The sequence below is a fragment of the Nelumbo nucifera genome, chromosome 1 (assembly GCF_055504915.1).
Source record: "Nelumbo nucifera cultivar China Antique chromosome 1, China Antique-T2T, whole genome shotgun sequence".
Classification (NCBI taxonomy): domain Eukaryota; kingdom Viridiplantae; phylum Streptophyta; class Magnoliopsida; order Proteales; family Nelumbonaceae; genus Nelumbo; species Nelumbo nucifera.
The window spans coordinates 150304476-150376564 of NC_142649.1; the positions used below are offsets into that span (position 1 = coordinate 150304476).

General features: G+C 37.4%; 2 protein-coding genes across 2 annotated transcripts; one reads left to right on the forward strand and one right to left on the reverse strand.

Moving 5' to 3' along the window:
• The first annotated feature begins 8477 nt into the window (after nt 1-8477).
• Nucleotides 8478-41936, forward strand: LOC104606587 (putative WRKY transcription factor 20). The gene is made up of 6 exons (XM_010271865.3): nt 8478-9314; nt 10416-10607; nt 20115-20685; nt 20782-20950; nt 21046-21204; nt 41189-41936. The coding sequence occupies exons 1-6, from the start codon at nt 8979-8981 to the stop codon at nt 41694-41696; spliced, it is 1935 nt and encodes a 644-aa protein (XP_010270167.1). The 5' UTR covers nt 8478-8978; the 3' UTR covers nt 41697-41936.
• A 2414-nt stretch (nt 41937-44350) lies between these two features.
• LOC104606588 (scarecrow-like protein 21) lies at nt 44351-48458 on the reverse strand. Its single transcript, XM_010271866.3, has 2 exons — nt 48294-48458; nt 44351-46566 (listed from the first exon to the last, which is right to left on the reverse strand). Exon 2 carries the CDS (start codon nt 46359-46361, stop codon nt 44610-44612), a length of 1752 nt encoding a protein of 583 aa, XP_010270168.1. The 5' UTR covers nt 46362-46566; nt 48294-48458; the 3' UTR covers nt 44351-44609.
• Between the last annotated feature and the right edge of the window lie 23631 nt (nt 48459-72089).

The window sequence follows — 72089 nt, forward strand, 5'->3', positions numbered from 1 at the left end:
AGAAATTTGATGTTGTGGGTCACACCGATATCACTGATATTGCCAACAATGAGGGTGTCTTTATGTACAGGGGGAGAGAGAGAGAGAGAGAGAGAGGTTCTTCCATGTAACACAATAATCGGACTAAATTGAAACTACCTAACAAATTACACCAAAATCATTAAGAGCATAAGAAAAAGAAGAGACAATCGTTAATCAAAGCATATATGGGGTTTCAACTATGGTATCCAATGAAGGTTTCCATGTCCACTGCTTTGAGCATCTCTCAGTAAGTTGTGGTCTTTAATCGGTGGCTCCATTGTTTTAAATATCGATGGAGTCAAGTAGATAAAGTCACTGAACATAGCCTACACAGGGAATATCTTTCCAATGTTGTTAGAGCTTCCACGCTTAATTGGTTGCTTTGGATGCTCTGTATGAAAGTGTTCCCATCTCATATGTGAGCACAGAACAGTGTTTATCCATGGGAAGAAGAAAATAGAATCGGCCTTGTTCGATCTCTACGCCGACCGTTAAGCCAGGAACTCGGTGACCCATAAATGGAATCACAAACGAATTGGTAGGGGTTCTCTTGCATGAGTTGACCTGCTTTTATTGGCCTTGTGTATACTTCCATTCTCCCATCACTGAACAAAACTTTTACTGCTCCATCGGCGACACTACTAGTAACACAAGATGTGTTGTTCCCCTTAGCACAAAGAGAGATGTGTCTTCTCGTTCATGATCTTGATAATGGAATGCACCCCATCAGTGTCATCTTCCCTTACCTCCCCATCCAAGCTCACCGTCACCGTGACCAAACTCGCAAGAAGCTGGCGGAACGTCCTTGCAAAACTGAGAATGACATGCTGCTATGACTCATCGATTCAAAGTACAAAGACTGCTGGCCAACTACCGACGATGAAGAGATCACTGGCCTACTTGATGATGCGCATTTTGGCAGCTCCCCGGTTGGCAGGTGACTCGGATGCCTGGCTGAATAATTCTTACCTGGAATGTGGCTTGGATGCCTAGCTGAATGGTTCCTATCTAGAAGGTGGCTTAGACGCCTAGCTGAATGGGGATGAGCTGGAGAGGTGGTTATGATGCCTAGCTAAATGGTGGCGAGCTGGAGAGGTGGCTCTGATGCCTAACTGAATGGTGACGAGCTGGAGAAGTGGCTCTGTTTCCTAGCTGAGTGGTGACGAGCTGGAGATGTGACTCTGTTGCCTAGTTGAATGGTGACAAGTTGGAGAGGTGGCTCTAACGCCTAACTGAGTTGTGACAAGCTGGAGAGGTGGCTCTGTTGCCTAACTGAATGGTGACGAGCTGGAGATGTGGCTCTGTTGTCTAGCTGAATGGTGACAAGCTGGAGAGGTGGCTCTGATGTGACTTGCAAGGAAACAATGTCAGAGTGCGTAGGTTGCTTTACCCGGAGTGGGCACTCTGATGCTTAAGTTAGCGAATAAGAGATTTTAAGATAACCAAATGTGAGAGAGCTGGAGAGCTGCGAGAACTAAATTGCGCATCTACCTGGGTCTCAGGGGCTGATGCCCTTATATAGTTGGGCTACCGTGGGTCTCACGAAATGCTCCTGGAATCCTCGGCTAATGACGTAGGGGTTTATTCCGCTTTGGAAGGAGGATAACATGCCAATTAATAAGGCTTGTCGTTTCCCTTCGATTCGGGCGGGATGAAGATAAGGCCTACGGTTACGCATCATGATCCTGAAGGGTTTGGAGACAACTGGCAAGCTTCTAGAGAGGTAAGTTGCCAGGTCGGCGACAGAGGCAGATCGCTAGGTCACCAGGTCGGCGGTAGAGGTAGGTCGCCAGGTCGACGGCAAAGGCAGGTCGCCAGGTCGGCAATAGAAGTAGGTCGCCAGGTCGACGGCATAGGCAAGTCACCAGCTAGGACCCCATTTTGGGTAAGGCAAGTTGTCGCCTAGGTGATGTTGGGATGTAGTCCAGCTGTTCTGATATGCCATGTGTCATGATGTCAGTGGAGGTTCAAATTTGCTCTCATCAATTGCCCCCCACTCCCAAGCTGAGATCAGCTCAGCGAAGGGAGTAGATTTGTACTTTGTCATAGGTCCTTTGGCCTGTTACCAACATATTTTGAGGTCGACTTAGGGGTCCATGATGCTGAAAGCAGTTTGGCTTCCCCTTGCTATGTGTGTTGATGTTGGAATTTAAATAGTGGGTCGGTGTCACGGTTGCATTTTGTCAGTCCTCTAAGGTGCTGGTCGTCTACTCCTACGATAAGCCACAAGGAGCTCAACCTGCAGGGGCAGCTTTACTAACTGTAGTTTGCCAGCTCGCATGGGAACCTTGAAAGGCTTAACCCGTAAGGGCGACTGCAGTTTGTTGGCCGCCAACTCTTGCGGGAGCCATGGAGGGCTCGACTTGTAGGGGCGACCTCGCGAACAGGGCTAACAAGGCTCGTTCGGGCTGATTATGTGTATCGCTAGGTCAGCAGAAGTAGGTTGCCATCTTGGCGATAGAGGTAGATCGCTAGAGATAGGTTTCCAGGTCGCTAGGTCGTTGAAATTTTGACAGTCTAGTTTTTCTCTCAGCACCTCGGCCTACAAACACCTCGTCACCTTGGCAAGACTGACCTGCGAGGGTGGCTCCACAACCTGCTGGTCATCAACTCCCACGTAAAGCATGGAGGGCTTAATCTGCGGCGCGACCTCACAGTTTGTTGGCTATCAATTCCCACGAGAACCATGGAGGGCTTGACTTGTGGGGTGGCCTCACATTCTATTGGCCATCAACTCTCGCAGAGAGCACGTAGAGCTCGACATATGGGAATGACCTCACAGTTGGGGGAGATTCTGTCTGGGCAAGATTACGAGAACTCGTTTGGATTAATCGCTTTGCTTCTGCCCCCCTAGGGGGTTCTTTCAATCAAGTGCTATTATTGTTGCTTGAAGGTGTTATTACTTGAGGCTCAGAGAATTGGGTGAGGACATAGCCTTTTGTAGCGTTTCCCACAGACGGCGCCAATTGATGATGCGCATTTTGGCAGATCCCCGACTGGTAGGTGACTCGGATGCTTGGCTGAATAATTTGTACCTGGAATGTGGCTTGGATGCCTAGCTGAATGGTTCCTACGTGGAAGGTGGCTTAGACACATAGCTGAATGGTGATGAGATGGAGAGGTGGCTCTGTTGCCTAGCTGAATGGTGACGAGCTGGAGAGGTGGCTCTGATGCGACTTACAAGGAAACAATGTCAGAGTGCCCAGGTTGCTTTACTCGGGGTGGGCACTTCGATGCTTAAGTTAGCAAATCAGAGATTTTAAGATAGCCAAATGTGAGAGAGCTGGAGAGTTGCGAGAACTAAATTGCGCATCTACTTGGGTCTTAGGGGCTGATGCCCTTATATAGTTGGACTGTCGTGGGTCTCGCGAAATGCTCCTGGAATCCTCGTCCAACGACGTAGTGGTCCGTTCTGCTTTGGAAGGAGGATAACGTGCCAATTAATAAGGCTTGTCGTTTCCCTCCGATTCGGGTGGGATGAAGATAAGGCCTACGGTTACGCGTCGTGATCCTTAAGAGTTTGGAGACAACTGGCAAGCTTCTAGAGAGGTAGGTCGCCAGGTTGGCGACAGAGGCAGATCGCTAGGTCGCCAGGTTGGTAGCAAAAGTAGGTCGCCAGGTCGGCAACAAAAGTAGGTCGCCAAGTCGGCGGCAGAGGCAGGTCACCAGCTGGGACCCCATTTTGGCTAAGGCAAGTTTTTGCGTAGGTGATGTTGGGATGTAGTCCAACTGTTTTGATATGCCATGTGTCATGATGTCAGTGGAGGGACAAATCTGCCCTCATCGCTACTCATTACTGCCCTCTTGGCAGGACAACACACCAGCTCCATTACCACCACCTGGAATGGTGCCTACCTACTTACTCACCAAAAGTATCTCATCTCCATTACCACCACTTGGAACAGTGCCAACCTACTTACTCACCAAAAGTATCTCTCAGCCGTGTTGGATACACCTGACAAAATAAATTAGAGAATGATAGTTTGGGCATTTAAAAATTTTTAAATGTTCAAATGAGAATATTTTTAAAAGTTAATGGACGGAATGTTAAGGGAGAGGGTTTTTGTGTAATGGCCAAAGTTTAGAAGATGTTTGTCGCAAAAAAAGTACAGGAGGTCTTTGTCACTAACTCCATAATACATGGGGTCTTTATATGTCAAAAAAAGAAATGGCGGTTTTGATCCTGCTGTTGATTGGAACAAATTTAATCAAAATAAAAGTAGAAATATGTATCAGTCTTGCCTCTAGTAAAATGCGTTTTGTTTAAAGAATGAAGATACCTTGCATATTACAATCAAAGAACCTAGACACATTGTTCTCTCTTTTAATTTCTTTGTAAATAAGGCTTCAAAGAAATCGGATCTGATACTATTTGAATCCGAATTCAATCAGGAAAGATCCGGATTTAGAAATTTTTCTTGATCATAAGAAATTGGATCAGATCGATCGGAAAAGTTGATTTGTTTGGTTAATGAATTGAATTTGGATATACCCGAATCCAATCCAATACGCTTATTTATGAAATATTATATATTATAATATATTATTAATATATATGAATAATATAATTTATTATTTATATTATATCATCATGCTTTTTATTACAAATCTTGAAAAATATAATAAGGTATTTGATTTCAATTTCGAATCTTCCTCTTAAAAAATTTGAGAGATTCTTATTGGATTCGGATCAGTTGAATTTCTTCTCAGGTTAGATCAGATACCGATCAATCCGTTTGCAGCCCCTATTTATAAACATTATTTTCTTTTAAAAACTTGATATAAAATGCTAGAGGTTCTTCGGAAATAAGCATTCATAGGTGGCCTATGATAGGCCCATGTCCTTAAATTATTTTCCATTTGGTTTAGGTGGTTCCCTGAACGTTTTCAGACAGTAATATAAATTGTATGATTAATTAAATAAATTGGTTTCATGTTTTAATAGAAATCAGATTTAGTCCTTTCACAGGTGCACTTTACAGCAATCTCACAGCACATTGTAGCCTTGCATTGAAAACATTTATCATAAATGATAAAATCAAATTATCTTATTTTTTATCAATGGACTGATATTGATTTAATCTGACCCAATCCAATATAAATCCATTTTAGATGAATAACGTCCAATCCAATGAAATTGATGCTTTAGATTATCAAGTTTAGACCCATCTAATTCAATATGTTTTATTGGTCCGTTAAATCTGTCTAAATTAATTTTGATTTAGACGGGATCTAACCCAAAACCAATCCATTAGTGCTCCCAATTAATCAAACATAGGAGATATTCTTAATACGACTGAAACCGTTGTGAGATTGGTCTGAGTTGCGCTGTAGATGAGTCTCCCCCTCCCCTTAAAAAATGATACGTAGGTACTCCCTTTCATGTTTCAATTTCTAATCATCTACATGAGGAATTTAGAGGCTGGGCCAGCCATGATATGCCACCGATTGATTGGAGCCAACTGTCCCCGGAGACTAGATTCCCTCCCTCCCTTAAAACTCTAGAATAATAAATAAAGAAATTTATGTTTTACAAAATGAGATTAAAAGATTAAATAAACATCATTTTGTCTCCACTAAAAGAGACAAGTCATGATTTGATGACCCTGGATTACATCTGTTGCGATGTTGCGACCACGGTTGCAGCAATATCTTGCTACTCCCCACCCTCAACCAAGCGAGAACCAAAAGGAGATTACAAGGAACTAAAACAAAAGGAGAGTACATTACATGAACCAAGGACACATTATGTTCAGACTTCAGAGCTCCCTTTGCTGGTCTGTCCGTGTTTCATTGGAGGGCCAGGAGTTGCAGACTCGTATTAGATATTAAATCAAAGAAAGGAATATCATGCTGGTGTTTATTGTCGGGTTGTAAGAAAATGCTATAACCTGCAACTACAACTGTCTACCTAAAACAAACTGCAGCCATAAAAAATGCTGCAACTCAACACTGACCAGAAGCCTTAAAACCTCTTTTGTGACAAAATGCTACAAAATTTAAAAGAGTGATAAAAAGAAGGCCAATCATATATAATAGGTTAGGCACCAGACTGTATGTCAGCAACTTTTCATATATATTTTTTATTTTTTTCAATTAAAATAATATATAAGTGTAATGGGAATCATTAATCGAATATTTTATAAAATAATAGAGTATTAATATTTTCTTTAAGAAAAAGACAAATTTTATTGAATGATCATGAAAAAAGGACAAAAGGGGAGGGGGATATAACCTGACCCTCGAAGCTAAACAAGAAGCAAAAAGCTCTATTCATTAGTATTTAACTAGAAATAAAGATTTCAAAAAGAGTAGGTTATGGGTAAAAACATTTGTTTGTTTGTTGTAGAGTGCTTTTAAGCGTCTGTTTGGCATTGATGTCGTTGTTCCAGAGAACGGTGATACATCAGTGTTATATTGTAAGGAACGGTGCTTCAGGAAACGCTTGTTTGTTTAGAACTGTTTTTCTATAAAAAATGTGTTCTAAGTCACATTTTAGAAATTGGGAAGGTGTGGTTTGAAACAACGTCGAATTTAGCATTTCTTAGAGCTGCAGCTCGTTGCTGCCAACAGGGGCATGAGGTAGCAGTGATAGGGATGTGCCATAGCACTAGATAATAGGTACCAGTGATGAAAACGTTTCCTATGCCATTGGTACCAAACAGAAAATGTTACTGTTGCTCTAAGAAATGTCCTATTTGGCAACGTTTCCAAACAAAAAAAGACACAATTTTCTCAAAAAATTGTGCTTCTAACCCACACATTAGCAATACTATTTTTTGAGAAAATTGTACTGTATATGTAGCATCGATGCCAAACATATACTAAATTTATGAACCGATTGATTACCACTTTTATGACGCTGGTTGATTATAAATTTTATTTTCAGGTGTCATGTTTTTTCCTGAATCATATATAGTTGAACCCGCATTTCAAACCTGATGAATATTTGAACTAATGACCAGGACAATTGATTAGCCCTACATTTGTTTTTATGGATTTGATTATTTTAGGAGGCAAACTACCTGGTTGAATGACTTAAATCATCCAATCCACCACAAACTCAGCCTTTTCTTAGTTGATGTCCAATTTGAAAGAAACAATACTGTGACATGGGCTGATAACACTCAATCAGAAGTAACCATGCATGCACCTTACTGATCTCGTTTGTAGCAGATCGAATCATTTTAAAACCTTCTTCAACTACTACAAGTTACCAAATATTAATTCTTTTCGTAAGCATATGATACTGCATTAAGAAAACAAATTAAATAGAACATAAACAATAGTAAGCATTCAGTAATCCCGTGGCCAGGTTCCTGGTAGCCTCAACTAACCAAGAAAATCAAAACCCTAACAACTACATAAGTTGGGTTACCTCATTAATTACTCAATCCCTTAAAATTAATGAACACAATTATGGCTGAGAACAAGCTAGAAAGCAGCCTACAACAATCCAAACTAAAGATAAGATTTGAATATCCATGAAATCATTTTGAAATGCCTGGGTACCCATGGAACCTATGATAACCTAAGTCGCTTTCAGGCTGTGTTTGGTTTGATCGAAAATAAAAGTGACAGAGAAGTTGAGAGAAAGTTGTTATTTATGTTTTCAGGTGATGTCCCCAAATTCAGTTAAAAGAAACAGAGAAAAGGTACGCACGTACCTAAATCGCTCATAATCTTTTGCTAATTTTTCTCTATTTTTTCTTCTTAAAAATCAATTTATTGCATTATAACAAGCTATATATATATATATATATATATATATATATATATATATATATATATGTTTAACCAGTGGGTATAACGTTGTTCAGCAATTAAACAATATATTATTTAATGTATAATATATAATATGTACTATATTATTATATTTTATATCATGTAAGTATTATATTTTTATATTCCGAAGAATCATATTATACAATATATAATTTTGTGTAATATAATATTATAAACATTTATTATACTATATTATTTGGTTATTTGGGATTATCAAAGGACGATATTATTCAATTTACTACTGAATTTATTCGGAGAGATGAGCCAAACTCTAAAAATTTAAGGGGCCATTTGAAAGCAATCGAGGTGGCTGAACTGAAAATGTTTATTGCTTTGAACTTTCTAGTAATGAAGCAGATTCAGCTGTTCTAAAAAAGTGCTTTGATAAGCGGACATCCTTTCAAATGATTGATCGACGGCGGAAAGGATTCTTTAGATTTCTCACCAACATTGCTTATACCTTATAGGCTATCTTTGTAGCTTGTGGGGTTCACATCGGAAGGCAGAAGCTGCTGCCCATCAACTCTCCCAAACGGGTACGGGTACTTGGATTATAAGCTGAGGTTCGATAAATCAGATGATTATAATTTGAATAGTTTTACTTGTTTAATTTATTCACTAGAAGACAGAAGCAATTTAAGTCTTTAGAGTCCTTGGCTTGATCATGATGGGCAACTTGAGTGAGGCAGCTCAGCTCACAGGTGAGAGTGAAATTTTCGAATTCAGAGGTATGTTTGTAAATGCAATCAATCGTACAACAAAGGTCCCAACTCCCAACTAGGTTGTTTTACAGAGAATTGATGCGGTGCCGTGGATGCCCCACGGCGGGCCAAGGCCGAATCCGTGGTTGGCACTCGCCACTGTCATGCCGCGGCTCTATCAAAAATACGACGGACGGTACGATCTGTTAAATCCACCGACCATGAGGGTATCTTTGTAATTTCAAACTCATACAACGCTCTGAGGCCAATTCCGTCAAATGCGCCTCCGATCCTTAATTAAAAGCAAGCAAGTCAACCACGTCCGGCTCTGAGTATCTGACAAGCTCCCCAAGCACTCTATCAGACATCCAATTACCCAAACTACCCCTTTAAACTGAAACAACACAGGCCTCTCTCTCTCTCTCTCTCTCTCTCTCGTATCTGCTTCCCTTCCTTTCTCTGTAGACTGCAATGGAGGAAAATGTTAATTATGACCTCGGAGATTCTCAACTAAGAGTTCATGAACAAGAAACCAGACGTTCTGAGCTTCGATTAGAGGGATCTAATGGCCCGAACGGTTTGATTTCTGGCTCTGACAACATTTTTAGCGCCGAATACCCGAAAATGAACGATTTTTCTGTTAAGCCAGACTCCAGGATAGTGTCTTGTGCCGGATCGAACGCTGCCAAGTATAAATTGATGTCGCCTGCCAGACTTCCGATCACGCGGTCGCCGTGTTTAACGATCCCTCCTGGTTTGAGCCCTACAACCTTGCTTGATTCTCCGGTTCTTCTCTCCAACATCAAGGTTAGGGTTTTTTGCTGAGATTTCTTAACATTAACTTCTAAGGTTTCAATTAGTCGGAGCCTTGCAGCTTTTGTGACGTAATTGATGAATTTCGAGTTATCACTCTTTTATCTCTATCTTTATCTCTCCCCACACACACACAAATTAGTCTTCCTTTTCGCTACCATATAATAAGGATTTATAAGCTTTTAAGTGATAATTGTGTCGAATCTTCTCCTTTTAGCATTGTTGTTTCATAAAATTTGCTCCTTTTCCTTCTCGTGGTTGTATGTTAGAAGACTTGATTTTACATTTATAATTTTTTTTGGGGTTTGTGTGAATACAAAAGTTCAGTGATTTTAGCTGAGGCCGTTAGCTAGATTCTAATACTCACTTTACGCTATTCTATTTTGGCTCCTTTATGCGGGTATAGTGTGGTCTGATATTTTAAAATATCTGCCTTCGGTATTGACTTCTATTGAGAATATGCCTTTCTCTTAAATCTTCAAACTTCTTTTGTTTCTAGTAGGTTTTTCACAGAATGCGTCTTCTTTGTTGTGATGTTTGGCTTTCCTATTTTTCTTTGCCAAGTCTGGTATTAAACATGTGAAATTTGGTTTTTGCAATCGGAACAGTAAGGTATATTGGTAACAGATTTTAGTGATGTTTAAAAAGATTGACGAATTGATTGAATAGATAATTTCTTTGCGATCTTTCAGGACTCCATGACAGAAATATTCTGTTGGGTTCCGTTTAGACTTTAGCTCTGCCTTTTATGGCTTATCTTGGATGGCAACTCGGTTCTAGATTTTTGGTCTGGTTTTAAACTTATTTTTCTTGTTGTCAGCTGGAAAAAATACTGAAAGTTTTATTACATGTATTATGTTCTCTCTCTTTTTCCAATTGAAGAATGCTTAATGAAAATTTTGAGCAGTCATTCTGTCGAAAAAAATTGAGCAATCATTACTAATGGTTCACTGAGTATCCTGATACTGGTTGTAAATTTCTTGGTTGCTTCCCAAGAAAACCATTATTGCCTCCTCTTATCAGGAGTCAGGTGATTAGGAAAAAAAACAATCTTCTCAGTCTTAACTTTTGCGAGATTACCTCCTGGTTTTGCAGGTGGAGCCCTCTCCAACTACCGGTACCTTCTCCAAGCTTCAAATCATGCATGACCGTGATGGTTCTGCCAAATTCTCTTCAGCAACAGATGCACCCAAAAATGCTTATGATGAGAAAGGTTCTAGTGACTTTGAATTTAAACCCAGCATTAAGTCAATCCCATCTTCAGGTCCATCCTCGTTTGGAAATTCGGTAACTTTCTATTTGGCTTATTATTTGGTTCCTTAGCATATAGTTTTGAAGTTAAAAGCTACTATTAGCATTTAGTGTGACTAGCTTCAGTTTATGTAGAGAACAGTGATGTGGTCCCCACTGTGTTCGTGTGATTGTAGTTAGCAGTTAGTTATTTCAGTTAGTTGTTTTAGTTGGTAGTTTATTTCAGTTTATAGTTATTAGTTCTTTTATTGTTTTGCCATGTAAGCAGTAAGGATAATTCAGCCCTTTTACTTTTATTTGAGTATTAATATAAATTGTAGAGTGGGGTGACAGTTGGTCAACTCTCTCTCTTTTCTGAATTCTCCTCTTTGAGTTCTTCTTCTCCTCTTCTCTTCTCTTTGTCTTCTTCTCTCTTCTCAATCTTTCCTTTGTTTATTTCACATTGAACCTAGGACTGATTGCAGTCCTATTCGACTACTTGGTATCAGAGCCAACCTAGGAGTTCTTATGCTAGTCTAATCAGGCCGACTACATGAGAACTTCCTAGGGTTGGAAGTTCTAGCAGAAAGAAGGTCATCAGCTGATTCTTGGAGGTTACTGGTAGTGTGCGGCTGCTACTCAAGGGACTGTAGAGCCTTGGGAGAGATCCAACAATCAGGAAGAATTGGAAGAAGGTTAGAATCCTCAAGATTAGGGTTCAGACATCAGTTGGAAGGTGGCGGCCAGAGTTTTTTCCTGAAGTAAGTTGATTTCCTTGAGACCGATCTAAAAAAGGTTCCTTTTGTTTATTCTGAGAGGTGCAGTTGGGAAATCTCCTCTCTTCTCCTGAGTTTTTTAGGGTTTTAAGAGAAAACCCTAAAACTCAAGACTGTTGCTAATTTTGGGGTAGTAGTTGGACCTGTTTCCATTCCAGACTGAGTGTTTTTGGTTCTCTAGAGATCTAGTAGAACTGTTTTATTATTTTTGGTTAGTTTCCGAACCTAATTCACCCTCCTAGGTCGGCTGTTAACAATTTCTGGGTGCAGTTTCACTTATCTCAGTGCTGAAAAGGGTGCTTTTTTGATTAATATCTTAACAAGAATGGGGTTTAAGAATCAAGGGGAAGGTGTTTTGGGGGTTGGTGGTTCTGGTAACATGTCTGAGAACACCTTTCAGATTACAACTGTCAAGTTTGACGGATCAAATTACTTAGAATGGGCTCAATATGCCATGATGGCCATTGGGGGTAGAGGAAAACTGAATTATTTGTTGGGGGATGTGAAATAACCAATTAAGGAGAACCAAACTTATGCCAAATGGGTTCAGGAGAACTATTTGGTTATGACATGGCTGTGCAACTCCATGCAACCACATATCAGCCGAAACTACTTGTGGGCAAAACAGCTAAGGAAATTTGGGACATCATGAAAGAGATCCACACCCAACTCTTTAATGTTGATAGGGCTTATGAGCTGAAATGTGAGGTTAATAATCTTAAGCAAGGAGAGAAACCAGTCTCGGTTTACTTCTCAACCTTGAAATCCTTATGGCATGAAATTGACCACCTAGAAACAAATGAGTGGGAAAGTCAGAAGGATGCACAAACTTACAAAAAGCAAGTTGAAACTAATAGGGTGCTTAAGTTCCTAGCTGGTCCGAATTTTGAATATGATATTGTGAGACAACAACTACTCATGAGAGACAATGTGACCCTATCACAAGCCTACTCCTTAGTGCACAATGAAGAGGGTAGGAGAAAGGTTATGTTGCAGCATCAACCTTTTGAATCAACATTGGCAACAGTTAAACCTAAGTTTGGGGGTGATAAAGGAGAGGGATGTGAAGAAGGAAGACAAGAGGGACCTAGTATGTGAACATTGCAAGAAACCTAAGCATACTAAAGACACCTGTTGGAAGTTACATCCCCATCTAGTTCCAGCAAAACTCAAAAACAAAAGGGGAAATGCCAATGTGGCAGTTACTACTGATTGTGCTACCTCATTGGGCACAAGAGCCACATCCCTAGACACCTTAGCTGTTGTCCGGGCTGCTCTAACTCAGTTGGAGAGTGAAGTTGGTAAATTCGACACCATCATCTTAGCCGTCAGTCACAACATCAACTCCATCTAGTTCAACTTTTGCTCATTTAGGTACATTGGCCTCAGCTTATCATGCTTTAGCCCCAGGTAACACTGAACACTATTGGGTGATAAACTCAGGTGCATCTGATCATATGATTGGCTTCTCCTCACTATTTGCTAATAGCTCTCTTGTTCCCATTTCTGGCAAGGGAGATATCAAGTTGTCTAATGTTATTTCTTTAACTTCAGTTTTGCATGTTCCTAAGCTTAGTACTTATTTGCTTTCAGTTAGTAGCATTACTAAAACCTAGAATTGTTTAGTAACTTTTTCCCCTGATCGATGTGTTTTTTAGGTTTTGGAGACAAGGAAGGTGATTGGGATTGGCCGCGAGACGAATGAAATCTATCTGTTTGGAGGGAGCTCACATTGGGAAGATAGTGAAGTTAGGAGGTCTTTTGTTTCTCAATCTGTTAGTTAGGTTATGCTTTGGCATAACCGGTTGGGTCATTTATCTTTTAAGTCTTTGAAAAGTTTGTTTGAGTCTGCCCATGTGAAAGTTGTGAGCTTGCAAAGCATTGTAGAACAACCTATTCATTGAGTAATAAAAGAAGTAGTATTCCTTTTGAAATTGTGCATACCGATGTTTGGAGACCTTATCACATTATTGCTACGGGGGGGGGGGGGGCAGATATTTCTTATTGTTTGTTGATGACCATACCCGCTTTTCTTGGGTTTATCTTATGCGTTCTCGAGATGAGGTTCCTACCTTGACTCGAATCTTTCACCAGATGATTTTAACCCAGTTTGGGGCCAAAATCAAAATTTTCAGATCCAATAATGTGAAAGAGTACTTCACAAAACCATTAGCCTCATATTTCCTTGACCATGGGATTATCTATTAGAGTATCTGTCCTCATACACCTCAGTAGAATGGGGTTGTTGAGAGAAAGAATAGACACATATTGGAGGTGGCTAGAAGCATTATGTTTAACTCCAATGTGCCTATACGTTTATGGGGAGATGCCATTCATACAATTGTATATCTCATCAACTAAATTCCTTCATAGGTTCTTGACATGAAAGCTCCATTCACTCTTTTATATCCTGATAAAGAGTTGTTCACTATTCCCCTTAAAACCTTTGGTTGTACTTGCTTTGTTCAGACTCTTGGCCCTTGTCCCAAATTTGATCCTAAAGCCTCAAAATGTATTTTCCTTGTTTATGCACAAACTCAAAAGGGATATTGTTGCTATGAACCTACTTTTGGGAGGAGGTTTGTCTCTATAGATGCCACTTTCTTTGAGGATGTACCTTATTATCCTAGGGTTTCTTCTCAGGGGGAGAGTAGTGAGGTTGGGGTTCACTCATTAGAAGTTCCATTACCTGTCCCAATCAGTGAAGAGGGGTGTAATAGGGAGGGTTATCAGAGGTGCCAGGACTTGAGAGTTTATCACAAACGGTGGAGGCAGGTTGATTTCGGTCATCAATAGTTCAGGCCAGCCCCAATTCCTTCTACGGATTCAGATCCAGGTACCACAATTCCTTTATCTTCCATTACAGATGAGATACCTTCCATTGTTGAGCCTTCACCCCTTTTTGTTGAGCCTTCACCTCCATTGGATGACCTTGACCTCCCCATTGCTGTCTATAAAGGCAAACACCATTGCACCTCATCTACAATCCATTGTATTTCCCGGTTCCTGTCTTATGATCATCTGTCTCCTTCTTACAAGTCTTTTCTTGCATCCATTGATGATATTCCCATTCTCAGAACATTGTAGGAAGCCTTGTCAGTACTTGAGTGGAAGGATGCAATGAAGGTAGAAATGGATGCCTTTCTGAAGAACAATACCTAGGAGCTAGTTGATCAACCTAAAGCATAGTTGTCAAGGCGACTAGGCGACTATGGGGCGCCCAGGCGCCTAGGTGATGGAAATTTGGAAAAGGGAGGACTGAGGAGATGATGATGATGAGTGGGGAAAGGGAGGACTGAGGAGTATAGGGGCGGAGCCCCTGTTTTTTCGAATGAAATTTGGAGAAGAGAAAAGGAGGACTGGTGGACAGTTTTTTCGAAAAAAAAGGAAAAAATGTCTGAAATCTGGAAGAAGAAGAAGAAGAAAAACTTACTTGTTGCTGCCGGAGCTGAGGTGCAATGTGTTGGGCTGGGGCTTGAGCTTTGAAGTGTTCGGTTCTCCTTCCTCTCCAATTGAACGAAGAAATGGAGATTATATTACTTGTCTTATAAAATGATACCATGTAGTAGATTTATTTTAAAAGAATACAACAATCAATAAAATATCAAAACAATAAATAAAAAAAATAGTTTTATATATGTATGTAGGCGCCCGCTTAAGTCTAATGGTTCCATTGAAAGGTGCAAGGCCAGATTAATTGCAAAGGGATTTACTCAGACATATGGCATAGACTACTTGGAAACTTTTGCACCAGTAGCGAAGATGACCACTATCAGAGTTTTATTATCTCTTGCAGCTAGGTTCTCATGACCTTTGTTTCAGATGGATGTTAAAAATGCCTTCCTCAATGGAGACTTGCAAGAAGAAGTTTACATGCAGTTGCCTCCTGGATTTTATAGTGCAGAAACAGGAAAAAAGTTTTGTTGGCTGAATAAATCTCTATATGGACTAAAACAGTTTCCTAGAGCCTGGTTTGATAGATTTAGACAAGCTCTTGAGAAGTTTGGCTATGTGCAAGCCCAATCAGATCACACTTTGTTTATTAAGAAAGTGGACTCTTCCTTAACATTGTTTGCTGTATATGTGGATGATATTGTAGTGGCACAGAGTGATATCCGTGAGATTAAGTCTCTTAAGAAACTCCTTCATCAAGAATTTGAGGTAAAAGACCTAGGAGAGCTATGATAATTCTTGGGTATTGAGGTAGTTTGGTTTAAACATGAGATTTTTGTTTCCCAAAGAAAGTATGTTCTTGATTTGTTGGAAGAAATAGGGAAGCTGGGTGTTAAACCTGCTGACACACCTATTGAACAAAATCACAAGATCAATGCAGAAGGTGGAGAACCCCTTGAAGCTAAAGCTATGTTCCAACCTTAGTTGGAAAACTTCTCTATCTTTGTCTCACACGACTGGACATCAATTATGCAGTCAGTATTGTTAGTCAATACATGCGCTCTCCTAGAACTACTCACCTACTTGCAGTTGAGAGGATATTGGCATATTTGAAGAGGTGTCTAGGCAGAGGTGTACTATTCAAGGATGATGGTCACATGAAAATAGAAGTTTACACAAATGCTGATTGGGCTGGGTGTGTTGATGATAGAAGGTCTACCTCTGGATATTGTGCTTTTGTAGGAGGTAATCTTGTCTCTCAGAGGAGTAAGAAACAAAATGTTGTTGCTCGCTCCAGTGATGAAGCTGAATATAGGTCCATGGAAAATGGTGTGGCTGAAATACTATGGTTGAAATCACTATTTGAGGAGTTGGGTATTGCTTATGAGAAACCCCTAACACTGTACTGTGATAATCAGGTTGCTATTAATATAGCCCATAATCCGGTACAACATGACAGAACTAAGTATATTGAAGTAAACCGACACTTTATTAGAGAAAGGGTTGCTTCTCAAGAAGTGTGTCTTTCATATATCACCTTCAACATGCAGCTTGCAGATCTTCTCACCAAGGCTGTTTCAAAGAAGAAGTTAGAAGCAGATCTATGCAAGTTGGGAATGACAAACATCTATTCCCAACTTGAGGGGGAGTGTAGAGAACAGTGATGTGGTCCCCACTGTGTTCGTGTGATTGTAGTTAGCAGTTAGTTATTTCAGTTAGTTGTTTCAGCTGGTAGTTTATTTCAGTTTATAGTTATTAGTTCTTTTATTATTTTGCCATGTAAGCAGTAAGGGTAATTCAGCCCTTTTACTTTTATTTGAGTATTAATATAAATTGTAGAGTGGGGTGACAGTTGGTCAACTCTCTTTTCTGAATTCTCCTCTTTGAGTTCTTCTTCTCTTCTCTTCGTCTTCTTCTCTCTTCTCAATCTTTCCTTTGTTTATTTCACATTGAACCTAGGACTGATTGCAGTCCTATTCGACTACTGTTTATACACTTAGTTGGATGTAGTGGAAATCTGAACTTCTTGTATGAATGCTCCAGTTGTTCTTCAACATGATACGGCAAAGTAGCAAGAATTAGTATATAAACATGATGGTTCACTGAAGGTAGAACGGATACTAGGTTTTAATGTGCCCCATGCCAAAACAAATTCATAAAATTTAATGTTGAAAGCAGCGATCTAACTCTTTTCTTGGTAATCTAGATCCAGGGTGTCCACAAGTATTGAAGGTGGAGATAAAATCTGCTAGTTTGGGGCTAACCAAGCAAAATCCTTGCCCTCATAAAAGGGTTCAAAATTTTGCTACATCTTGGAAAATAAAAAAAGAAATTCGTGCTTGAGCCATTCAAATAAAGTTTAGACTGATAAAGGGAATTCGTTCTCTTGTCCAATTAGCAAGGCAAAGGTTTTTCCCTTCCTGTTCTTAATGCAGATAGGGTGTTTTATACACAGGATATGCGAGGGTGTATCGTTAAATCCACTGCAGGTGCTTTATGCCCTGATCGAGGAAATTTATGAAGAATGATCAATGCAAATTTGTTTATTTCATTTTCTTTATTGGTTTGACAAAGAATGCTTTTCTACAACATTGTTGAAATTATTTAAGGCTGGATGGATGAAATCTGTCTTCCACAGTGATGGTATTATGTCCTTAATTTTCTTGCACTCCATCTTCCGCCTTGTGGAATGGAAGCACTCCATTTTTGTAAAATTTCAGCTCTGATTCTTCTGTGAATTCAGATTCATACTTTCAGATCAAAGAAAAAATTGGACAAAAGAACTCCATTTTGCAAATCCTGGGAATTTATTCTTTTGCAAGTTCAAATACTCCAAGGCTTTGTGGTAAAAAATGTTCCACAAATGTTTCGATGATTAGACCACAGCATTAAATTCTACCTCTTATATTGGAAAATTATTCCACACATTTTTTGGCTTCTTCTGAAATAGGCAATTATAGGCCTGTAAATTATAGGCTTCTTCTTAGCCTACCCTGTAAACGCAGGATCTGACCTAAAATCCTACTCAACAAGGAGGGTCAAACTAATATAATACATAGATAAACATTACCATCCTGGGATTGTAGTACACTTACCTAATTAAATTGGGACAATATTTCAAGCATTTGATACTTTGTTGTAGTGGTAAGTTGCACATAAATTGGCAACACAGTATACTAGTTTTGAACTTCATCATTGCCCATGAAAATTTACTCTTTGGATTTGCTTCAACTTCTTATTAAGGTAGATTGTAGGTACTGTCTACAGCAGATGGTATTTTCTTCATCTTATGTGAAATTGAGTAGACCAGATGAAGCACTTGATAATGGGTGTCAAGATGTTGCTGAAGCTATGTGAGGATCAACTATTGAATGTAGTCAACTGTGGCACATTGGCTTCTTACAAGAGAAGAACTTGCAGATTTTTTGATGGATGATGTTATGATTTATGATAGGATGGAATGGGGTCTCTAGGTATTACTCCACTAGAAGACAGGATTGTGTGGAGATTTGGTCCCTTCATTCCCATGGAAGACATCAAACTAAATTTCGATGACTGCTACTTGGGAAATTTAGGGAATTCAGGAGTTGAGGGTGTCTTTAAGAACTAAAATGGAGAGAGACTTGATGTATGTTCAGGCCTGGCAGGTGAACAGTGATTGGAGCTAAAATCTTTGCCTTAGAGCAAGGTTTAAGACTAATGTGTTCATTGGACATCTAAAGATTGGAAATGGAAGGAGATTCTACAGTGGTTATTGGATGGTTAAAAAAGCTAGGAGGAGGGACCTTGGTAGATGTGGCATTTCATTAGAGAAGCTAAAGCTCTTGCATCCAGGGTGAACATTTCATTCACATAGGTCAGGCAGTTGGGTAATGATTTCAGTTTCGCTAATGGTGTAGTAAGATTATGGATGAAAAAGGAGATAACTTTACCGGTGAGTCTCTTTTCCTTAGAAAATAATTTTTTATTGGACAGATTAATTTAGGATAATCTTCAATGAAGAATGGGTTTTGGGACAATTTTCTGGGCTATGATACTGGATACCTGTACAAGGATGCTGCATTGTGTCAGATACTTCAATTTTTAGTATAAACTTCACATTCAGTACCATGTCCAGCAGCTCCAGCTGTCTTTGCTGAATCCAGGTAATATAATTTCTGGGTTCTATTATACTGTTTCTTATCATCTGCCCATTAGTTTGTAATGACTAATAAAAGTTATATGCTGCTAATAAAAAAAATCAGACATCATTGCCTGCAGTGCCATCATTTGTTCTGTCAAGGCAATTAGTATAAAGGGAATCGGTCCCAGCTTTGAGGTTGAGAAAAGTTCAACATTGGTGGCTCTCTCTTGGAAGCCCAGGGGCATTGGGCATTGAAGATGCATTTAGGGACCTTATGGGAGAGGTGGTTACAGGTTTGCAGCATAATCTGGTCCATTTTTTCCATTGGTTTTGGATGACTTGGTTACTTACTCCTTGGGCCTAAAGAATTAAAATGCTGAAACTGGGTAACCAATTTTAGTTGCGCAAGTTTCTTATGTAATTGACAAAAAGAGCTCAGAAACCTAAATCCAGATAATGGTTGGGGCTTAACTACTTTACCCATCCACAAATTTATCTAAGATAACATATTCAAATCAAACATAAGATCCATAAAAGAAAAACTAATATGATTTTGAGAGAGATGCATGACTCAAGTAGATATTTTGACATGATATATGGGAGATAGCCTAAAAGTGTGAAATGTTGAGGTAAATGATGATTCATCACTGTAGGTCTACACCAGGGGCAATGTTGAGCCATTTTTTTTAATAAAATCGTTTGATTACTTGTCATTTTTTTTCCCTTGGTTTTGGATGAATAGACTATTGAATTTAATAATGATATTCTACTTTATATGTCCCTAACAATAATATAGTTCTAATTGATAAAGCTAAGTGGAATCAATATGTGAAAGTAGAAACATGAAGAGATGTCAGGGAATGTCTGGAGGAGTGAGCTGTTTCTGGGCCCAACTCTACTGGGCTAGCCTTTTGGGTATGACCAGATGGTGTACTCTCCTTTCATTCTGGCCTTAGTGGGGTCAGTTTTAGGCATTGCCCTTCAACGGTTTTGTTCGTTATCTTTGTTTTCTGTCCCCTTCGTCATTGATAAATTGTGATTGCTGATGAAAAATGTGATTATTTGAGCCACAGTGACTTAGCAAAAGTTGGTAATTTTACTTTCACTGTAAAGTTATTTACAGTTAAATGCTCAAGGATGCAATTGGGTGGAAATAATATAGCTTTCCTATTGAATTTAATATTTTTTCTTTTGGTCCCCCAGAAGCTTCTTCTTCTTTATTTAAATTTCTGCATGTTCTTGTGTATGCCTAACTCTGTTTTTGCTTTAAAGGCTTCCACAGGTTTGAACTATAAGCAGCCTGATCCACTTGTGCAACTCCAAGGTCAATACCAGTCTCACTCATTTGCAGTCTCATCCTCAGCTAAAAGTGAAAATAGTGCAGCTTCCTCCCATGAATTGACACTATCTGTAACTGCACCGGACCCTCCAGTACAGTTGGTTACTCCAGGGGATGGTGTACCTCCTGAAATTTCTTCTGATGAATTGCAGCAGAGACAAGGTTCTAATAGTGGGTTCCAGCCATCACAATCTGATCAGAAAGGAAGTAATCCTTCTATTGTAGCTGAGAAAACTGCAGATGATGGGTATAACTGGCGAAAATATGGGCAGAAACATGTGAAAGGAAGCGAATATCCACGAAGTTATTACAAATGCACACATCCTAATTGCCAAGTAAAAAAGCAATTGGAACGCTCTCATGATGGGCAAATTACGGAGATTATATACAAAGGTAGCCATGATCATCCTAAGCCTCAACCTAGCCGTCGGTTAGCAGCTGGTACAATTTTGTCCATCCAAGAAGAAAAATCTGATAGGTTTTCTTCCTTAACCAATTTGGAAGGTAACCCAAAATCTTTACTGATAATTTGAAATTCTGATACTTTTTATTAATCAAGTGTTTGATAGTTTACCTTTATTTACATGGTCACGATTGAAGACAAGCTGTCCAATGTGCATGGCCAGACAACTCATCATATTGAGCCAAATGGTACTCCTGAGCTGTCTCCTGTTACAGCAAGTGATGATGATATAGAAGGTGTGGTTGGATATTCTAATAGAATTGGAGATGATGTTAATGATGATGAGGATCCAGAGTCAAAGCGCAGGTGCCTTTAGTTCAATGTAGAGGCTTTTTGAGTTTTCTTATAAGACTACGATCCATATTCTACCCATCATTGAACCAACAAAATATTTCTTGCAGGAAGAAGGAAATTGATTGTGTAGATGTTACTCCAATGGGTAAACCAATCCGGGAACCACGTGTGGTAGTGCAAACTTTGAGTGAGGTAGATATACTGGATGATGGGTATCGCTGGCGCAAATATGGACAGAAAGTGGTGAAAGGAAATCCTAATCCAAGGTACAGTTCCTATCTGTCAGACATACTGGGGAGAAAGGATCTACCTGATAAGAGTGATAGGTTAACCTGTTCCCACTTTTATTCTCTATATGATCTGCCAATTTATCTTATGAAATTTAGAAAACCATTTTTGTTTTTTTCTTTCTTTTCTCACTCCAGAGACTGGTTCTTAAAGTTGCAACCACTAGCCATGCATATCGATTAACATCTATCTTCCTGCTTTCTGGCCTTCTCTTGTAGTTTTGATGCAAGTAATCCAGGGTATCTAAAATTTACCGTGATCATGGTCAGAAACTTCGAGTTAAATCAGTGCTGTCAAGTCCCTTTTCAACTTCAACCTTGAGGAAATCTGCAAGATGCAGTCCTACATTGCATTATTGTTTTGTAAACAAGTCAATAAAGTAAATAATGGACCCAAAAGTAGCTTTTATTGGGAAAGAACATAGAAAAATCTTAATATATGAATTATCTATGACTATGGAAGTGAAAATATGTGGGGTACATTGCATATTGCACAGAAAATATTCTTGATTCAATGCATTTAACTCAACTCTTTAAAGCCTTTTTCCAACTATTTGAGGTGCAGTACATGATCCTGTTGCAGCCCTATTTTATCAAGGATCATGTCCAGCATAAAATCTGAGTTTTCAAGTCTTGCCCACTACTTCAATCCATGTCCTTTTGGGTCTTACATAGCTCTTTTAGTACCACCAACTTTCATAAAATCATTCTTACTGGTCAGGAGGTGGAGGTTGTTATTTAGGAACATTCAATGCTTTTAATTTCATCAATAATGTTACCTTGCCTCAATTTTTTGGTCATTTTAATAGGTATCTTTAGATCAATGTTTTAAAACGTGGAGGCGTGATGCGAGGCGTTCCACTACCTAGAGGCGTGAGGCGTAAGCCTCCCGAACACAAGGCTCCTTAAGAGGAGGGGGGTTAGGAGGAGGATGAAGAGGAAGGGGGATCTCATTTTTTCTTTATTTTTAATAAAAGTCTTTTATATTAAGAAGAATAAAGATGCATAACATTAGTTCAAAGGGGGGGGGGTCTTGTCGAAGCGGAGTAAGACCCCCCTAACTCAAAAAAAAAAAAAAATTGGGCTGCACCGAAAAGGGGGCAGCTCGCCCCCCCAGCCGAAGGGGAAAGGGGCAAACCACTTTCTTTCCCCTTATCTTTTCTTCCCTTTTCTTCCCTTCCCTTCCCTTTCCTTTTTTCTTTTTTTCTTATCTTTCCTTTTCTTTCCCTTCCCTTTCTTTTCCTTTCCTTTTGTTTTCTTTTTTCTTTTTTTTTTCTGTCTTTTTATATCAGATGTGCATGAGGCGTACGCCTCTAGCACGCCTCATGAAAAAAGCGCAAGAGGCATACACCTCAGAGGTGTCAGCGCTGCTGGCATACGCCTTAGGGCGTTTTGGGAGTGCCTCGCTTGGAGGCGCGCCTCCAGGCGTACGCCTTTTAAAACACTGCTTTAGATGCATCTTGGATACTATTACCATTCTGCTTTGTTAAGGGCCACATCCAGCATTAAATTCTGGGTCTTCAGGTCATTTTTACCACCTTATACTGTGCCCTTTTAGGCCTTCCTTAGCTCTTTTAGCACCCTTACATTAATTGGTGAAGGTAGATTTGGTCTTCTATTCCCATTCAATGCTTTTAGGCACATCAACATTGTCTCTTTGGCTCAATTTTTGGTCCTTTGTGATTTCTTTAGATGCATTGTGGTACATGTGCTAGGGGCTGTTTGATAATGGCGAAGGTGGCTGAACTGAATGACATTGTTTTGTCTTTTATTAAGTCATCAAGTAGGTTGTAAGCTCAACCACTGAATTGCATGTTGGGTTGATCACTATACCCTAATATTTTATTTATATGACTATTTTGTCCAGCAAAATACAAAGCAATAAGTCATTCACTTCAGTCAATTCAACTATTATCAAACAGCCCTTTAGTACTAAAGCATTATACTTGCTCTCAAACCCAGATCATGCAAGGCCTAGTGACTTAGCTTATCAAGCAAGCTCCAATTTCTGGACAAGTTCCTTTTGAGGATTTTTTATTTGTTTTTTAATTCAACCGTTAGTGGTTTTTTAACATGTACTGTGTGATACATCATACATTTCAACCAAAAAGTAGTGTGTTATTCAACATAGTAGCATTCCTACCTTCTTTTTTTTGATAAATAAAATTTCATTAAGAATTCATTATCAACAAAATAAACTGTTACAAGCATCCCAACGGGAGGCGCGAGGTGCAGCCTCACCCTTTAAAAGAAAAGAAACAGCACAAAAATCACAATTGGTCCCAATACAACTGAACCCTAGTTACTCCTTGTTTGGCTAAGAAATCAACAAATGAATTAGCCTCCCTCTCCACCCATTGTATGATTAAATTCATATGTTGTGTTGCCCACTTGAATTTCTTCAATTCATTTTTGTAGCACCATATCACTGAATCTGTATCTCTAAGCCAACCCACCTCCACCTTGGAGTCCCCTTCTATCACCAAGCACTCCACCCCTATCTCTTGCAATCTGTACACCTTGTAGGACTGCATACAGTTCAGCCCTTAAAGAGTCCCCATTCCCCATTGGTCTTGAGTAGAGTGCTCTCAGATTCCCATCCTTGTCTCTGATAGTTCCTCCAATCCCAGATAGTCCTGGGTTGCCTCGACTACTCCCATCAAACTTTAGTTTCATGAAGCCTTCCATGGGTGGTGTCCAAATCAGTCGTGTTTTAGCCTTTTGTATTGAACTAGAATCCATAGTTTCATCATAGGAGAAACTTTTAAACAGTTCCACAGTTTGTAGCCAATGTATAGTTCTAGCCAAAACACAATCCATAATTTGCTGCTTGCTTCTCTCCTTCTCTTGGAAGGTTCTGGCATTTCTTCCTTCCCACAAAGTCCAAACCACTGCTGCTCTAGCACATCTCCACATCGTTCTTCCCCTTTCTTTGACCAAGTAAATGTAGATGGATCAAATAGCAGTTTAATCTCCAATGGCATATTCCACCTGCACCCAAATAAAGAGAAATTCCACACCAAATTTCTACATTTAAAGAACAGGAAATAAATAAATGAAAACAAGATTCACCATCAGACTGATGCAGAGTGCACCAATTCGGGGAAATACTCAAAAAAGGCCTCTTCTTTTGCAAATAGTCCAAAGTGTTAATTTTCCCATATACCACTTCCCAACAGAAAGCCTTGATTTTCGGGGGGATTGGCTGAAACCAAACTTCCTTCCAAGGAAACAATGGAGAGGAAGAGGACTGGCAAAGAGCTTTAAAGAAAGAAGCACAACAGAAGAAACCTTTAGGATTTGGTAACCAAACTCTCCTGTCTAGTTTAGAGGGTTCTGATGTGGGCGCCGGCAGCAGCAACAGTAATTTAGTGTTCTCAGCAGCAGCAGTAATTTAGTGTTCTCAGCAGCAGCAATTTAGTGTTCTCATCCTATCTTATCTATTCAGTATTCTTACCTTATCTGCTTTCAGTAGCAGGGATTAGTAGGAGTCTTATCTATTTAGTGTTCTTATCTTATCAGTTCAGTAGTATGGATTAGTAGGGAGTCTTATCTTATCTTATCAGTTCAGTAGGATAGATTAAGGGAGTCTTATCTTATCTTATCTTATCTTATCTTATCAGTTCAGTAGGATAGATTAGTAGGGAGTCTTCCTAAAAGTAGGACTCTTATCTCTTATAATCTCCTATTTAAGGAGCTGAGAATATTGAATAAAGGCATCGAAAATTTCAGTCAAGAAAGAGAGCAAGGAGAGTTAGGTGATCTCTTGGACAAATCACCATTAGGGCACCAAGATAGGTTCATCAAGAGCAGGGAGGAACAAGGGAAAACAGGAGGTTTTCCTCGTGGACCGACCCGTGACGAGATCCTATTCCCGGGCCCATAACAACTTGGTATTAGAGCAAGGCGTCATGGGTGACCTTGAGCAGTTGAAGACTAGGGTTCAGGATCTGGAGCTCAAGATCGTGGAAAACAGCACGGAGGTGCGCGAGATCAAGGATGACGTCCGAGAATTAAGGCGCTTGATGGAGTTGTACTTTTCCAGCAAGGAAAGGAACCCGAAAGGGGCTGCAACCACAACCGGCCGCCGACCAGACGTGGCAGAATCATCGGGCGAGCAGCAGGTCATTGCCCTAGCGCAGGTTAGCAACACCCAAAATGTCCTGATTAAGTAGGAATCCGGTGTCGTTGAGGTGTCACAGAATCTTGGGATTGCATATCTTCAAGTGGTTGCAGGTGCTGGGGTAAGTGCTGGTGAAGGAGCTTGTATGCCTCATGTTGCGGCTGCAAATGTTGCAAAAGAGTGTTTGTTAGCTGCAGTCAAATCAGATCCTAGGGCTGCACATATCTGGGTGAATCTTGCTAATGAATACTATTTGGCTGGTGATCATAGAAGTGCTGGAAGGTGCCTGGAGTAGGCAGCAAAATTGGAGCCTAATTGCATGTCAACTCGATATGCTGTTGCGCTTCATCGTATCAAGGATGCAGAAAGGTCTCAAGATCCCACTGAACAACTTTCATGGGCTGCAAATGAAATGGCTTCAATACTCAGAGAAGGGGACTCTGCAACAATTGAGCTTCGGATAGCATGGGCAGGACTTGCCATGGTTCACAAGGCTCAGCATGAAATTGCAGCAACGTTTGGAACTGGACATAATGATTTGACGGAAGTGGAAGAGCGAGCTCTGTACACACTAAAGTAGGCAATAGAAGAGGATCCAGATGATGCGGTTCAGTGGCACCAACTTGGCCTTCACAATCTTTGTACTCTACAGTTCAAGACATCTCAGAAGTACCTTAAGGCTGCAGTTGGCCGCGACAAAGAATGCAGCTATGCATGGTAAAATCTTGGTATCTCACTACAGCTGTTTGAGGATGAACCCTCTTCATTGGAACCCGATCCAGGAGGGCAAAATCATTCCACCTATTCGGGATTCCTTTGACTGTGTTTCAAGACACCCATCCTGAATTCGAGCTTGAGGACAAGCTCGTAGTCCAGGAGGGGAGTAATGATGTGGGCGCCGGCAGCAACAGTAGTAATTTAGTGCGGTAGCAGTAGTAATTTAGTGTTCTCAGCAGCAACAATTTAGTGTTCTCATCCTATCTTATCTATTCAGTATTCTTACCTTATCTGCTTTCAGTAGCAGGGATTAGTAGGAGTCTTATCTATTCAGTGTTCTTATCTTATCAATTCAGTAGTATGGATTAGTAGGGAGTCTTATCTTATCTTATCAGTTCAGTAGGATAGATTAGTAGGGAGTCTTCCTAATTAGCAAGGAGTCTTCCTAAAAGTAGGACTCTTATCTCTTGTAATCTCCTATTTAAGGAGCTGAGAATATTGAATAAAGGCATCGAAAATTTCAGTCAAGAAAGAGAGCAAGGAGAGTTAGGTGATCTCTTGGACAAATCACCATTAGGGTGCCAAGATAGGTTCATCAAGAGCAGGGAGGAACAAGGGAAAACAGGAGGTTTTCCCCGTGGACCGACCCATGACGAGATCCTATTCCCGGGCCCATAACAGGTTCTAGGCAAACTTTATCCAAATTTTAGAGAAACTCTTTCAAATAGGAGGCTTGTTCATCCCTCATCCTTCTTCGAAACCGAAAATCCCAATTTAGATTCAAAGGTGAAGTAGAAAGGACTAAAAAACTCAGAATCACCTTATTTTTGTATAAGGAAATGGAGTACAAGGAAGTAAACGAGTCCTTTAGGGGTTGGTCATCAAGCCAAATATCTTCTCAAAAATGGATTAGGTTCCCTGAACAAGTATCATACCTGATAAAACTGAGGAACTGAGGAAGCACGTTGTGGATTGCTTTCCAAGGTGTTGTCAAAGTAGCCATACGTGATACACCAGCATCCCAGCCACTCTCCAATCTCCCATGAATACTATCCACTACTTCAGCCCACAAATTTTCTTGCTCAAGTGACCACCTCCATAACCATTTTCCTAAAAGTGGTGTGTTTTTCTTTCTCAAATTCCCAAGACCTCCACCCTCTTCCTTACTTTTGCACACAATACCTTAATTGATTAAGTGGTCTTTTCTTGTTTCTCCTGGCTCCCAAAGGAAATATCTCATAATTGATTAAGTAGCATTCCTACCTTCAACCCAAAAGTTCTTACTTTCAAAGTTTTGGGCTTTTTCCTTTTGTATTTTGGGTTTTTTTTTCCAGATCTTTCAATACATATTTCTGTTGTCTATTTATGTTAAATACTTTGTAACATTATCCACTGTTGCATTCCTACACCAGAATATACCTTCAACCAGAAAAGTGTCCGAAACTTAAAATTTTTGGGTTGTTTCCTGGGTAATTTTCTACTATATTTCCAGATTTTGTAATGTTAGGATAGAATTTTTTTTTGATCAATAACTGTGGATTGAATTAATATTAAAAATATGAGAAAATTACAGGGCAAGGGGGCTAAACAATCTTAGCTCCCAAGAACAACCATTAAGCATCAAAAGAACAAAAATTACAAGACAGCCCAAAAAATAGAATGTCTGTTCATCCCTTGTCTAGCTAGACCATCTGCCAAAGAGTTCACACTTCATTTTACCCATTTGTATTGGATTTCCATGTCCTTAGTCAGCCACTTGAATTTCCTCTTTTCATTACTGTAATTCCAAAGTCTAAGACTATCATCTTTCAGGCAGTTTACCACCACTTCAGAATCTCCTTCTATGATCAACTTGTTAATATGCATATCTTTGATTCTTTGTACCCCTTCAAGAGCTGCAAGAATCTCAGCTCTCAAAGAATCTCCCACCCCAACTGGTCCAGAATACATAGCTAACAGCTTCCCTTGTTCACCTCTTATTACTCCTCCTATTCCGGATGGCCCTGGATTGCCCAAGCTGCTGCCATCAAAGTTCAGTTTAACAAAGTCATGGGGTGGGGGGATCCAACAAACATTTGAGGCCTTCCTCATTGGAACGAGTTCTGCTATCACCTTCCACTTTCTTTGCAGTTCATCAACTGAGAATTCTATGAACAAAGCCAAAGTTTTCAGCCAGTGTATAACCCTAATGTGGATGACCTCCAGCATTGCTTCCAAACTTCTCTCCTTATCTGTAAATATTTGTGAATTTCTCTCCTCCCAAATTGTCCAACAAACTGCAGCCCTCGTACACCTCCACATAAACTTGGCCCTTTTTGTTGGCCGAAACGACATACATGTGAATAGGCTTCACACATTCGAAGGGGGGGGGGTCCACCTGCACCAAAACAAATATGTACACCACTCCCAAATGATGTTAGTGAACCGACAAGAGATTAGTAAGTGATATCCAGACTCACCATCAGCTTTACAGAGGACACACCAGTGAGGACAAAAACAACTATTGGGTCTTTTTCTTTGAAGTAAATCTGCCGTGTTAACTCTTTCTAGAAAGGCTTCCCAACAGAAACTCCCAACCTTAGGAGGTATAGGATGACACCACACCTCTTTAACAGGGAAAGGCAAGCCCGTAGAAGAAGAATGTGTGAGAGCGCTAAAGAAAGAGGCACAAGTGAAAGAACCAGAGGGGGTGAGAGTCCAAATTCTACTATCTGCCTTTGTTGGCTCTAGGAACACCCCTTCAAGAATGGATAACAGTGATGAGATACCATCAAGCTCTATGTCCCTGATATCTCTTCGCAGGCCCAAGTTCCAGCTGACCCCAAAAATAGAATTAGAAGGAACAATGAATGAAGACACCGGTTCATTTTTAAAAGTGGAAAGGGCAAAAAGGCTTGGGAATTGTCTTTTAGGGAGGAGTCCCCAATCCAAACATGTTCCCAAAAATTAATGAGATTGCCTGAGTGCAAGTTATACTTGATCCATGGAGAGAACAAAGGTAGAATAGCTTGAATAACTTTCCAAGGAGATGCTCTTGTACTCCTTGCCAGAATCATGTTAGGATAGAAAATTTTGGCCATTTATATTAAATATTTGGGCAATAATATCTGTTTAACAAATGTTTTTTTTTTGAAGATAAAATGAAAATTCATTAAAAGAAGAAAAAGATTACATCCTGATAAGTGATAAAGAATCACCCGTATACACCCAACATCAAAAAACTGACAGAAAAAACAGAACTAAAAACCATCCAAGTTACAAGGTTTAAACTCCAAAATATCCCCTAATCTGACATCCCAATCCTCTCTTAAGACTAGGAAAAAGCTGGAGAGACCAGAAACCAAACTGTAACCAAGATACTAACGGCTACCACCATTTTGACCAGATTCCAGCATTTGACATCTGAACCTCTTCTGATCTTTTCTTTCATAAACTTACAGAACCGGGAAAAATGCTGGCATGTAGTGCAACCTTGAAGGCAGCAGAAACAGAACTCCCCTTGTCAAAACCAAGACTTCTGCAACTCCTCAAAAGCTTCCTCTCTTACCAACCACTGCTTTGCAGCTACTCTGTCATTCTTCATCCACTATTCCTTCCTCCCTCTCCCCCCCCCGTCAATCCTCCCAGACTTTCAGTTAGTTTGCCTCTTCCCTTTTGTTTCTTTCAAATTGTTCAATTGCTTTCCTAACCACTGCTCCCCCCCCCCCAAAGAAAGAACAATCCAAGAGACTTTACCAATTTCAACCTGTCTATCCGCTAGACTATTGACACCCTCTTTTTTTTTTTTATCAGTAACAGAAAACTTTCATTAAATTATAAAGAAGGTTAAAATACAATAAAATTACATAGTAGCCCAAAACAAATGGCTTCTTCCCACCCCCTGTTTGGTCAAAGCATCTGCAAATGAATTAGCACATCTTTTAACCCACCGGACACGCACATCCATTCCTTGGGTTAGTCACTTGAAATGCCTTTTTTCATTAATGTATGCCCATAACCCATTGTTTGCCTTCTCTATCCAGCCAATTACCACTTGCGAATCTCCTTTAGTAATCAACTTATTTATATTCAACTCCTTAGCCCTTTTTACCCCCTCTAGGAGGGCCTGAACTTCTTCTCTCAAAGAATCTCCAAGTCCAATTTGTCCTGAAAAAAGAGCTATAACTGAACCTGTCTCTGTTTTGAACACACCACCAACCCCTGATGGCCCAGGGTTTCCTTCACTGCTCCCATCAAAGTTGAGTTTGATAAAGCCTTCTATCGGAGGGAGCCACATTGGATGGACATTAATTCTGCTAGTAGCTGAGACTGCTGTTTCCTGCCAATTATTCATGATGGTCTCTATTGAAGCATCCTCAAAAAGATTCATTGCTTTTACCCATTGTGCTACCCTCAATGAGATTACTTCTATAATTGAGTCCGTACTTCTTTCCTTTTCAGCAAATATCCTTTGGTTCCTTTCCTCCGAAATCGTCCAACAAACTTCTGCCTTAGTGCATCTCCACAAGATTTTTCCCCTCTTTTTGATCCGGCTACCAACTACATAGGTGAAGAGGCTATGAATGCTTGATGGAGGAGTCCACCTGCAACCAAATAAAGAGAGAAACCACTCCCAAATAGAAGAAATAAAAGGGTAGGATATAAGTAAATGAGAGCAAGACTCACCATCAGCTTTACAAAGGGTACACCAGTGCGGGGACAAGCACCAAAAAGGCTTTTTTTTTTTTTTTAAGGTGATCGCAGGTATTAATTCTTTCCAAAGCTATTACCCAACAAAGTGCTCCGACCCTAGGTGGAACCGGTCTTCCCCACACTTCTTTAGAAGGGAAGGGAAAGGCAGGAGTAACAGAAGAGTGGGCTAGGGCATTGAAAAAGGAGACAACTGAAAGAGCCAGAAGAAGAAAGGGTCCAAATTCGGGAATCCCCCTTTGTCGGATCTAAAAAAACCTTTTGAAGTACCTGAATTAGGGACCACACCAATTCCATCTCAGAATCTCTGAGACCTCGTCTGAATCCCAAATCCCAATTAATTTGAAGTCTTGGGCCAACAGAAGAAACTAAAGATGAGGCAGTTAAGTTTTTGTACCTAGAAAGGGAGAAAAGGGAAGGGGATTGATTTTTAAGTGGTGTCTCCCCCACCCACACATGCTCCCAGAACCTTACAATATTTCCAGAACACAAATTGTACCTAACAAAGGGTAGAAAACGAGGAAGAATGGCTTTCCAAGGTTCTATTGCTGAAGCTCTAGCCGAAATTCTGGCGTCCCAACCATCTGCCGTCAGCCCGTGAATGCTCTTGATCACTTTTGTCCATAGTGTGTCTTGGTCCACCGGAAATCTCCATAACCACTTACCCAGCAAGGCTGTATTCCTCTTCTAAATGTTCCCAATTCCTAGACCCCCTAACTTCTTACTTCTAATCACCATTTCTCATCTCACCCTATGATCCCTCCTCTCCTCACCTGGTTCCCATAAAAAATCCCTCATTACCTTCTCTAGCCTTCTACAAATCCCCACAGGCATCCTAAATACCGAAAGGAAATAAACTGGCAGATTTGCTAATGTCGATTTGATCAAAGTAATTCTTCCACCCATCGATATATAATTCCTTTTCTAGGAGGCAAGCCTTTTTGAGAATCTATTCACCACTGGGTTCCAAAAATTCACGCTTCTAGGGTTGCCTCCCAAAGGTCCAAATAAGTCATAGGCCACTGACATACCTCACACCCCAATATTGTTGCACATTCAAATACTTCTTCATCTTCCATGTTGATACCTGCTACACAAGTCTTATTGAAGTTGACTTTTAGATTTGTCATTTTCTCAAATACTTGTCTCACCTCCTTCATATTCCTCACCAAACTTAGACCACTTCCCTCACATAATAGAACAGTATCATCAGCAAATTGCAAATGAGTGATAGGTACTCTTTCTCTTCCCACTCTCCAACCTCTCACCAAACCCTTCAAATCTGCTCTTTGAAAAAGAATACCTAGCACTTCTGCTACTAGAGTGAACAAGAAAGGAGAAAGAGGGTCCCCCTGTCGAATGCCTCTGATGGCTGGTAAGTGGTCAACCACTATGCCATTAACCAAGAGTGAGTAATGACAGGTACTAATGCAACCTTTAACCCACTTACACCACCTATCTCCAAAGCCAAAATTCCTCATTACTTCCACTAAGAAATCCTAGTCTACCAAATCATAAGCTTTCTCTAAATCAAACTTGCAAATCAAGCCTTTCTTTCTAGATCTCTTTAGCTCCTCCACATTCTCATTGGCAATAAGGATTTGGTCCAAGATCTGCCTATCCTTTACAAAGGCCCCTTGGTTTAAGGAAATAATAGAAGGAAGCACTGATCTAATTCTTCTTGATAGCACCTTGGCAATGATTTTATAAAGACTATGAACAAGACTAATGGGCCTAAAGTCCTTAGGTTGTAATGCTCCTGCTTTCTTTGGGATCAAAGCAATGAAGGTAGAATTTAAACTTGGATTAATTACTCCTCTGTTAAAAAATTCATCAAATACCTTTTGGATATCCTCCTTCAAAATGTCCCAACAGTCTTGGTAGAAAGCCATAGTAAAGCCATTTGGACATGGTGGTTTAGATCTATCCATTCAAAAAACTGCTTCCTTTATTTCCTCCAAATCAAACCTTCTTTCTAACCATCTTTTTGGATCATCCTCAATTCTTGGCCACTCCAACCCTTCCACACCAAGTCTTCTAGAGAGAGGTTTTCTGAATATCGACTTGAAATGGTTAACAATGGCACTAGCAATTTCAAATTGTTGATCAATTGTCTCCCTTTCAACTTCCAATTTGGATATGAAAATTTCCCTCCTGTCATTGGCTAAGGTGAGGAAGCATTTTGTGTTTCTATCCCCTTCCTTTAACCAGGTTTGCCTAGATTTCTGCCTCCATGAGATCTCCTCTTTAAAAAGAATATCCTCCAATTCCTTTCTCAGCCTCCCTCTCTCTTGCTTTTCTCTTTCTCCAAAAATTTCATCATTTTCTTTATTATCCAATATCTCAATATTGTCAATTACCTCTTGTTTTTTCTTTTCTAATCTGCCAAATTGTTGAGCATTCCAAATCCTGATCCTTGCTTTCAACTCTTTAAGCTTATGCTGAAATTTCATACCCTCCCACTTATCACTAGTATTAATCTCTATCCACCAGTCCTTTACCTTTTCTCTAAACCCTTGGTGACTAAGCTACATGCTCTCAAACCGAAAAGGGGTTGGGCCATTTCCTCTTAGCTCAACCTTGGGTAAAGAGATAGGCCAGTGATCAGAGGTTAACCTAGGTAAAGCCGTAGAGACCAACCCTCCCCAGTGGGCTTCCCAATCCACTGTAAATAAGAATTTATCAAGCTTAGAGCAAATTGGGTTTGATTGCATATTAGACCAAGTGAAGTTACTACTCACAAGGGGCAACTCCTTCAATTCACAATTGTTATGAATTCATTAAACTTCCTCATACTTGTGGTTTCCCTTTGTCTCATCTTATTAGACTCCTCAACAAATCTTATCACATTGAAGTCCCCTCCAATATAACATGGTCCATCCCACAATCCCCGTATATCTTCAAGCTCTTCCCACATTTCATTCCTCTCCCTATACCCATTAGGTCCGTAAATGCATGTTAACACCCATTCAAAACCAACCTCTTCATTTTGAAATTTAAGAGACACTGTAAACTTCCCCATCAATTCCACTTTTCCAGCAACATGTTCTTCCATAGTACCACCATACGACCTGAGGAACCCCATGACGGTGACATTGCCCAACCTATGCCCCTAGACCTCCATATACTTCTGGCCCATCTGTCATCAAATGTCGAAAGCTTAGTCTCTTGCAACAAAACAACATCCGGCTTCTCCTTTTTCAGCAATTCATTTATTAAAGTTCTCTTCCTTGCGCTCCCTAAACCTCGAACATTCCAACTGATCGTTTTCATCAAGTCACTTTGATTTTATATCCCTTACCTCAGCCCCTTGAATTACTTGTCCCCTCTTCTCCTACCCTTCCTCTCACTAAACTCTCTATCTCCCTCCACATCAAGCTTTAACCTCTCCACTTCACTCATCTTCTTTTTTCTCACCTTCACCTCAGTTTTCTTGGTCCTTAAGTAGGTTTTTGGTCATTGGGATTCTTCACCTTACAACCCAACTTCTCCACAATACTTTCTGTCCTGTCTTCTTCCTTTTTGTCAGCCATCAAAATTTCCCCCCTGTTCATATCTTCCTTACTCTGTGTGTGTTTATTTTCCTCTATCTCCTTTCTCGTCATTTCTTCCAAATGTTGTTCAATTAAACCCCAAATTCTTTCTCCCGTCTCTTCAACAACTACAATCTCACCCCCAATTTCAGTGTTAATCTTTTTTGCATCCATGGCCGGCGGCAAAAAGAGAGGCTGGGAACCTGGAGAATTGGCATGAGACAGCGAATCCACATTAGTACCCAGAAACAAATTTACTACCAGTTCCATCTTCTCTTCTCCGACGTCTAGTATAGCTTTGTTTTTGCAGAAAGGAAGTAACACAGCCATTGCTTTAATGTGAAGCTCTTTCTTCACTGACTCTAGAACCCCTCTGCCAGTCGTTCACCTTTCTCCTTAAGTAGGTTTTTAGGTCATTGGGATTCTTCACCTTACAGCCCAACTTCTCCACAATACTTTCTGTCCTGTCTTCTTCCTTTTTGTCAGCTATCAAAACTTTCTTAACCGTTGCCAGTTCCATCTTCTCTTCTCCGACGTCTAGTATAGCCCTGTTTTCGTAGAAAGGAAGTAACACAGCTGTTGCTTTAATGTGAAGCTCTTTCTTCACTGACTCTAGAACCCTTTGCCAGTCGTTCACCTTTTTCTGAAGATTAATAACATATTTGTTGGCCCATATTCCTTTCTCTACCTCCATCGCAAGTTTGGTTGCAGACTGTGAGCTCGCGACTACCAGAGAAATATTCTCTTTTTCGAAGGGGTCTGGGATCCAAGTTTTGATGGTTTGGCCTTGTTCTTCTTCCACTGTCTCCACTTTACCACCATCCTTAACACCCTCTGCGATGAGCATCAAGAAGATTTGCAGGGACTTTGTGAACAACTTCCAGCCCCTGCTATTCTTGCCTTTTGGCAAGCATAACATTTGTTTCCTCCCTCCTTAAAACTCTTCTATAACTGTAACGAACCACCCCTTCTGGTTCCATTTGAGGATTGCTTCATATTTCCGGTCCAAGGACGACATTGAACTTCTCCATCCTTGTTTCTTCACTGATAGTATAGCTCCATCAACAAAACCTTGTAGCCACTGCAAGGCTTCTCCAATCAGGAAAACCGTAGCCCTTCTCTCCTCCCTTGTCTTCAGAGACCATTGTCCTTTGATTCTTTGTTCTTCTAAGACAATTTTTTTTAGCTTCAATATGCAACACTCGTCTCCACTTGGTTACCTTTGCGTGTTTCTCCGTCACTGCAATCCGCCGCCGTCACCGGAACCGCTACTTCCAGTCAAGTCATCTCACTCCTTTGCCCTCAACAGTACAAAGAAGATAAGACATGGATCCAATCCATTATGCTCATCAAACTGCAGATTTTAAGTTCGACTGTTTATTAATTATCTACCTTTTTAGTAGATGACACAACCACTTTCCCCCACTTCCTCATGATGTCATTAAGGTAAAAAAATGATGAGAATACGTCCAATGATTTTATGCAATATGCTATCCTTACTGCAATGCATTTGATTGAGGCTTCCTTACTTCTTCTTGCTCTTTGAAAGCATCCTCTCTTCCCAAATTGTTCAAACAACAGCTGCTCTAATGCATCTCCACATGATTCTTCCTCTTTTCCTTACTGACACCAACTCTTTCCTTTTTGAAAAAAAAAGTAATGTATTGCTTGTATTAAATCTGAAAGGGATTGATCAAGATTCAGGATCTAAAGAAAGCATCATAAAATCCATGTACTGTGTGACTCTACAAAAATGAACATCCTATCCCTCCAATTGCATACAAAATTCATTGATGGACAAAACATGTTTTCCAAGAAAAGTAAGCGTAATGAGAGACATCCTAAATTCTCCTCTTCATTGACAACTGTTAGAACAAGTTATACTGAACCCAGACTTGTGTATGGAAGTAGCCAGCCAAAACTAAAGACTTACAAAAGAAGAAATCCACGTCAGCTCTCAGATGCAACTGATAACAGAGTGGCATAATCGAATGTAACAAGAACTGGGATATGACTTCTAAGAATGTAACAGAATGTAACGAACCTCATCAATAACAAATAGAGCAAATAAAGAAGATAGCAAGATTACTCAGACAAACCTCGAATCTCTCTCTCTCTCTCTGTCTCTGTCTCTCTCTTTCTCCTTGTCTGATTCAAGGAGGTGGTTCCTCATCAGAACCCTGAGTTAGGCAGTTCCTAACAATTTGGTATCAGAACTAAGATGCTGAACACATGAGCAACTTCAATGGACGGGTGAGTCCACCAAGTTGAAGTAGAGCTCCATCTTGTATCAGGAGACATAAGCTGGATTTACGCGTGGGTTATCATCAAATTAGAGTGCACATAGATGACATACCCAAAACAGCATTTCACACTCACGATGGACATTGTGAGTTCCGGGTCATGCCATTTGGGATCACAAATGCCCCGACAACCTTCCAAGCTCTCATGAATCATCTATTCCATCCTTACGCTGGTTTATACTGTTTTTTTTTTATGATATCTTAGTCTACAGCCCCACATGGTCCCAACACTTGGAGGAGTTAGGAGTTACTTAGAAGATTATCTTGTACAATCAGTTATATGCTAAAGAATCTAAGTGTGCTTTTGGCCAATCTCAAGTACACTACCTGGGCCACATAGTAGAAGGGGGCATTCAACAATGGCCTGTGCCTACAAATGTGAAGGAACTTTGAGCCTTCCTGGGCTTGACAGGATACTATCGTTGCTTCATTAGAGGCTATGGCCTCATTGCTGGCCCATTGACAAATTTACTAAAAGATGCCTTCACATGGACTCCAGAAGCCCAATAGGCCTTTGAAAATCTCAAAGCAGCTTTGTCCTCACCACCAGCATTGACATTACCTAACTTCAACAAAACATTCGTTGTAGAATGCAATGCATCTGGTCAAGGGATCAGAGCCGTATTGCTGCAGGAAGGGAAACCCCTTGCCTTCTTTAGTAAGGCATTTTCAGTACAACGAGGATCTAACTCGGTTTACACAATGGAGCTGGTATTAGTCTTGGCAGTCTTACATTGGCGCTCTTATCTACTTGGGTGCAAATTCATAATCAGAACTGATCACCAAAGTCTTAGATTCTTACTAGGACAGCGGACTCTCTTCCCAGATCAGCAACACTGGGTCTCAAAATTCATGGGTTTTGATTATTGAATTGAATATCGGCCTGGGGCAACCAACAAGGTGGCTGATGCACTGTCGAGACACCTAGAACTGCAGTGGCTGCAGGTTTCTCTTCAGCCCACAACAAAACTTTGGGACCAAATTCGAGAGGAGGCAGCTACAAGTCCAGAACTATAGCAGACAAAAGACTGTCTTTCACGGCAATCTGGTTCTAGAAACAATTACTTGCTCAAGGGGCCCTTACTCTACCATAAACACAGGTTAGCGCTACCAACCATCTTGGCCCATATTGGCCCATTGTTAGATTACTTTCATGCTTCACCCATAGGGGGTCATTCAGGGGTGCTCCACACATACAAACACGTTGCATCTCAGTTCTATTGGAAGGGAATGATGGAAACTATTCGGAACTACATTGCCAACTGCAAGACTTGTCAACAGTGTAAATACAAGGCCCAATCTCCAGCAGACCTGCTCCAGCCACTTCCAGTCCCCACCCAAATTTGGGAAGACATATCTATGGATTTCATTACTGGGCTTCTGCTTTCAGCAGGTAAATCAGTGATCTTAGTGTGGTAGACCACCTCACCAAGTACAGTCACTTTCTGGCATTAGCACATCCATTCACAGCTGCAACAGTGACTGGTATCTTTATATGGGAAGTAGCCCTTCTCCATGGATTTCCCAGATCAATTCTGTTTGATAGAGACCATATCTTCCTCAGTACCTTTTGGAGAGAACTATTTCAGGTGCAGGGAGTTCAGCTAAGGAAGTCCAGTCCACTAGCTACCATCCACAGTCGGATGGGCAAACAGAGATAGTCAACAGGTGCTTGGAGACATGCCTGTGTTGTTTTTCCGGCTCCAAACCCAAATTTTGGGCCCAATGGCTCTACTGGGCTGAGTGGTGGTACAATACCACCTATCATGTGGCTGCTGGGATGACACCCTTCCGTACCTTATATGGTCGAAACCCTCCTAATCTACTACCCTATGAAAAGGGTTCCTCTCCAGTTGCATCATTGCAAGAAGAAGCCTGACACAACGGGATGCTACCCTACAAGAGCTCAAACATAACTTGAACCAAGCATAGCAGTGGATGAACACTCATATGACAAGCACCAGCGGGAAATGGAGTATCAAGTGGGCGACTTCGTATACTTGAACTGCTTCCCTACTGCTCCCTATCAGTAAGGCAGCAATGCTGGAACAAGCTGTCTCTAGGTTACTTTGGGCCTTTCAAGATCATTGAGAAGATTGGCAAGCTTGCCTACCGCTTGGAGCTACCTGAACACTCTAGTATTCATCCTGTCTTCCACATTTCAGTTCTGAAGAAATGCCTCAAGTCAGATGTGGTAAGCCAGCCCACTCTACCCAAGTTTACTGAAGACATGGGCCACATGGCATTAGTCACGGAACACAGTCCATCATTGATTTTCGTTGGGTGAAGAAAGGACATCATGTGGAACCGGAAGCTCTGGTAGTATGGTCTCAATTACCCAAGGAAGATGCAACATGGGAGTCTTATATCCAGCTCCACCACCAATTTCCCGAATCTTGACCTTGAGGCCAAGGTCCAGCTTAACATGGGGGGGGGGGGGTAATGCTAGAACAAGTTATACTGAACCCAGACCTGTGTATGGAAGTAGCCAGCCGAAACTAAAGACTTACAAAAGAAGAAATCCACGTCAGCTCTCAGATGCAACTGATAACAGAGTGGCATAACCACAATACCAAATGTAACAAGAACTGGGATATGACTTCCAAGAATGTAACAAACCTCATCAATAAATGCAAACAGAGCAAATAAAGAAGACAGCAAGATTACTCAGGACAAACCTCTCTCTCTCTCTCTCTCTCTCCCTCTCTTAACTCTCTCCTTCTCGTCTCATTCAAGGAGGTGGTTTCTCATCAGAACCCTGAGTTAGGCAGTTCCTAACAACAACTGTGACTTGTCATCAACCACTGCTTTCCTAATCACCTCCTTAACCTTCGTTATATTTTCATTTTAATTAAAGAGAAGCTAGTTGAGTTTGCTACCATATGTATGGACTTCCATTTTTTTTTCTTTTTTTTGCAAGTCATATATATGAAATTGGGTGACTGAGTTTGTTATCATATGCATGGAATTGATTAATTGATACTTCTGGTATATGCCTCATAGCATTTGAATATTCTGTCATAATGGTTCTGTGTGGTTGCCAAGAAAAAGAAGCAAAGAAAATGAAAGAAAGGATTTTTTTCTTAAACATGTTTGGTGGGAAAGAAAAGAGAAAACAATTTTCAAAACATTGGCTGGAGGTAGTTGGTCCCACTCGGCTATTTTGGACTTAACATTCCACTATAGCTTTGTGAGGAAAACATAATCACCACTTATAAGAAAATTATTGGAATCAAGATTTTTCAAAAAGATATTGGAATCGAGAAAATTCCATAGTAAGCCCACTGACTTTCTTAGGCTAACCAAATAGCCATTTTAAATGTCTTAGAGAAAATTCTTGAACTCTCTCTCTCTCTCTCTCTCACGCACACACACACACAAACATTTTGGGCAAGTGCCAAAATTATATTCAACATTTTACATTTTTATCTTTGCTTTTTTCTTTTCAAATATGTACTAGTCTCCATGCATTAAATAATTACAAAAAAAGATGAAAAAATTGAACTCTACAATCATCACTGGAATTGTCATGAATATGATTTTGGAGAAACAGGTGTACAGTGGGAAAGAAGATTGGTTTTTGTGAGCTTTAATAGTTTGCTTCAGATGCTAAGATAGTCTAGTCAGCTAAAATGAGCCTGATTCCAACTATTTTTAGTTGGTTATATGAATTCTGGTGCTCCATCTACTCTATCTAGGGCCTAACTTTTGTTAAATCATAAATTCTTTTAGCTTTTCCTCACTGTTTCAACACAAAAGCTTATAGCTATTTCCATTGTGGATTTGTGGTCTTTGATATGCACTAGATGTCAATGAGAGTAACTTTGTTTCTAGTTTTATGTTTTCTTACCTTTCTTCCACCTCAACATCTTCATTTTAACTACGCTATTCCATGGATGCAAATGTCTTGAAAGTCAAAATAATTTATCTTATGAAGCATGGTTATTACTGTCTTATAAGATTTTCCCTTTTGTTTTCTTGAATGAGAAGGTTGCCTCAATTCCTGATTCCTCATCCATGTCAGAATCTTATTCCATCTTAGCTGTTCATTTCCTCTATTCAATTATTGATCTTGATTTAATAGTCAAGATAAGAGCATTTGAGCCTGCTTTTTTGGTGGTGTTTGCAGCTTTAGTCAGCTTTCTTGCTTGGGTAATAATATTATTCCTTCAAACAGTTCTATCCCATTTTGATTGGTTCCATGTTCCTTTTAATAGTTCAATGAAGACCCTAGCTTGCTATAGGACATCTCTACCATATTTTTGATTTTCCAGTGATATCAACACCTGTGGGAACTTTGTTCTCGTATCAAGTAATAGGTCTGACTTTCCATTTCTAAATCCAAAAAGAAGTTAATGAACCTAGGATAATTTGTTTCTCCTTACCTAGTCCTTTTTGAAGCCACTTTGATATGTATGATATATTGTAAAGCACCCTGTATGTGCTTCACTAATGATATTTCGGTTTACAGAAATTATGGCTTATAGTTGAAGACGGTATATATCTTGTAAGATAGAAATATACCACATTTTGGGTGGGCATGCATTCATTCAAGTATTTTAGATCAATAATGGTAATTTCCTGCTCATGTTGTCTAGGAGTTATTACAAGTGCACAAATGCTGGATGCCCAGTCAGAAAACATGTGGAGAGGGCATCGCATGATCCAAAAGCAGTTATTACAACATACGAAGGAAAACACAACCATGATGTACCTGCTGCAAGGACTAGTGCCCATGACACAACAGGAAATATTGATTATAGTACAGCATTAAATGGTATGTTAAGTTCTAGGTTGGAAGAAAATGATACAGTTAGCCTTGATCTTGGGGTTGGCATCAACTCAAGTCCTGAAAATAGATCAAACGAGAAGCAGCAAAGACTGGATGCTAAACCTGCACAAATTGAAACCAATGTTACTGCTCTTGGTTGTAATAAGGTAATTGAGGCAACCCCAGTTTCATATTATGCTGGCATAAATGATGGTGTGGATCGGTATGGATCAAGAGAAAATGGAGGTGAAAGCTTTAGTTTTGAGACTTATCCTTCAAGTCATTCCTCTAACCCCTACCAGCAGAACACAGGAAGATTACTAATGGGCCCATAAAAGATTATTGCAATGTATCCAACAACAATAAAACTGTGGCTACTTTACGCGAAAAGGCAAGTGTCTTGTTAAAATATATATATTGACTCACTAATCCTCTATTCCTGTATTTCATCAACTGTTTCTTGAAACTTTGTTTTCCCCCAGAGTACTGCCTCTTGTTGTATATGTCATTAACCTTTGTAAACTGAATGTGTACAAATATGAAACCAATACAGGAAAAAAGTTTACAACTAAAAATTTGTTTATTCTAGGGGATTTTAGAAAAAAAATATCTATTAGTTCTTTTTAACAAGCTCTTATTTGCAGCTAAAAAAATTCTTAGTTTCTGTTCCTAAAATTGCAGAGAGCAAATACTGTAATTTATGGTTTTAATATGTGGGAAGGAAATATGCTTTGCATCCATGCGCCATAGGTGGTAAATGGAAGTGGCAGTTGAAGCTGTCTGCTCTGTATTCTAATATAAACTTTTCAAAATTAGTAAGTTGGTGAGGTTGAGTTTTCCATGCCTACCTTTCTTTTGAGAAACTAGTTAATGACCATACTCGGGTAACTTGAGACCTACTATTGAAGTGTTGATGTATTACCTACTATTAAAGTGTTGATGTATTTAGGCTGAGTTTTTTTTTTTTTTTTATTTAGGGGACTAAATTAGGTTTGATTTGTAACAAACAATGCACTTCATCAAGAATGATGGGACCTAGACAAATTTAACATCTTGAATGCCTTTGTGCTGGGCCTTTGAATTGTTATTAAGGCTGCATTTGGAAGCGATGCAAATAAGTGTGAATGCAAATATGTAGTGTAAATCGGTTCATATAAATTGCAAAGTTGGGTTAGTTTTGCACTGACAAATTTACCTTCTTACCAAACAGATTTTTAGCTGTAATGGATGCAAACACGAATTCCAATAAAGCATATGCTTTTTTTATCAAAGCCTAGTTGAATGCAAATTTACTTCCTTTTTATTGATGTACTTTTACATCTTATTATCAATGTAAATATGCATTGGTCTGTCATTTGTCAAGGCATAAATGTAATGTTGTCAAATACAGGCAAAAGTGAACCAGAGTACAAATTTATCCTGAACTGGGATTTACACTCCATTTGCATCGTTTCCAAACACAGCTTAAGCGAAAGAACATAGTTTTAGAGCTAAAGCAGGTTCAAAACCACTTTAACATGTTATTTTGAATTAAAATTTATTTATTCCTTTTTTTTGAGTGAAGGGTTTGCCATTCTATTGAAGGGGAAGCCGACTTGTCCACCCTGTACTGAATATGGGCCAATTATACTGTTTGGGACCCACTATGTACATGTTAAATTTAAGTTGGGTTTTATATTTGATTTAGGAAACATAGGTTTGATTTGTAATTAGTAATATAAAAGAATGTGACCCACACCAATGCATTGAAAGCCTCTGTTGGGTTTTTTAACGAGTTGGAAGGCTAAATTAGATTTGGTTTGGTACTAAAGGATGAGTTAATTTTTAAATTTTGGTAAAAGTTTATTTCACCCTAATTCCGAGTTGGAGGCTAGCGATGTGTTTCAAGGGGTGACACTGTAGTCTGAGGGTTTGGGTTTTTGTTTTTTTTAATGAATCCAAGAGGGGCTATACAAGACGTAGCATGTTTTCACAAATCATTAAAATAAATGAACTCTAAAAACCATAGGAGCTTACATGAATTAAGAGAAACCAAGCCACTAGGGGACGAGATAGTGAGGGCTCTGCTTTGATGTAATGGTATGAAATGTATGTAGGGGACAACAGATGAAAACCAAGTTCTACTTAAATTAACTATGTATTTGGTAAAGCTTTAGTTTATTAAATAAATGCTAGTACTTGATTTGTTTTCAAAACTGAGAAATGTACTTGATAAACTATTTATTGACAAGTAGGCACTGCATTAGAAGAACAATGAATAAATGCTTAACTATTTGGAGAAGTGTTAAAATGGAGCTTCCTCCAAGTGTTGACACACACATAAATCAAGATAAACTTTTATCAATATCTATGCATATGAGTGGCATGATGGGATAAATGCTAATTTGATGATGACATAGCACCATTTATCAAATAAATGGAAGCCATGCCAAACACCACCTAAATGTTTCAAACCATTTCTTTTTACCTTGCTTTTGCTTCAAAAATTTTGATTCAGAGTCCAACAGAAATCGAACCATTCTTGCCCAGAAAGTTTGAAATCATATTATATCTGGCAGTAGTCTTTAGCTCTTGGTGCGTGTTTATCAGACTTCTGACTTGATAAAAGAATTTGCACTCATAAGACCTGAGTAACTATACGGGACCAAGGTTCAAAGTACCAATACGTATCCTATAGGTCGATACATATCATATTGGGAGCTTCCTAATATGCTCCTACAGAGGGTGTATCGGAATTTTGACCGATTCAGGGGGTGAACGGACCTTCAAGGTGAGTTCCATTCAACAAACTTAATCTCCGTTTACAGATGATTAACAAATGAGCTTATTTTAAAAGCTGAACATATAGATATAATTGCTATGCCGTGTTTGGTTAAAAATGCTAGGGTGTGCAAATGAAAATAATGTAAATTCTGGGTTAATTTTGTTTTGGGTTTTACCATATTTTATTTCAGGTCTTATTTTACTTTATTTGTACTACAATCTTAAATTTTAAAATAAAAATACATCATAATTTGCATTGAAATCATTTGCACTACAATGCTTTGCATCAGTACAAATAAATTTTCATGGCAACCAATAACAGAGTTGAGTGTTACCATACCTAAGTTGGAAACTAATAACAAGTCAACAACACTTTCAGTTCAGGCTTTCAGCTAGCTGTAAAAAGATTACATGTGTTTTTTTTTAATCTCAGTGTGCTACAAAAGGACGGGACACGGGAGAGGAGCCTATGAAATGCTAAATATTTACTTCCAAGCGCAAGTGGTGACTAAAGATCTGTTCATCCAGCCGAGATATAGAGCACCATCTCTCTCCTCGAGTCTGTAGTTAGGAGAGTACTTCTCCAATAGAGTTTTGATGGCGGCATTTACCGAGGAGCTCAATGGGTATGAAGTGAACCCAGCCATTGTGAATCGTGACCTCCACTTGCCAAAAAGCTCATGCCGTTCAACTCTTTCAGCACCCTCACATGCTATGATGTTGACCACATCCCGTGCTAGGCAGTGCTGCTCCACATTAATCCTTTCCTTGTCGTCTCTCGGTAGTGCCAAATCAATTGACTCAAACATGGCTGTATAATAGTTCAGTGTCTCGATAAATCGTGGGACAAAAGGTGCAGTGTTGGTGTTCGACTCTTGCTCTACAAGGGTCACCACCTTTGGTGACAAGCTCTTAACCAATCTCAGTAGCCGGTCCCTGTGGTTCTGAGTGCTCACACTTTCATCTGGCATATGGTGCAGCATGAATGCAAAGTTCACTGCAAGTGCCTCCCCAGGTCGGATACAGAGATCTTCAAGCTCAACCTCACAACCAGACATGGCTGCTGCATGAAACTCGAAGGGCACATGGCATGACTCAGCAAGCCTTGATAGCCTCTGCCCTACGATATCGAGTCCTCCTCCTCGGGCATAAGCTGAGGTGGCATCATCAATACCCGTGATGCGGATGTGTGGGGGCCCACCAGGGTGGGCGGCTGCAAGAGCCTGGATGAGAGGGATCCACTGACTGCCTTGTGCAATCTGAAAGTCAATGATGTGGACTTTGTTTTCACCCTTCAAAGCTTCTGCAATGGCACCATTGGCAGACATGTATCCAAACTTGAAGTATGGGCAGACCTCATAGAGGATGTGCATGTATGATAGGAGCTCAGCACTCGCAGGTTCTTTGCACCTTAGTGCTTTGTAGATTGAACTTCCGGAAGATGCCAGCCTTGCAACGAGACCTTCCAACATGTAGGCACCCAAACGCTGGATTGGTTCCCCTGAGACCGACACCAGTTGCCTTAACTCAGTCATCAACCAATCTGCTGTTGTTAGATTGTTATCTGCTACAGTTTGTGCACAAGCAATAAGCAACTGTTTCAAATCTCCTCTGGAGATCATCTCCAACACTTGACTCAATTTATCTGTCTCCAATGAGGTTTGGTCAGCTCCACCATCAAAGGTTTCATGGAAGCTGTCCACAACATATGAATCTGGCCCCAACATTGCAGTTTCAAGTTCTCTCAGCTTGTGTCTTAGATCATTGACCTCATCTGTTATGCAAGAACTACTTATTGGAGATCCATAGGCATAATCAGGGGAATGATGTGGATCTGATGGGTAGGAGAGAGAATCTTGCTGTGATATGGGACTCCCATTAGGAGAGAAACTAAGGCTGGATGGGGAACTGTAGACTGTGTAACTGCCAGTTGCCGAGGATGAGTCCAGGGTGCAGTACTCTTCATGAGAAGTTTGAACGTGGAAGTTGCTCTCTTGGTTGCTATCTTTGGAGCATTGCTGGTCCAAATTTTGGAAGCCCTGAGACAAACAATAGGATTCAACCTCTTGCACAGGCTGATAATACGATCTATGGGACCCATTTGAATTCCCATATTTCTGAGAGGCTTGCATTGAAGAGTAGCCTACTAATTGACTCATCCCAGCCACCGGAAATCCAGAATAATATTGGTAATTTTTTTGGGAAGAAACGTTCTCAGCCCTTAACTGAGAACTCATTTGTTAAAATGTCACGTACTATTGGTTGAATTCAGTACTCATGCATGTCACATAAGGAGCAAAAGGTTTTCCTTCATGAAAAGCCAAATGAGCTTACTAACAACACTGGACCGCAATTAAACTGAGTCCAACAACTCAACAGCGAATCTCCTACTCCCAGATCATTTCTGCTTCTCGAAATGAAAGATTAATGGCTCAGTGTAATCTGCAGGAAAGATAAACAAGATCAGACCAACTTTGATATTGAAAATGGTCAGAACATGAGAGAATGAAGATAAATGCAAAGTTAGAGTATGATAATATTAGCAGTAGGTTTACTGACAATAAGTAGGAATTCAGTATTATAAGACATTCATTAAATAGACTATATTTGACACTGCAACCATACTTGATAACTACAAGATTTGGAGTTCTCATTATCATTTCCATTCTCCTACATTCTCGACACAAGAGCAGAGCTCAGTTTCCTTTGTAGTTCAATATCTAGAGGGGACAAATCAGAGGAACACTGTCTTGGGTTGGCTGGGTCACTTGGTGATACTGGGAGTGGCAAGATCTCTCTCAAGCAAAAAACTACTGACCTCATCAACTGATCCTAGCCATGCAGTCCGGCATGTTCATTTTAATTATCAAACAATCATCTCATTAAGTCCTTCTATGAGATTGAAGAACCTTTGAGGTCGGGGCCCACCAAATAATTCTAAAGCACCTGCATGTATGACAAGTACAAGGCAGGTAGAGTTTAACAGCTTTCTTCCCTGAAGTGAGTCTCTCAATTAGGGGTGAAAGAAAGACTCACTGTAAACACTCAACAGGATGCTAAAAAATTAACCCAAACTGTCACCATGATTCACTTCTTTCTGAACGAAATAGTAGAATCTTGTTAGCTCTAGTTCAAATATGAACAAGATATTTCCAAAATGCTCGTAATCTGTCATCATTGCTTATGAGACAACACTTTCTTGAAAGTGATTTAGTGAACAAAACTGGTGATTTATACCAATAAAAAAACAGAGTAATTTACAGCAAAGGCCTAGGCAGTGTCCATACTCTTCGTTTTCATACGGAAAAATTATACAAGTTAGAAGGGACAACAACCCAGAGAGCACTATAAATTCCAAAGAAACCCAAAAAAGAAGAAAAGAAAATCAAGGTCATTCTGGAAGGAGAATCTCCTCAAGCACCATGACTCAGAAATGACAAGAAGCCAATTCTTCTGTGAAAGATTAAAACATCCCCTCCCCTAGCACGATATATGCACAAGAAGAGATCACTTTCAAGTTTCAACATAAACAGATAAAATTCATTTGTTAATTAAAACCACTTCAGGACTGGGAACACAGCAATTCCGGAAGAGTAGAATATAAAAGGCTTCCAATTTGAAATCAACAAGTACCTGGACAAACAAAAAATGCCCATTTAACAAAAAAAAAAAAGATAAAGCTCTGAAAATCCCCAGAATTGAACCTCGGACTTCTGAAAATTCAAGAACTAAATAAAAATATAAATAAACAAAAACGTTAAGAGTTCTACTTTTACGAAAGCTGAAGACTACAGCTGGAGTCATCAGCCTGACCACCAAACTCTGGTGAAAGATGTCGCAAGGAAGAAAATTCAAAAAGAAAGAGGAAGAAAGAAAAAAAAAATAAAAAATCAGCTGGAATTTCGCTTCCGAAGCAAAACTCCACCTTTCAAACAATCCCAGCCAACCTATTTCTACAAGTCATGATTTCTCTAAGAAATCAGAAACTTAAGCCTTCAGACTCCTACCAAAACAACTTAAGAACCAAAACTACCACAGAAACCCTGTATTTTCAGCTCAAACAAAATCAAACTTCATCAAGGAAGGAAAAAAGCAGAAAAACAAAATTGAAACTTCCTTCAAGCAATTATATGGGTTTCAGTATCAAATCATTTGGTAGTTGGACATACCTGTTTGAGGATCCTCAGGTTTTGCCTTATGGTGTATTTAGTAGCTTCACCTTCACCAAGATCTCTAAAGAAAAGAGTTTAGAGTTCCAAGGCTTCCAAGAAGACAGAGTAACTGCAGCAGTAGTTTTATAACAGCTTTAACAAGCCATGATTAACGAGTGCCCCTATATTTTATCCAAAACTACATTTCTGTCCCTGACATTTAGTAGAAGATTCTAATATCACCTGCCTTTTTTGTAATTACCAAAAAGACCCTTTCTTCAACAACGTGTGGTCAAATTTTAGACCTCTCTCAACCCAAGGAAACACCCAAACTAACTACTCTGCAAAATAAATAAATAAATAAATAAACAAGTTACTTTAAAACTATCCTGATTTTCCTTCTGTGAAGAACATGGGGTTTTGTTCTTTATTTAAAGCAAATATAAATAGAATTGATGGCCTCTCCGTCCACCCTCAACCACAGCTAACTACAGCCCTTGTCTTCTTTACATGTAGGACTAGGATTGAAGTCATTAGCTTTGTGGAATTGTGGGTGGGGGGTCGTGGGGAGTTGACATCATGATGAATGTGTATGAGATCGTTATTGGCTAATCCAAGGGCTTAGATTCTTCCATCCGAAAGAAGAAAAAGAAAAGAAATTCTTTCATTTTATATTTGAGGTCAGTTTTACAGGAACTATGTGTAGAAGGCACGCCCTTCTGTACATACAGCTTATAAACTACTGGATTCAGATCCATTTACTACATCCACAGAGCATTGAATCCGGGCTTAATTGAGCTTATAACTAAGGCTGTATTGTATATGTGGGTTGGTTGGGGCTCATTTGAATCACCTACCCACCCATGGCACATGGTAGTTGGAGAGTTTCTTCCCCAGCTTTAGTAGAATTGAATGCTTGCTTTGTCCAACTGATACAATTCCTCACACAGATTATTTCCAGCTCAGTTACGATCACATTCTTATAATTAGTGACCTCTCCATATTTGATCTAGCAAATGAGAGGCAGAGAGAAAGAAAGAGGACAATAGATCCACCTAAGCTGCTATGGGTTTACATTCTTTTGACAGTGTTGGAGAATAAAAACCAGGATCTCACCTAACAATTTAAGTTTCTAGGTGAAACAGTTCCTTGAAATGGTACCAAAGCAAGCCTGTTTGATCATTGTTGCCCATTATTTATAATTAATCAAATTTCAACACCAAGGTATGAATAGATGTATATTTGTTCATGTTATTGAGCGTTCATATGAAGAATATGTTAAAGAATAAAAACCTATTTAGAAATCACATCTAATAACTTAAACTTGTAGGTTTAACAGTTCATTTAGATAGGGAGTTACCATCAAACTCGTTGCTTACTTGAGACTTATTAACAAGTTTGTTGGTCAGATTCTTATCGCTACACAGTGTGGATATGATAAATTATTATTGTCTTTCGTTTTGAATTCAGCGTGTGGAGACTGGTGACTGGTGATCGGCGGGGGCGTTGCAGAAACAATGGTGAAAACGGTAACGGGACAGAGACACCGAAAAGTGAAAACCATGGGCGTTTGATTTGTCAATTGTTATCCCAGTTTTATAGAAATCCAGGGGCATTTTTGTGGTCTGATTAAAGTGAAAGAAATGTAAAGATAAAAGATGTGGAAAAAAAAAACGAAACTATTAGATTAGAGAGTGAAAAAGAAAGAAGAAAAAGGAAAGTCTTAGTCTGAATCAACATAGAAAATTGACCCACACGGCACACGGCACACGGCACACGGCCGCGAAGCATCCCTCTATCTTTCTTTCTGCTTTTATGAAAAGCAGAGGCTGCAGAGCTTTCATTTCCTCTTCTTGCCTTCACGAGCTTTCCTCTTCCCCTTCTTCGTAAGCATCTATGAAATTCCGCTCTATAATTACAAAATTACCCCTGTATTTTAAATTACCATTTTACCCGCTTGTCGTTTTCCAAATTCAGACAGAATTTCCTTGTACATACCTCCAATATATCGTGAACCCTTGCGGCTATAATTATTCAATAAATATACAAACAAAGCAATAATCCATCCTTCGCCTGGATGACAAATTAATTGACAAGTGATTGCAATGCGTTAAGAGTTGTGAAAGAAGAGAATTGGTGGGGGATCATGTGACATGCAATATATATATATATATATATATATATTTATATTGTAAGTTTTAACTGGGTTTGAAACAGAATGGGTCCATCAGAGATGGTGATAATTGATTTTTGGGTTTGTATGTGAAGGAAATGGATATTTAATTATCTACGTGGTTTTTAATAGATATTTAATTCAATATTTACGTATACGTGGTTGGTCCCAAATAATCCTTTTATGGCATAAGTTTATGTAACGACAAACTCAAAATCTAAAACGATTGGCAAATAGAAAAAACGGAGAGAAATGGTTGAAAAAACATAGCAAATTAAGAGCATACAGAAATTTAGCGTAGTTCGGCCTTTGGTATATATATATATATATATGTACACGGGCAATAGAAAAGGAAAAGCAGAATTCCATTTAAGGTTATTGGCCTAAAAAAACAATTCTATTAAGCTTTCGGTAATTTATTTACTTTAGGTAAATGAATTTATTCAAAAATAAATAAATTTTTCCTGATTCTCACATAAATCTAAGATAAAAAGAATGAATTTCTTGGTCAATAGGAACCAAAATCACATTAATCAATTTTTCCCTCTCAAAATCCAGAAAAACGAACACAACCTAAATCAAAATTCATTGGAATATAAGGATGTGGTATTTTGATTAGTTAACATTAACCGTCATTCAAAAGTTTAGTAAGGCTATTTTTATTATTTCAACTGTTTTTGTCTTTTATATCCACATTCATGGTTTTTAAAATCAGACCGGATTGGACGGTCGGACCGGAAAAACCAGGAACTAGTCAGGTGATCGGTTCCGTTTTTCCCCAAAACCAGATATTTGCAAAAAAAAAAATGTTGATTTGGTCAGCAAACTACTGACCCGGGTGTTCGAACTGTTCAACGGTTTTGACTGTTTTTATTTTTTTTTGTCGAAACAGGCCGGTCGTTCAGTCCAAACCGTCAAACAGTTCAACCTAGGAATTGGACCCTGACGGTTCATTTTCCGGGTCGGTTTTAAAAACCTTGTCCACATTTATATGTTTTATGTACACATGTTTTCTATATATATATATATTTTTGGTATTTAACACAACATTTTAATAACACTTGGAGATAAGTGGGAATAGCGGGATTCGAATCCACCAGGACTACCCAGTTAATGTACCAACCGTCCACCTCTCAAAGTACTTATAATTTTTTTCCTTTACCCAAAGTATTTTTATCTAATGTTTTGCTTGAATTCCACGTGAGATAATAATAAGAAGTTTTTCAATTTATTATTAGGAGTTCGCCTTTACTTTCATAGGGACCCAAATGGGGTGTGTGTATATATACATACACTACCCAGTGCGATGCATAGGAAAATCTAAAAGATTTAATAATTTTATTTTTTATTTAATGTTGATTTATAAAAAATAATTATTGTTAATTGAATATGAATAAATATTTTTAAAAAATTTAGTTTTATTAACAATTTTTTATAATTTTAATAATTTTTATTCTTTTTATTAATTTTAAATGAAATTTTGATTAATTTAAAATAAATAAAAATAATTATAAAAGCTAAAATTTTTATTAATCCCACTAATAATTAACAATTATATAGGAATGACAACGAGGTGGGTTCAGGGCAAGGCACCCCATCCCTTTCCCTGCCCCATAGTCAAGACACTTTACCCCATCCTCGCCCCGTCCCTAGTGTCATGCGGGTTTAGGGCAAGGTAACCACTCCTCAATGTTGGGCGAGTTCAGGAGCAAGGCACCCCTACTCCTCATCAAGGATGGAGAATCCTCGAATTTTCCTACCCAGTCCCCAATATTGGGCGAGTTCAAGTAAAGGTGTAAATTGGGTCGTGCTGGGTTGGCGCGACACGACCGCACGTGACCTGCACAAAGTGTGAGTTGTGACGTACTGGTCCACGAGGCATCCCGGGCCATGCCTCTCTCCTCTAGGATAATTTGGGGGGTCGGTTCGGCACGGCCCACGGCTCGAGCCTGCACGGGCTGGTGCCATGCCGTGGGTCGAGCTAGTCCATGGGCTAGGCCTTGGGCCAGGCCATGCTGCACACCAAGCCAAGCTCAAGGCAAGGCACCCACTCCCCATCCAAGGTTTTTAAAATTGGATCGGATAGGTTTGATTATTCGGTCCAAACGAATGACCCGCTCTAACAAAAAAAAAATAGAAAAACAAAAAAAGGCCAAAAACTATTGTTCGAGTTGACGGTTCGATCGCCCAGGTCAGCGGTTCGCTAACCAAATACATGGTTTTGGAAAAAAAGAGCGGTTTTGAGGTGAAACGGTGTCCGGTTCCAAATTTTTCCAGTCTAACCATCTGGTTTAATCCAGTTTTGAAAATACTGTCCCCATCAACCCAATATTCAATTTGATGATAGAAATGATCAAAATGATATATTGAGTATCAACCACATGGTAAATTTCTAAAAGTACACTAAATTGTCTTTAATATTCAAAAATGTACTTTTATGAAAATTTGAAAAATTTATTGTACTTGTGTAATTTTGAAAATCAATTCAAATTTATTTAAATTTTTATTAAATAATTTATTTTCTTTTTAAATGGTTTATTTACAGAAGTATGTTAATTTAACTTATAATTTCTAATATAAACTAACCAATAATTTTCTTTTTCCAATATTATACTAATTTATCTTAATAATTTATGTAATTATTTGTTCAAATTATAGTTTTCTATTTCCCATTGTCATTTTTCTTTATTAATTTTTGGTAATTTACTAACCTACTAATAAAAATATTTAATTTTTGGTAATTTACTAACTGTATTTATTAACTTTTGGTAATAACACTATTTAATACTCATTGAATATGGGTGGGATTAAATATTAATCGTATTTAACTATTTATTAAATCATATGAATATTTTAAATGAGAGAGAGTAGTTGATGCATTTTAGGAATTGATCAGGGAGTGGGGCAACATGATACTTTCCTATTAGTTTAAATGAGATACCTTAGGAGAGAGATTATAGGAGTATTTATAGATAATTGGGTGACATGGCTTAATGGGAGTGGTGGGAAGGGGAGAGGGGAGAAAGTCAAAGAGAATGCAGGGTGGGGAATGGGGATAATGGAGCAAGGAGAGGCATGGTGACGGGGACCCGTGCTTTGTAAGCGGAAGTTAAACAATAGAAATATATAAGAGTATATAATTGTTTTATATTTTAACTTTTTAATAAACGGTTTGCTCAAACTCAACTTGAGTTGGTCGGCTTTCTAGTATTTCAGATCGACTTTTGTTTAATAAATATATATTAATATTTTATATTTTATATTTAATTTTTTTAATATGGGAAAGTAGGATAATTTCCATATTTGTTAGTCTAAAATATTTTATAGCATAGATTTAATTTTTGTAATTTATTTTTTAATAATATCATTGTAATTTATGAAATTTAATGTCAAATTTTAAGTTTAAATCTTTTGAACAAACAAACAAAACGGAAAATCCCAAATCAATACAACCTGAGTTGGTGGGTTTTCGCAAATGGTCAATCGGTTTCAAGTGACAAACTACGGACTTGACCGGATCGATTTGATTGGAGAAACTACCTGCAATTGAATTGGACCAATCATTGAACACTCCGAATTTCAAATAAATTTATAATCTATTATCTAATAAATAACAATAGTTTAATCTCCAATAATTATTGAACATTTATAACAAACACACACAATCATTGAAAATAAGTTTATAATGAAAATATAATAGATATATAATAAAAAAACAATAATTACAAAAATATAATAAATAATGAAAATATACTAAATTAGTCAATAAATAGTGAAATCTTAAATAATAGTTTAATCTCTAATAATTATTAATCTATAAATTATAAAAAAATATATAAATTAAATTTCAAAAGTTAAATAATAGTTGTTTAATCTCCAATAATTATTGATAATTTTATATTAAATAAAAAATAAAAAATATTTATAAATAATTATTGGTAACATATTTATAAAAAACAATAAATAATTACTGAAAATAAAGTAAATATTAATTATAGTATATATAAATATATAATGAATATACACTATTATTGTAAAATTATTACTAATAAATATAATTTTTTGATAGTTATTTTCGATAATTATTAATGGATATAAGTGAAATTGGTTATTTACAATATTATTTAGTTCTTGAAATAATATTGTTATTTAAATTCTTAAAATATTAATTATTTATTGAATTTAATAATAAAATTGTAATTGTACTATTATTACATAGTTCGTTATTAATTTTGTAAAATATTAAATTATTATTAATATGAATATTATGAATTCTATTATAATTATTTTTCTACTTTTAAGATTTTTTTTAATTTATTACATAATTTCGTTATTTTTAACTATTTAAAATTCTTTCATGATAAATATTTTTTTATTTAAATATTTAAATATATTCAATATTTGAATTTTATTTATTTTAATGTTATTACGTAATATTAATTTTTTATATTATTTATCTATTTTTAATGTTTTTTAAGATTTTTAGTTATTGAAATATTTAAATAATGTTTATTTTTTAATGTTAATTTTTTATTATTTGAATAACATTTAAATTGAATAATTCATAACATTATAATTTATATTATTATTACATAATTTCATGATGAATTTTGTAAAAATATTGAATCATTAATAATATGAATATTATTAAATCTATTAATTTTTTGTGTTTTGAATAAATATTTTAAATTTAGTATATAATTTCGTTATAACATTTAAATAGTTCTGATTTTTTTTTAATTAAAACTTTCTTTAGATACATATAGATAAAAAGTGGGGGAGAGGATAAATAGGAATTAGATATAGTTTAGGAGAGAATCTCTCTACTAAATTAGAGATAATTGAAGAGATAAATAGGAGTTAGAGATAATTTATGAGAAAAATAGGAATTAGAGACAATTTAGGAGGAAGTGGGGGAAAGTGGTGCCATTTGGCTAAACATTAGAAAAACTTAATGGTTGTTAGAAATACTTAGGTATATGTAATTTCCTTATTGGTTTAATGGGTAATTATGTAGAATTAAAAAATAAAAAATTCAAAAACCAGAAAATTAAGAAGGGGGTTTGAAGCAAGGAGAGGGCTGCTGACATGGCAGGACCAGTTTTAATATATATATATTGGTTTGAATGGTGGTTAGCTAGAGATGCTCTATCATAGGCTTAGGAGTGATTTATCACATGTGTGCGTCAATCCGGATCAGGTTGGGGTATTGGTGGATTACCCGCATATTTTTTTATAACCATTCCATTTTAAATTCAATTTTTTATAATTTTTCATTTAAAGGTGACTTTTCATTTTAATTTTAGGGGGCGTTCTTTTTTCGGATTTTGAGAGGAAAAAAAGTTGGTCAATGGAATTTTGGTTCCCATTGACCAAGAATCACATGTTCTTTTTTCACATTTATATGGGGAATAGGAAAAGTTTATTTCTGGTAAGTGATACCCATCTCCTAGAGGGAAAGTTGCCACTACTTGAATGGGACAAAAATACCATTTTTAATAATGGATTTTTATGACTAAAATGGTATAATATAGAAAACTTGTAATATGCATGAAGATAGTGTTTCAAAAACTGGTATGTCTGGTATTGACTGAGACATACCAGTTTTCTATATTATACTATACTAAATTAGATCTAGATGAGGCGAAATTCTACTTAAAGACTGTTTCAAATATGTCTCGGTCAATAAATCCTCTAACTCCTACATTTACTATTTTATCCTCCTTCAGATTAATCTTATTACACACAAGAGAGACTGTTTAGCCTCACACAAACCTTAGCAGGCAAGACACCTCAACAGCCCCAACCCTCTTTACATCCACAAGAGACCTCACTCCATAAAAGTCGGATTGGGCCGCAACCGCATATAAGAATTCAAAGTAAGGGTGTCAATGGACTGGTTTTGGATTAGACGGATTGGATGGACTGATAAGACATATTGGGTTGGACCAATCTGGTCCAAAATATTTATTAGATTGGATTGGACCTGATCCATCCGTAACAAATTTATATCGGATTGGGTTGGATTAAGCCAATATCTGATCCATTGATATAAGATAAGAATATATGTATCAATGGACCGGATTTAGATTGAAACCAATTTAAATCAAAATAAATTTGAACAGATTGAACGGTCCAAACATTGAATTGGACCGAATATTCATTGAATTGGATTGGACCTGATCCATTTATAATGGACTCACATTGGACTGGATTGGATTAGACCAATTCCAGTACAATTGACACCCCTTATTTCAAAGCACAAAACAAACAGTTCAACACTTCTACGAATAAATGATGAGAGGTGTGGAAAAAAGAAAACAATCTAAGACAAAAGTTGGCCCTTCCCACCATGTGTACCACGTAGAAGAGGATGATGCATAAAGCATTGCCTGGTAGCGACGCACACCCATTCCATAATTCATTTCTGTTGTATTTCCTCTTACACTCAATTGGGATTTAGAAAAATTTGTTTAGGAGAATGAGAAGGAATCAAAAAGCCTTCACGCCATTGGTTGAAGCTGCACGCGCGTCAATATCCATACCTCCCATGTTTCTTCAATTCTCGGTATAAAAGAAATTGAGGATATCGTCATTACGGGTGGATTTGAGCCGAATTGAATCGAATATTTAGCTATTCAAGCTTGAATCGTATTTGATTCAAATTAGAGATTTTGAGCTCGAATTTAACTTGAGTCAAAAGTTCATAAGTACAAGCTCGACTAGGCTACTATGAGCCAAATGTTTTATAAAAATAAAAAATATGTATATAAAAATTATTTTTTCATTTGAATATAAGTCAAACGTTTTATAAAAATAAAAATATACATATAAAAACTATTTTTTATTCGACTGCAAGTTTTATTAGACTTAAGCTCGGCTCGAAGCTCAGTTTAGACCGAACTGAATCAAACTTACAATGTCAACAATAATTGTGGGAATCAAGATGCAATAAGGAACTGAGAGAGAAATAAAGAAAATGATGTATGTCATAAGTAATGTTTTCGAACCGCTATTGACTCAGATGGTCAAATCATTCGAACCGGAAACCGTCCAGGCAATTGGTTCTATTTTACCCAAAATCCAATCCCTGGCCAAAAACCATTGAATTGGTCAATGACCTATTGATCCGAACAATTAAACCGTTAACCTGTTTAATGATTTTTGGCCATTTATTTTTTATTTTAATTATTTTAATTTTTTTTGTCAAAACGGTTCCATTTCCAAATCAGTTTTTAAAACATTGGCCCTGACTGATAAAAAAATCTCAAATGTTGGTAAAGCAGCGAGAATATGACAAAGGCAGTACAAAATTTAGGTATAAGCCATCGATACGTCAAAAATGAAGTTTGCTATGTGACCCCACAGACTTTGAACCAAATATACATATTTTGGGTCTTGCTTCAACCTGCAGGGCCCATTGTCTCGCTTGTCTTTTCTGCATCAATTGCCAATTCAATTAACATTAACAGCCACATCCGACCTACTTTGGAAGAGAGAGAGAGAGTCCATATCATTTTACTTGACGATCCAATCAGGTGAAATTCTAACACCATTTATCAATTTTAGAGGGATGAAAAACTTTATCTTTTCATCTTCTTCGGATCTCCATAGATATAGTTTAATTCATCGTCCTCTTTGTCTACTCTAAATTCTTTGGAGAACGAAAGCATCATATGCCTTACGTTTCTAATTAATTATCTCCAATGCTTATTTTTTAAGGGTAAATTGCTAAAACATCTTCTAAAGTTTTAGATTGTTGCTAAAACTTTTCTTGAAGTTTGGTAATTGCATTCATTTTTTTTAAATTTTATGACATAATTGTAAGTAAGCTCTCGGAATCATCTAAAAAGAAACGTAAAAATATCCAAAATACCCATACAGTTATTATTGAGGCTGGTTCTCAAGAAAAAAATAATACAAACTTTATTAAAAAAAGAATTTAAAGTTGCAGCTTTATGTTTGAGTGATTGATATAAAGGACAAATTTGAAAAATAAATTGATGGAAGGCCAGCTCACAACCCACCGAACCATCCGAATCAGCTGACAACATCTAGGGAGGAACATGCAGCGGATAATGGTAATGGCAGATAAGATCACGTATCCAACATGATAGTGGCTATCGGACAGTGGACGTCAAGTCCAAGTCCTAGTTGTTTTAGTTGTTCTATTTTCCTAATTATTCTACAAGACTACCAACATGTATTATAAATACTTTAGTTTCTAAGCTCAATAGACACAAGAATTTTCTTCGCCATATTTTCTCTCTCTCTACTAAGGCTACGCCTAGTCTTCGTAAGGCTTCAAGATCGAAGCCGATCCGATCGTCCGGGTGCTTGCATAGTTAGCCCGGTCGAACGCGTTGAACACGCATCGGATAAGGATGCATGCAGCGAATAATGGTAATGGCAGATAAGATCACGTATCCAATATGATAGTGGCTATCGAACGGTGGACGTCAAGTCCAAGTCCTAGTTGTTTTAGTTGTTCTATTTTCCTAATTATTCTACAAGACTACCAACATGTATTATAAATACTTTAGTTTCTAAGCTCAATAGACACAAGAATTTTCTTCGCCATATTTTCTCTCTCTCTACTAAGGCTACGCCTAGTCTTCGTAAGGCTTCAAGATCAAAGCCGATCCGATCGTCCGGGTGCTTGCATAGTCAGCCCGGTCGAACGCGCTGAACACGCATCGGATAAGGATGCATGCAGCGAATAATGGTAATGGCAGATAAGATCACGTATCCAATATGATAGTGGCTATCAGACGGTGGACATCAAGTCCAAGTCCTAGTTGTTTTAGTTGTTCTATTTTCCTAATTATTCTACAAGACTACCAACATGTATTATAAATACTTTAGTTTCTAAGCTCAATAGACACAAGAATTTTCTTCGCCATATTTTCTCTCTCTCTACTAAGGCTACGCCTAGTCTTCGTAAGGCTTCAAGATCAAAGCCGATCCGATCGTCCGGGTGCTTGCATAGTTAGCCCGGTCGAACGTGTCACGCTGCGTCATAAATCAATTTCATAAAACAGATTGGAAAGATTTGGGGTAGCAATTCATATTAAAAAAAAACTTGGAAAATAAACATATTGGTTAAAGGACATGCATGGGTATTTTCAACATTTTTATACCTCTTTTTAGAGGATTCTAACAAAACTATTTGCAACTATGTCAAAAAGTTTAGGAGAGGTGATTGCAATTACCAAACTTTAGGGGAGGTTTCAGCAATTTACCATTTTTCTAAAAGCAGTATTGGATGAAAAGAGCAAGAGAAGGGCATGTACAAGGAGGAGAATGCTCTTAAATCTTATAAACCACGATCTCTCAAATAAATTACTTCTAAATTAGCATTACATTCTAATCATTTCTATTCTTTAAATAGAAGGTAGGTCATGTTTATGTGGAATAATTGTCCATCTATACTTATACATTGGAATTATTGGATTCCTAGTGGTAGGCAATACAAAACATATTCATGGACTTCACCTAACAGCCGAATCTTTTAGGTTGAATGGTTCCTTGACATGTTATCAAAGAATTTGCATGGGTGCTCCACGCACACCCCATATGCACCTCACAGTACATCACAATTGTGTATTGGAAGCATCTCCCATTGATAACTATAGGAGATATTCTCAATGCACGCTGAGATGTGTGGGGAGTTCAGCTTTAGTCAGGGCAAAGCCCATTCGAGCAGCCTTTACTGTCTTGCATTGAGAACGTATCCATACTTATATGTTTTATTTCATGGGGAGATATTCCCAATGTAAGATTGAAAAAGGCAGTTAGAACGGTGTGGGCACAAGTTTGCCCTGATGGAAGCCGATCTCGTATATGGGGCACCTGTGGGCATGCTCTGTAGGGTGCCAATCTGAATTTATTATCAAAGTTTGTTTGACCAAGTGGTCTAGTATTTGGTCCTTGCTGCTCCCGTTATAATTAATTAAATTTTAACACAATGAATGGATGAGATTGTACTTGTCCACATGCACTTCAAGCCCAATAGACCCTCATGTGAGGGAGTGCATCAGAGAATAAAAAACTATTCATAGATCTTACTTAATAGTTTAAGCTTTTAGGTTGAACTGTGACCTACAACACTAGTGCAATGAAGTGGTTGTTATTTTCTTTTTTTTTTTCGTTAAAGAGGAAGCATATCATAATGATTTTTGGCTCCATTATCCCCCATCATTTTTTATGGTTTCTTCACAATCATTGTTATCAATATATCATTTTTCTTTAACATCTTTGGATGATTTTATAGTTATGCCTATGGGCTAGTGAAATTCCTGCAGCTTGTTATTTAGTAAATAGTAAATCTCATTTTATAGACAGACACGGGTTTGATAATAAATATTTTTATTTACCTCCCAACAGATTGTCCATGAGAAAAAGTTCCAAAAATGAAGTTTCCCTTTAAATAGAGAGAAAGAAAGGAAGTCTCTCTCTCTCTCCCTCACATACTCATATATGATCAGCTTTGAATCAGTTAAAAAAAATACTAAACTATCTTATTTTTTCTTTTCACTAAATCTACTAGGCTTAATTGGAAATTTCAAGCAACAATAATGAGTTTCTCCTCCAAGTTTTAGTGACCCCATTTCCCAACAAAAAGAATACGAAAAAATGGATCAAAACAAATTTATTGTTGATTTTTGTTGCATGGAGCACCTGAGAGCAAATTAATGAAGCCATTTGCCCGAAAGCCATGCATGTTGCTCGGTTTTGGGCGAAAAGAGATTGTCATAGAGGCAAGCCCCATTCGAACAGTTTTTTTATCCTTTCTCCCCATAAAATAAAGCACAAAAGTACGAAGATGTACCCAATGCAAGACTGTAAAAGCTACTGAAGCTGATCTCTTCCCCCTTTGGGGGTGCTGTGTTAGAAGAAAACTGAAAATCTAAGAACATCCATGACGTCAAACCACTCTATTTTCAAATACGCATTTGACCAATATGTCTCGGAAAGCAAAGGTTTAAGAGTTTCAAAGTTTTCTTCTTTTACAGTTATGTGATTATTGGAACCTTGGGCTATAAATATAAGTATGTAGGAGAGTGATTAGTGCGGATCATCAGCAAAATACGATAAATTAGCAGAAACAGGTGGAAGCCAAGACAAAAGAAAAAAGGGAAAAGTTATGAAACGAATTAGATGATGGAACCCAAAAAAGAAATTATAGTTTGAAAAAAAAGGAAGCTTGGTGCTTCGAAATTCCAATCTATCATTTATCAATTAGCAGAAGCATGGGGCCGGGAAGACAGATCACTAGCTTTAATTACGAAAACTGTGTGATGACTGATGGAAGTGTTTAGCCAAGGGAAAACAAAAAGGAATAAGAATATATCCAGAGACCCTTCAAATTAACTTTGTGTTTATCATGATTTTTAAAAATGGATTGGTGATCGAACTGGTCAGGGGTCTAGTTATTGGTTTGAATGATCCGACCATTCGATTTGAATGGCCGAATCGTTCTGACAAAAAAATTAAAAAATTGGAAAATAGGCGATTTATTGATCAAAATCAACAATTTTAAGAAAAAAAGTGATTTTTGGAAGAAAACAAAACCAGTGAGATGATCAATTTCCGATTTTTCCGGTCCAATCCGGTTTTAAAAACTGTGGTGTTTATTGCTGGATTAACTTGAAGTTTGACTTTGTTGCTCACCAACCAAACCATGATCGCATACGTACAGGGAATTATGACTAATATTCCACGACGAGAGTTTTCTTCTCAGCCTTTTGTCTTCATCTTCCTAAATAAAACGCCTCCATTGATGATGGGTCCTAGCAATTGTCATTTTTGATTTTGAGGCGTTCCGTGGGTCAGGTTGATACGTGGAGTCATCCTCAGAGACGTAGCGATGTCCTTTTGCCAGGAGACGATGACCACGCTTTCAATATATATATATATATATATATTCTGAAGAAAATTTCATCAAGTTACTTCTGCCATGCCATGGATGATCATATATAAATATTTCCTCAGCAACGCTGAATTAGAAAGAAAGTCTAAAGCTATCAAATCAAATAATTAAAATGAAAACTCGTAGTGACATCACCACATCATCAGCACCGCATCATCACTATCCACTTCCACCGCACAAAATAAAATCATTTCTGGATTTTTCCTCTTTAACTTCTCTCCATCTTAAGAAGAGTGTCCGAAAAAAGAGAAAAAGAAGATAACAATTACATCATCTGTATGTTTTCTTTACGGTGATGAATTGAATTGTGTGTAGTCTTAATTACCCCAAGGGTTGCATCGTCTCGATCGTTGTTAATTTTACTGGCATTCCTCATGATGATATTATAAACAACACCATCATCCAATAAATTCTAGAAAACCTTCAATCATAGATTAATATGTATATGTGTTTGGTTTTGTTTATGTTCATTTCAGCTTAACAGTAAATAAATTAAATGTTTGGCCATTTATAAACGTTTACATAAAGAAAACCAAACACCCTCTATATCATCCCCATCTCTGGAATGGACTGGACTATCCAAGAAACAAATACAAAACGCGTCAAACTTATTACAAATTAATTTCTGCATGCATGCCCACCTATTCCAATAATTGTGTATCAATTATCGAATTCCAACCTCATAATTCACGGAAACATTTCCGTACTAGTCTATTGCAACTTGTAGCCACGACCCACGAGATCAGAAATGCAAACAATTCCATTGACCCCACCATTAAATTGATGGATCAACTTGAACTACTCAAGGCAGCATTTGGTTGCAGTATGATAGTGCAACTGTTTTGGATACAAGTTCTGATTTATTTTATTTTTTATTCTAGTACAAATGAATTAAAAATAAGACTGAAGTAGAATAAAGTAAGACCCAAAATAAAATTACATTCTTTTCATTAATTTGCACTAGTACAAATAAAATTATACTGAACCAAACACAGCCTAAAGTTTAAGTTGGGAAGATTACAAATATATCTATGACATGTTAGGTTTTGCACCGGACATATTCGTGTTTACACTCTTCCCAAATCCCTAATGAGCCCAAATTCCTTTATATGACCAAATAAATCAATTACTATGATGAAGAAATAAATTGTAATACCACGAATTTAATACTTTTTTCAACCAGATTGCTAACATGCAACAATGCTAGAAAGGTATTTTATAATTATTTCAGAGGTGGTGGTGTTAGTTTAGTAAAACACCTTCAGAAGAAGTTTACCCACCAAGAAAGATAACAAGTCTTCAAAGGAGGATCCATCTACTTCAAAATAAGGTTGCTAAAATATGTTGACTTTGGTTGAAAGAATATCTTCTTGGGAAGACTATTAGACTAGTACCAGTCATGCACGGTTTATTATATAATAGAGAATAGTTTTGAAGTCAAGCTTCTAAGTACTTGATGCAACTTGAGCTAAAGATGCAACAAGTTGAGGAAGTATATGCATGTCGAGCAAGATTTAAAGATTTCCCGTCAGAGGGTCATTTTGAATTAATTAATCAGAATAACAATTAGGACTAATTATTATGTTTAATACTTGACAAAAAAGGGGAAGGAAGAATACTTAAGACATAGGACCCAATTATAAATGTAAATGTTCTTGGGTTTCATAATTCCAGAAAATATTCAGCAACTCATCTATGTTTTACTTGCACTCTAAATGAACAAATGAAATGTATATTCATATATAATAATGTTATGAGTTTATACAGAATCTGATTCTTAGCTACATGCCTCAAAATAATGAATATAAAATGTTTGGATTGGAAACTATTTAGGAATTTGGTTTCATTTTACCTCAAACCCGGTCCATGATAAAAAATCATTGAATTGGTCAACGATTTATTGATTTAGACAATTGAACCTTTGACCCTCTCAATGGTTTTGGCCATTTTTTTATTTTAATTTTTTAAATTGTCAAAACAGACCGTTCATTCAAATCAGACAATCGAACCATCGATCTAACAACCTGTGGCAAGAGAAGTTCCGGTTCTGAGTCAGTTTTTAAAGCTAGCATTGATATAATGTATATTCAACATCTCTGTATTTTACTTTCATTCTAACGAGCCAATTATTAACCTTTGACTTAAGGGCCCTTGAGAGAGCCATGCAATTTGTTGTTTTTAATGGGTGGAGAGGTTTCTCAATACTTAATTGCAGTAATATCAGAACCCAGAATTAGTTGATACACAAAGCTAGAGGCGAACCCAGAATTAGTTGATACTTAAAGCTAGAGGCATCAGGCATGCATGTCTGTCAACCATTTGATATGACAGAGGTGGTTCACTGTCAAACACTTTACCTATTATTATCATGGTTTTCAAAATTGGACCGGATCAAATGGTTGGACCGGAAAAACCGGGAATTGGTCACCTGATTGGTTCCATTTTTCCCCAAATCCGTTTTTTCCCCCAAAATCATTGATTTTAGTCAATAAACCACTGAACCGGCAGGTTAATTGTTCAAACCATTCGAACGGTTTTGACCATTTTTCAAATTTTTTAATTTTTTTGTCAGAATGGACCAACCATTCAAATCAAATGATCAGACCATTCGAACCGATAACCAAACCCCTGACCGATTTGGTTTTAAAAACCATGATTATTATTATTATTGAAAAATATAATTAAAACAGGGACATTTGTGAAATTAGCTGGGAGAGCAACAGTAATATATGATGATTGACTCCCAGCACCACTGAACTGAGGTGTTCTATATAACCCCAATTATTTAGCACATCAGCAGCTTCCTTATACTTCTTAGGTCAATAGAATTCAACACACCCACATCCTTTGATTTTGTTTTTTTTTTTATTTTTTTTATTATCATATGGTAATAAACAAAATAGACACATAATTAAATACAAGAGCTATTAATTCCTTGGCATGTGGAAATGATTTATGTAGCAGATGATCTTGGAAACATTATGGTCTTCCATCTTACTACAACAAGATTAGGGTATTAAAAGACTAATTTTTCGCTAGCCTCTTCAGTGAAAAAAGAACAAAAATGGGCTACTGTCCATGATAACATAGAATTTGAGTGCTAATGAACCTGATGGGCCAATACTGGGCTTTCTTTGTCCCACTTTAACTCATGAAACACCATGGATTTTGGCCACTTCTCCAGGGACAGCCAAAGAGCTTCCAGCTGTTCTTCAAAGACTCCATTTAGCTACTTTATCTCTGGCCTTTCTCAAAACCTTGGGGCAGAATGATAATATAGTGCTACAGATCCAACAATCTCATGGATCCCTATGAGAAATTTTGGGAAATTGATAGTTTTACTTATTTTTCTAGAATCCAAATCCAGGAACCTCATGGATGCCTCTGAGAAAATTTGGGGAATTGATAGTTTTGTTTATTTTTCTAGAATCCAAATCCAGCAACCTCATGGATCCCTATGAGAAATTTTGGGAAATTGATAGTTTTAGTGTTTTACTTATTTTTCTAGAATCCAAATCCAGCAACCTCAGGACTTGCTTTTTGTTTTCTTTGCTTCTTCTTTCTTCTTACCTTTTTGCTTTAGTTTGAAATTTTAGTTAGTCCTAAGGTCGTTATAGTGAACAATTTTTAGGAGCTTTTATAACGGAAGAAGAAGACAACGAAAATCTCTTCCCTTAACCGAAGCTCGATTATGAATTAATTAATGATGCATGAAACTTCAACAATCAAGAGAAATTATTAGACTCTTGTGCAACATCCATTGGTCAAACATTCGACTTTGACTTGTGACTAGACAGTCCATGAAATCCAACACCAACAGCTTTACTATAGCTTTTGATAAATGCTTTCCCCAATTAAGCCCGGTCGGTGCAAGTCGGGTAGGTAACAGTTTACACTGTTTCGGGCTCGCGTTTTGGATTAGGCCCATTAAAATTTTGACAAAATTCCAACCCTAACCCCGAAAAATTACACCTCCAGCATGTAATTATACTTACAATCATTTGCAGAACTCGATTCCCGCAACCATATGAAAGGAGAAGCTCCGTCTGGACAATTAATTCCAAAGAAGAGAGAGAGAGAGACGATAAATAAAATCCTATACCAAAGTTCCCAAGACAAATTGCGAGGTGATAACCGCTGGAAGCCTTATTGGGGGCTACTGAAACGTCGTCATTACTGGGGCTATTCGCCTGGATCCTCGCCGGAAACTCGGGAGAAGTGTACCACCTGGAAAACATGCTTACGTTGCAGTGAAGTTAGACTTGCATCGATCGACTATGTCTTGGACGGATTCCGTTCGTATAAAGTGAGTAAAGGTTTTGGATTTGGGCCTTGGGCCGATAACGCCAAAAATTGAACTTACTAACATTAGAGCCCTTTCGTCACGTAGATATTTAAGTTGTTAGATTTATGGAGTTAAATTATGATTATTAGTCATTCATGGCAGTGGAGTGTTCAAGAAATTCCTACGAGATTGATCATGATTATTACCCTTTAATCTTGTCAATGAAAAAAAAAGTTTTGTTGTTTCCCAACCAACACTTGAATTAATTTGTACGGGAATCTATCTAAAATAAAAAGAGGAAATAAGCTGCGCCCATCTTAGTATCTCAAAGAACGGAACTTATTCCTAATGTATTTGTCTGAAAACTTTTATCGGAATAGGCTCTACTTATACATTCATTACATAGAGTCCAATTGATTAAGAAAACGAACGATTCATGTATATTGTTTCATTCCATCACCAACAAGTGAAGAGCAACTCTATAGTTATCTATTATTTTGATCATATGCCCAGGTGGTTAACTATTCTCCATCACGATTGCATGAAAGGATTTGATTTGATTTATTTTGATGCAAAAACTCACAAATTTACTTGCTTTGATAGCCCTGACCCCACCGCTGATCGGTTATATTTTGAAAGTAAAATTTGCAACAGGAGAAAACCCGACAATTTTAAGGTTGATTACAACCAAAACTTAACTTAGGAGAGTGGACTACTAACTAGAGCCCACAGAGTTTTAAGGAAGTCCACAGTGAATAGAGAAGCAAAGAAGTCTCCTACTTAGAAAAAAGAAGAAGAAGAAGAAGAAGAAGAAGAAGAGAGAAAAAAAAAAAAAACTGAAACAGAGAGGAGTAGAAAACCACCAAGTGGGAAAAAACAATGGAATACAAACTTGAGCAGCTTTATACAAACCCTAGCGCCCTGCACATCCAATACATCCCCGAAGCTTTCTTTCCGTTTGTATGAAAACACCCTAGGAACATGATACATATATTATGCAGTACCCTTATATGAAACAGGTCGGTCCGTACCTCACAATCTCGCATCCACCACAGACTAGGGCACAAACTCAAGAACATCTCTTCCGACTGTTTTTTTATTTGATATTACATATTCGTTTCCTTCTTTCATTCAACCTCCAAATTATTTTATTTGTAAAAATGACAGCACCTAATTAAAAAATATCTACAGAAGCATGTTAATCATTAAACCATGTACAACGTTGTTCATAAAATCCAACTAACTATGGTTCCCTGCAGCATAAAATTTTGATCCTATGAAGAAAAACCATGTAAAATCTTACTCATGAAATTCAGCTGATTATGGTTTTCTATAGAATACAATTTTGAATATATGAAGAGAGAAAAACCATCTACAACCTTATTCATGAAATTCAACTTATTACAGTTTCCTATACCATAAAATTTTGATTTTATGAAGGGGGGAAATTATATACGGATGTTCTTAGTTTTTCTAAAACTAAGGAGGAAATGCATTATAATTTTCAATTTGCAATTAAAATTTATTTAGTCTGTTCTATTTATTTCTACTTCTAAGGCCATGTTTGATAGATAGTGCGTAAAAATAAGTGCTTATTTGAGCTGGGACCACACCAATAAGAACTTATTGATGTTTGGGAAATAAGCCTGAAATAAGTGCTTATTTTAAAAACAATGTCTTGTCTTTTAAGCCCAAATCGTCAGCTTTCCAAGTGCTTATTATTCAATTTTTTTCTTCCAAAATTATCCCTAGTTGAAATTTAAAATACCACTTATAAAACTATCCGTAGTTGAATTTTATAAAAATACATCCATAGAAGTATTTTTTCAAAAGAACTTTTATAAAAGTACATCCGTAAAAGTGATTTTATAAAATCACTTTGGTAAAAGTACTTCTATAAAAGTGATTTTATAAGAGTTCTTTCATAAAAGTACTTTCGCAAAAATAATTTTTTAAAAGTGTTTTCGTAAAATTTGAAAGAAAATGAAGGACAAAATTGTCACTTTTTTACGAAAGTGCTTATTTTTTATTTTTTAAAATAAGCACTTGAAAAAGTTGGGTGCCAAATGCAAATAAGTGCTTATTCAAATAAACACTTATTTTTAACATAAGCACTCCCAAACATGGCCTAAATCAGGAACAAAAACTTTTCTCTACCCCTACCAAAGATATAGTTAAGGCTTAATTTGGAAGAACAAAAGGGAATACCAAAATATCTAAATAATTTCCTATATGGGGCTTACCCAAATATTAAAAAGCCTAGCTGCTAGTTTATTAGATGAATTATGTTATTGTGAAAAATCTTACCTACTTTTGTTTTTGTTTCTTTTACCAGATTCCGGATCAAATGGTTCAGTGGCTCAACCAATTAACCAAGTCAAATGGATCAACCTATGATGACATAATTAAGTAATAAAAATATAATAAATAGTTAAATAAAATTATTAAAAAAATGTACAGTGCTTTGATAATTTATGTGAAGTGTAAACTACCAAGAAACACATGGAGAATACTGAATGAAAAAACTATGTACGCATATGAGTATATTTTAATTCTAAGAAAATCAATATAATTTATACAAATATTCGTAAATATATAAATCCAAACAAGCAACTTTTTAACATTTATTTGAGAAAAGAAAATGTATAGAAGTTAATATACATAATATAATCCACATAACTATGACATCTAATTGGACCATGGTTTAGTGGTGCTCCCGGTGGATTAAGGTCAAAATTTTCTTACTTTCAATTTTTATACCAAAATAATATAAGTTATAGCAATTAGGGTTAATGATGTTTTAAAAAGTCTATTAGACAAATTTAATTATGAAAAATCGTCTTGTATATAGGTGTTAACGAAAGAGCAACTATAGGAATTTAATATAAAAATTAATGAAAGAGAATGCACCATATGGCCTCGTAGTGTTTCATATAGGGACCTGACATCAATTGATAAGCCGTTACTATGAGCGAATCATTTGATACTATGGATATGGGTTGAATGAAAGTTGAGTTCCGGCCAATCCCTGTGTTGTAATTTCAAAATCTAACTTAAGTCATCAGTTGATATTAAAGTATTGTTTTAAAAGGTTTAAGCCTTGAGATAGAGGAGTCAGTTGGATTGGATTTGGTCCAATCGGATCCAGTCTAATGTGAGTCCACTTATAAATGGATTGGACCCAATCCAATTCAAATCTAATATAAATCAAATCCATTAAAATGTAAATGGACAGGATTGGATCCAATCCAAACCGAATGAAATATCAAAAATTATATAAAAAAACAGAACATATAAAAAATTATAAAAATATATTAAAATGAAGAAAATCTGAAAATTTCAAAATATACCTTTTGGCATTGACATAAAAATATTTTGATAAAAGTGCTTTTATAAAAGCTCTTTTATGAAAGTACTTCATAAAAGTGCTTTCGTAAAAGTACTTTTATAAAAGTACTTCCATAGATGCTTTTATAAAAGTACTTTTGTAGAAGTCCTTTTAAAAAAGTACTTTCGTAGAAGTCCTTTTATAAAAATACTTCCATAGATGCTTTTATAAAAGTACTTTTGTAGAAGTGCTTTTATAAAAGTACTTTTGTAGAAGTGCTTTTATAAAAGTACTTTTGTAGAAGTGTTTATAAAAGTGCTTTCGTAAAAGTACTTTCACAAAAGTGCTTTCATAAAAGTACTTCCATAAAAGTGCTTTCGTAAAAGTATTTTCATAAAAGTGCTTTTGTAAAAAGTGCTTTCGTAAAAGTGCTTTTGTAAAAGTATTTTTCATGAAATTACTTTTATAAAAGTGCACTTGTAAAAGTGTTTTCGTAAAAATGCTTTCATAAAAGTACTTTCATAAAATGTCGGCTTCAGTTTTGAATGGTTTCAAATTAGACAAGGGTTTGGCCTCATGTAGGGGTGTAAACAGATCGAGTTAGGCAAAATGTGAATTCAAATCCGATTAAAAAATTTAATATCTGAATTTGATTTGATATCCGATAGACATTGAAAATTAATATTCAAATTCGAATCCAATTAAATATTTGAGGTAATTAATAAATATCGATTCAAATTTGACTAATTAATTATTTTAGGTAATTAATAAACATATAAAATAAATATTTTATTTATATAATTTAATTATTATATATAATTTATATAAAACATTTAAAAATTTTATATATTATATATAAGAATTAAATAATCAGTCGAATTCGGATATTTATCAAATCGAATCAGGTCACATCCGATTCAAATCCGATTAGCTATTCGATATGAATAGGATATCCAAATTCGACCGGTTATATATTCGAATTATCTGAATTCGATTCAATTATATCGAATCTTGAATTCAGAATCGGATTTTCAAATACCATTGACACCCCTAACCTCATATGATCGGATTATTGGAATTTTGGTTTAGGTCCAATTCAGACCAATAAGAATATGGACTAGTTTATTTTGGATTGGCACAATCCAATAATTATAATGAACCGTCCAAATCTAATTTGATAAGATTTGGATCGGATTGGATCCAATCCAAAACCGGTTGATTGACACCCCTACCTTGAGACATGAAGTCTATCCCTTAGGCTATGCTTGGTTTGAAGGAAAATGTAGGGAAAGGAAGGGAAAGGTAGGGAAACCTTTAAAACCCTTCTTTTCCCTACCTTTTCCCTCAAACCAAACATAGCCTTAAGGTGAGGTGCATAGATCTTGATGTGAGGTTTAAGCTTTCGTCAGAATTTGGCATGGGGTGTAGCTTAAGGTATAAGCCTTAAGTATTAATGATTATTTAGCGATTTAATGCAAAATATAATTATGCATTTTTATAGTTCAAAATATATGGAAGAATAGCACTTCAATAATTATGGACCAAATAAATAAAAATAAAAAACCAATAGTGAAAATCAAGTTCCTATTAGTTTCTCTTAGGCTATGTTTGGTTTGAAGGAAAAAGTAGGGAAAGGTAGGGAAACCTTTACAAACCTTTTAAAGGTTTCCCTACCTTTCCCTACTTTTTCCTTCAAACCAAACATAGTCTTAGTGTTTTAGAAGAGTTCAATGCAAAAAAGGCCAATCAAGTTCTTAGTTTGCCTTGGATATATCAAGTGACAATTTTTTTCTTATTATTATAAATTTAACATCTCAAGTTATTATTTTTCTCATTTCTTTTCTTAATGTATTTATTCTCTTTTTATTGATTTTTTTTTGCATAAATCAAAATAACTAAGTTGTTTTCTTTTTTCTAAGCTATTGAATGACCATAAATCTAATATATGGATGATTCTTCATATATTTCTTTTCTTTTAAATTGGCTATTTGAATTATTTAAAAATTTTGCATTTTAAAACATAAAATGTAAAATATTTATAGTTGTTTGTTGATTAGTTATTATTTTATTTAATGCTTAAATGCTGAAACTTATTG

Coding starts and splice junctions, on each gene's coding strand:
- LOC104606588 (XM_010271866.3), bottom strand. CDS start 46,361: ATGAGTTCTCAGTTAAGGGCTGAGAACGTTTCTTCCCAAAAAAATTAC.
- LOC104606587 (XM_010271865.3), top strand. CDS start 8,979: ATGGAGGAAAATGTTAATTATGACCTCGGAGATTCTCAACTAAGAGTT. Junction 20,951..21,045: donor GATCCAGAGTCAAAGCGCAG/GTGCCTTTAGTT, acceptor TATTTCTTGCAG/GAAGAAGGAAATTGATTGTG. Junction 21,205..41,188: donor AAAGGAAATCCTAATCCAAG/GTACAGTTCCTA, acceptor CATGTTGTCTAG/GAGTTATTACAAGTGCACAA.